Here is a 72089-nt window from a genome sequence, read left to right as displayed (position 1 = left end):
GAAAAAAAATAACTAACCAGAAGCCACTCTCCGACCATAACTTCGACCAGCTTGTGCGGCACTACCACGTTCATCGTGCTGTTATAAGACATATGCACAGGCAAGCCTAAGATTGTTATATACATGGACCATACAAAGTGGGGTTGAACAAGAATTCGGCTACATTAGCCCAGAAAAAAAAAAAAAAAAGATTTATGCACTCTGAATAATAACCAAACTATTGAACTCAAGAGAACCAGGTTGTTTGGTTCCAAGTCAGATTCATGCTCCATACAAGCAAATTTCCATAAGCTCACAATCCTATGAAATTCAAATCCCCATTGGTTTTCCGTAGGAGGTTATGCAAGAATATCATTCCTACTTAAACCATTTCTTGACCTCAATAAATCATGCAAGGATAGCACTTCATGAGACCCTAAATATGTATGATTCCAATCCACATACAATGACAGAGTAATTTTCTTTTATAATGCTCCATTAACATTTTATTAGGAGAAGTAAACCCAAAACAACAAAAGTGACCAATACCATTCAACACGTACACTACAAGAGCATGGGACTGAAAGTTATACTCCTGGTTTCTTGGAAAGCAGACGATGACAAATCATCATCATTGTTCACACTCTTCCTACACAAAACAATTGTTATTCAGATGGTTGCCACACAGCAGGCAATCAACCGGGGAATTTAGACTCAACTCGATAATCATATTAAAAACATACACCAAACAATAAAACGAATCCATGAAGATGAAATGATATCATAATGATAAAAACAAAAAAACCTGAAAATAGGATCGGGAGCGGGGCACTTCAGTTGGATCAGAAGAATGCTTGGCTCCTTCATGTTGTCCATTGTTTTTCCTATCAGAATCCTTACCAACAATCACAGTTTCAATCTTAGAAGAATCAGGAGGTGTCGGGGCCGCCTCAAGGGGTACAGCATCTTGCAACCGACGGCGCTGTTTCTCCTCCTGGTCGGGCCTGTCTCCGACGTCAGCGCTGGAGACCTGTCTTTCAGTCTGAGGTTTCCCATCTCTCCTAGACCTCTTAGGGCTAAACAACATAAACAAAATTAAATCTTTAGACAAAATTAAACAAGATTGAAAACCCATTTGAAATACATGGGGGTAATGTTAGAATTGAAGGCATCATTTGGGTTTGAAATCAAGGATTGGGAAACGAAAGAGAGTACCTGGGTTCACGGTCAAACCCAGAACGGTGTCGTCTAGAGTCGGAATCACGACCCTCTCGACGAGACATTGCAATGTTTTGGAATAGTGTAATTTTCTAGGGCTGCTTTGCTTTGCCTTGTTTCGCTTCCAGTAGAAGAGGATGGATAGGGTTATATTCCCGTGGAAACCTGCCTTCTTTTTAATCCTACAACTTCAATTTCATCATTTCATCATCACCGTTCGATTACTCTTTCTAGACATGAATGAATCATGGGCTTATTTTATTTAGTCGAAACAAAATTTTTGTGGGCTTCTTCATTTATCCAATAAAAAGAATCATGCATCTTTTCGCATTTAATTTGGTTCAAATGTATTCCGAGTCCCTATACTCTTTATATATTTAAAATTTAGTCTCTTTACTTTTATTTTAAAAATTTATTTCTTCTCCTTTTAAATTTTAAAATTTAAGTTAAATTGTTATCATAGTTAAAACTTTTTATTAAATTCGTTGGTGTTAAATTTTGAAAAAAAAAAAACTCACTTAGTAGTAGCTAGAGCTATCCATGGCTGGGTTGGGCCAAATTGAACTTATGCCTATGCCCGTTTTTGGGCTGAGTCAACTCCCCAAAAAGCTCATGTTATTGTCAAAAATTTAATAAAATATTCAAAAAAAAACATTTTCAATTGATATTTTATATACTTTACAATTAAATTTAAATTTAAATTTAAAAAATAATTTTTATCATTTAAATTAAATCTGAGTCGAATCGGGTCGGTCTGAGAAAAAAATTTATTGTCCAAGCTGATCCAAATCGGGTCGGGCCTACCGAGTTGAGCGAGCTACGATCCTTGGACAAATTTAGTAGTGGTCTTATAACAAAAAATGATATTATAATAAACTTAAATTTAACAAAAAAACAAATTAATGATGTTAGAAAAATAGACTTGCATTTTAAAATCTAAAAAGTAAAGGGTTATAGAGCACAATTTAACCAATTAATTTAAGGAAAGGGTATTCAAACTCTTTAATTTTAAGAAAAATCCGACTTATCCTCTTGAAGATTAAAAAATATATATACTAACTTATTTATTAAATTAATTTTAACTTAAATTAATATTTTTATTAATTAATTTTAAATTTATTTATAATTTTAATTTATAATTATTTGAATGTATTCTTTATAATTATAATTGTGATTATAGTTGTAAGTTTAAAAATATATACATTTATTAGTTGAAAAATGTATTAATTTAATTTTATAATGATTAACATATTTTTAATTGTGTTTGTACTATTTTAAATTTTAAAAATTGTTAAATATAAATTTCTAAAATAACGTTGGACTAATAACATAATATATACTAGATCAGAATAAATTTATTCGGAGTGTGGGACAAACTATAATAAATATGAATTAAAATCCACATATGATTTATACAGAGTGATATCTTAAAATTTCTAGAGCTTTAAATTTATAATTAAGTTTATTTAAAAAAGGGTTATTACTGATAATTATAATTTTTATTATCTTCACTTTTGCTTTTATCTTTTTAACAATCCTTTAAGTAAATACATGTTAAATATTTAAAACATAAATTTAATTTAATTTGATATACATTAATTTCAAAATGAATTTATTTTTCTTTATTTATTTTTATATTTTAAATTTTTTGGTTTAAATATTCTAATGGTAACTAACTAATTTTTCATAAAAATAATTTAGTGAATTCATTTCAATATTAATATATAAAACTGAATTAAATATGAATTTAAAATATTCAAATATATTTTTATGAGTTAAGACAAATATATTATGTAACTAAATTTCCATTAATTTGAAATTAAAACAAATAAATAGAAAATGCATAAATAAATAATAATGTTATCAACTTTTTTTTTGAATTTGTTTAGTAAATAAATCTAAAGAGATTTATGATATTTTCTTGAAACTTGAGGGTAATAGATATTCTTCAAACTTAAGGGTAAGCGCATTTTATCCTTTAATTTATATAAAAAAATATCAAAATTATATATGAACTTTAATTTAATGTATAATTATGTACTTGAATTTTAATTTGGTGTAATTATACACGTGAAACTCTAATCGTGCTTCACATGTATACTTAAAACTTTAATTTTGATTTAATTATACACATTTAAAGAAATAAATACATCAATGTATTTTAAATTGGATAAATATAATTATTTATGTATGTAATATATAAATATAAAATGATGTTTTTCAATAATTATGTTAATAATTTACAAAATCAGATCAAACCAAAATTTTATGTACAAAATTACACAAAATCAAAGTTCATGTATACAATTGCACATTAAACTATAGTTTATGTATAATTTTAAGATTTTATCCCAAAGAAATTTTCTAAGGTAAATAGAGTATATTTTAAGATCAATTAATATATTAGTTATAGGAATATTTTATTAAGTATAAAAATATTAATTTTATTTATGATTTATAAAATTTTGACGAAAATATATCATCATGTTAAAAATACTTTGAGCCATTATTAAAATTTTCATTTAAAATTATTTTGGATTTTAATAAAAGGAAAACAAATAAAATTAATTGGGAAGTTGATATCACAAGTCAACTAAACACTAACTCGGTTAGAAAAATTGTGAAAATATTTTTTGTATTTAAGATAAATTATATTATTTGAAACTATTTTAGTTTTTAAAAAAAATCAACAACTTTAGTCTTTTTAGTTTTTTTAAATTTGATCCCATACCATTCACATTAATAAATGTTCAATTTTACTCCTCAATCAAAACTTTATTCAATATTTTTATATATTTTAAATTTTAAGGTAAACTACGTTAGTAGTTACCTAACTATGTTTTTTTTTTTCTTTTTGGTTCACCCAACTGTGAAGAGTTACAAAATGACCACCAAAGACGATTCCATGGGGGGTTGGCAGAGCCCCGACCATCCTAAAATAAAAAATTGTTGTTTTGGCCCTTTAAAAAAATTAAAATTTTAATTTAATAAAGGTAAAATTAGACTTTAGCCCCCCTAAAATTATGAAAATTTAATTTAATCATTTAAAAATTATAAAGACAGACTATTAAAATTAAAATTTCATTTCGGTCCTCTAAAAAATTTTCGACTTCACCCCTAATGGCTACCCAATTATTATAAAAATATAAAAATATATTAGAAAATATAAAAATATAGAAAAAATATAGAAAAATATTTAAATTTATTAAAAAGTATAGAATTTTTCTTAAAAATATTATAAAAATCATAAAAAATTATTATAAAATATAAAAATAGGAAATTATTAAAATGTATAGAAAATTATTGTAAAATATAAAAATATAAGACATAAAATTTATAATATAATAATCTCAAACATAAAATAATGTGACTTAAACTAAATGGTCTGTGATTACTCCCCCACCACCGTCACCATTTTTTAAGGCATTATTCATCGAGACAAGTTTGATAGGCTTCAATCTAGGTCTCATGATGCTTGTTTCCAACTTCTCTGACACCGACAATTTCATGTCCTTTGTTCGGCTGCTTGTCAGGGCAATGGCCTCATAGGAAGCTATAACAATAACATCTGCCCAAAACTTGAACTTCCCTCTTCCTACAACGACAGAAGAGTAAGCTGAAGGTGGAGCTAAAACGCAATTGCAGTTTAGGCAGAATAAACAGACCAGTTTGGCGTTTTCCATCTCGGCTGGCCTAAACCAATACCTCTGACATAATGTTTTGAGCAACTGTTAGTGCTTCAAGCATTGCATTTGATGTTTTGACTGCTACTTATTTCAGTTTCTAAACCCATGTTGCAATGCTTCAATAATTCTATATGTTGCTACACTTTCTGCAAGGGTTAGGAATACATTTCTGTAACTACACCATTGCCCCTGTTTCAAATATAAGAATCCATGCTCCCATTCTGATGCTTATAATGTAAGTGCCTTTTGCTGGCACAACATTGATGGAAAGTTCCATGTTTGATTCTTGATATGTAAAGTTCAGGCCTCAAATGGGTGACTTAAGACTAGGTCACTAAGAGGTTCTCAGAAACTAAGAAGTTCCCATGCAGCTGGAGTTCATGCATTCTAAATGATCTAGTAACATTAAAGGTGACACTAAACTCTTACTTAAACATTGCTGGTGAACTCGACATGAAAGCTCTAGACAAGATCCCCAGAACTGGATTGGCTCTTGCTCTCATCTCATGCTATGATAGCTCTCTCAACAGCGGCAAAGATTCTAATATATGGTTCCTTCTAATTCGCAACAAAAAGATGCATGGCTATCCTTCCGTGAAATGGATACAGCTTCATGAAAATCCGATTTCATATATCAATTAATTGATATCTTATTCAAGTGAGCTGTATCAATTCGTGTAAACAATGGTCAAAGTAATGGACATAATACAGTCCATTCATGAAACTACTTCAATCAAAATTCACTGAAGTTGAGAACAATTCTCCATTATTCTCCATTATCACAATAATGGACAGTAGTTGGGGTATTTCCAAGAAGAATGTATAGAATAATTTCAAAGCATTATTGTAATCAGCTTGAGCATTCTAACTTCTGATATGAACTCTTTAAGACACTTTCTAACTCTTCCTTAATTGCCTAGTCCCATCCGATCTGCTAACTAGAACTCCCCTTAGTTCCTTGATCAAGGCCTGAGCTGAACAAAAGAAGACCCTAGCTTGGCAGTAAAACTTCTTCTTCAGAGGGGAAGAGTAACATACCAAACTGCAAACCAAAATTTCATAGCAGGGCTGGATAAAAGCATGGAAGTATCAACTAATTCCGACATAATGAGTCCTGGGACTTGAACCTGCTGCACCATTTTACAAGAAGCTCAGCTATACTGGCATCCATTCGAGTTCCAACTCCTCCCCACATTAGCATATGGGGCATATCCCCAATTGTTGAACCAGTCACTTCATGCACAACCTTGAACCCAATCCTTTTGTAGAACCTAACAAGCTGAAAGTTCAAAAGATCATCAAAATACATAAATTATCCACATTTCAAACACAAAGAAAAAGAATAATTTCTTGTAAGAAACCTTATCCAATAACATAAACCAGAGGAATTGGGTAAGTTAATAACCTTGGAATGGTAAAGATCGGAGTCGTTGATGGCAAGCAACTCGGCAGTCTTGCAACCGCAGTCATATCCATATCGAATAGCTACAGCTCCAATAAACAAACCAATACCAAAAATGGATCTTTCCATGCCTAGGGTCTCTCTGTTGAGTCTAATGGAATCCAGGTGCAGAATTTTACCTCCAAACCAGACCCTAACGAGCCCCTCAGCTCTTCCAAGTTCCCTGTTGGTCTCCAGGCTCTTAGCAGTAATCCTAAACAATGGTCCTAAAGTTCGGAGCTGAACGTCAAGGTTCTGGGCTCTAGAGGAGGCCAATATATCAGACATGGATGGCATATTAACAGTGGCTTCCTTGATGCCATTGCTTGTTGTTCTAACATATGGTTTGGCAGCTTCTTGGAGAGTATTCAAATGGGTTTTGGGGGCAATTCGGTTAGAGGATAATGGAAGTGGTGAAACTGAATGCTGAGATGATGAAAGAGCTTGGGTTCTACTCCAAATTCTGGGATTTTGATAGCAGAATCTGGAAACTGCAACCATGTGAGTTAATTCCATGTGTGCAGCCGCCTCGTGGTAGAGAACTATCAATAGAGATTTTAGCTGGTTTTGGATGAAACAAAGTGAGCGCTTGCTTTGAATTACTATCTCGGGTTCGCACTTTGTTTGGATGGCTACTCGTTGTGAAACGTGGATTCCTATCTCATCAATTCCTTTTTCCTTCTCAAGAAAAGAGAAGTGGGACGAAATTTGGGTGAATTATTTACTCTCTCTTATTATATAGAACTCACACACACACACTTTCTTTTGAAAAGAAAATAGTTAATAAGTAGCTTCTTTTTCTATTTCTTTTAAAATAAAAATTAAAAAGCATAAATATCCTTCATTTGTTATTTATTATAATATTTTAATTTTCAATTTAATTCTTATTACTTAACTTGTTACTCTAAGCTTAATAAAGAATTTTAATATTACATATTAGAGAAAATATTTAAATTAGATTTTTCCCCAAACTAAACTTAAGAACAAATATTATATCGAAGTTAAAGCAAATTATCAGCCCTGAACGCATTTTGCTTATATTATACACATCAACTTGTAGTATCTTTTCCTTGGCATCAATGGGCTCGAATCTGTGCCAGATTCCTCCGACTGAAGAGTGCTTTTGGTTTTCTTCAACAAAACTTGTGATTTGATGAAAAAGATTCCTCATTCCCTGAGATAGTGAGGTGCTAAGTTCTTTATTTGTTCCATCAGGATTGCAGTCTCCAGGCTCCCACTCGGCAGAAGAATCTTCTTCGTAATGCTTGTTTTGGGGGAGATTGAGTACACGCTATACAATCAGCAGTCTTGTTTTTTTGGCCATCAATCAGGAATCTTCCACCTAGGGAAAATATATAAATATGTTATGATAGTGGAGAACCGAAGTGACATGATAAACCAAAAAAGAACAAGGAAGGTCGAACAAAACTAACACTAGAAGAAGTATTGAGGATGAACACGTGAAGATCTAGCGACTAGTCTAGTTAAATAATTGGTAATAAACTTTAATGATTATCATAGTCACAGTTTTGTAGCTTGAAAGTTCATGAATTTTATCCATTTCCTCAAGCTCTTTTTACCAGAATGTAATTGTTTTCACCTGTATCTGATAAATAACCACATAACAAATAATAATTCAGCACTCAACAACAATGTACTGCTAATCAACAAAAGATTGCCCTATTCTCATCCAACATCAATATGGACCTCAACAATCTGGAGCAATGACTTCCCATTGGAAATTATAGACATATGCCAATGCAATAATGGGTTTTGCAGATGCAACTTGCCAAGAGCAATTATGTGCTAAAAACAGAACATAGTAAGCAATTTGGAGGCACTGCTATTCTACATGTCAAACCAGTCTCTTCGTGTACTCAGAGATCTGAATTCTTAAGCAATCTGAATAGGAAGATAAAAGAAAGGCATCAGCTTAAACGCCTATCACAGAAGCAGTCAGAATGCCAAAATGATGGTACAAATTTACTCCACCAGTAAAGCTTCTTTCTTTGCAGATCTCGGAAATATCAAGGTAAGCTTCATCATATAACCTGGCAGCCATGAAATTATGATCATAATTCTGGAAACTAACATAGCTGAACATATGCTATTTAACAAATCAGCAGACAACAACCCCAAATTAGCATCAAGAACTTCGGAGTTTAGAAGCAAAGAATCTAACTTTTCTGTTAAATCATATAGCAATTATACTGTTTGAAACCTGTAGAAATAACATCAACTCGAGACATAGTTTACAAACCTATAGAATTAATAGAATTTACTAAGAGTAAATTTCCAGAAATCAAATGTAAGTCCATGAAACTTCATAATTAGTGGTGGAAATAATAGACATGCTGCCAACAGTTACCTTAAATGAAGGATTTACTCAAAAGTTTCATCAGCCGCCTAAAACGCATCCATATCTACATGTACCAAATCATGGAAAGCTCAAGCGTAGTTTCAAGCTCTAAAATCCTTTAATCCACAACATGAAGAAGGAGCAAATTATGTAATTAGTTCTTCGCATACGTTCAATTTTTTGTCGAATAAGGATCTCTTTTCACTCTGCCTTTCAGAGAAGTTTTGATCCTTTGCTCATTTCGTACACTAGTCTTTGGATCTTCTCTTTATTTATTCAACCAACACTTAATCAATTGAAATATATAAAATTCATGAAAGAAAATTCGAAGAAAATTGGAAAAAAGAAGAAGAAGAAGAGAGATTACGAAGAAAATTTCGAAGTGAGTTAACAAATTGAAAGGCAGATTGGCGGAGAAAAACCAAGAAATCGAACAAGCGGGAAGAGATTCGAGGACAATCAAAAGTCGGGAAAGAAACATTTTTGTCTTACCTGTTTTGACATTGGTGTAAATAGTGTGATAATATTGCCATTGCCGTTGATTATTGCCCTCCGTGCTGGACAAGGGGAGAAGGTGAGCGTTAGGAGAAACAGAGCGCCCAATGGTGTTAACCTGAAAATCACAAGGTTTCAGAAAAAGGGAGGTATTTTGGAATACCTCATTTGGTTTTTCTTTGTTTGCTTCATTCTCTCTCTGCTCTCTCTCACGGCCCTCGAACCTGAGACCTGTGGCATTTGGTTACTCTGAACCAAGTAAACCAAACCATCAAGCTAGATCGAGAGCCACTAAAGATTCTAATTTCTTTTACTAAAATAGAAAGGCAGAGGTCTGAGACAAACCCAATAAGTCCGTGGCCTAAGCCAGCACCAAGGATGATGGGAGGAGCACCTCCCAACTTGTTGAGGTAACATCGGCACTTGAAAGATCACCTTAGAGTCTATTTGTCTTGCTGAGTTTATCCATACTTTTAATCACCCGAATCTAATAAAGTAATAAATGACTTTTTCTGTCAATATGCTTGGATTAAATCTTTTCAATACTATATAAATTTGTGTTCATTTATATTTGGGGTAAACTTCAAAAATAATCACTTTTATTTGTCTTAAATTACATTTTAGTCACTTATATTATCGTTTTGTTATGAAGTAGTCACTCTATCGTTAAACTCCATTACCTCCCTAACGACAGTCCTATGTGGTAGCTCAAATGGGTTTTAAATGCCAACTTGGATGTCCGGTTGTTGAAATGTAAATAGGTTTTTAATTAAATAAATTTAATTTGGATTGCTACATAGGACATCCAAGTTGGCATTTAAAATCCTTTTGAACTGCCATGTAGGATCACCGTTAGGGAGATAACGGGACTTAACGATAGAGTGACTACTTCGTAACAAAACGATAACGTAAGTGACAAAAACGTAACATTTCAAGCATAAGTGACTAAAATATAATTTGAGTCAACAAAATTGACTATTTTTATAGTTTACCCTTATAGTTATAAATAATTAACCCTAACCTATTTAAACCCATCCCATATTATTTTATTTTTAAAATATAGTCTTTAGTAATTATATGTATAACTTTTACAACTATTATATATATTATATATTATTAAATTTCTAAAAATAATCATTTTTTCAGATTCAGTATTAGGGTCATTATTTAATAAACAAGTAAAATTGTTCAAGTTAAATTAAAAATTAAAAATTAAACATGTCATATTAAAATCTTATTGCAATATAATTAATTTCATTTTAGAGCACATCAATTTAAAACCATATATATTTGAAAACTTTTTCAAAGAAAAATAAGAAAAAATACTTTAACATAATAAACTTGAATATTTAATTAACTTATTTAGGTCCCTAAATTATTATTTAAAAAAATTATATATATTTTATAAATTTTAAAATTTTTAAAAATATAAATTTTGGAATTTTATAAATTTTAAAATTTTAAAATTATTTCAAATTTATTTTATAAATTTTGATGAGAGAAACCAATTTGCTCATTTTCAATATTGTTAGGGACCAAATGGGTATTTACACCAATATGTTTTTTGGGTTATTAAAATTGTAAAGTTCAACTCGATTCGAACTTGAAATTCAAATTACTTATTCAAGTTGACTAAAAAAATCGAATAGCTCGATATTCAAATTTTTTATAATATTTTTAAATCGATTTGAGTTTTGCTCACCCATAATAATAAACTAGAATGCCATGGTGATGATGAGATAACAGAAAATGTGTCAAACTAATGAAAAATTGATGCAGTGCCCTGCCAAGACAATAAGCAAATCAAATTTCCTCAACTAACACTCCAGCCCTTACCCTTTTGCTAGAGTTTTTGTAAAGCTGAACTTGAGTTTTGAGTCCATTTCATATAGCAATTGATAGAAGCATTTCCAGATAGTTGTTTGCAAATATTACGAAATTTAAAATATGGAGTCGAAAAAGAAAAGAAAATTTAAAATTCAATAAAAGGTAATGGGAAATTAAGCATATTTATTTATTTATTTGAAAATTTATGAGATTTAAATTAAAAACATTATCAAATTTAAAATAACGAAATACAATTTCTATAAAAAAATCAAATTTAATTTTTTTCTTGAGGGACCAGGTATAATTTTACCTTATTTTTAAGTGATGATATATATTGTAACGAGCCCTAAAGGAATTATTTAGGACATGAGCCCTTTAAGGCTTCAACAACAGGTCACCCAAATGAATATAAATTGCCTCCATCGAGGTTCATCAAACATTAAACCCTTTCCTTCTATCTTCTTCCAATATCATACTCCACCGCCCCTTAACCTTTTCCTTTTTTTATATAGCCCGGTGATTGCTCAGAATGACATACAAACACGTTTCTTACCTAAATTAAGGGAAATGCAGGTCATTTTCTATTTGGCTAATGTATATATGTTTTTCAAAATAGCCTTTGGCTAAATTGAGTGCTGTTGGTTAAGGTAGATTCCTATTTTCCTAGACCAGATTTAGGTATAAAGTAGGCTTGCCCCAATGCAAACATAGTACACATACAGGCTAATATATTTGTTTATTTTTCCATTTATTTCTAAGGACTTTGGAAACCATATCATCAAAGTAGAAAAAAGAAAGTCCAGTACTGAGTTCTATAATGGGCAAATCATTTCCCATATAACTTCCTATATAATAACAAGATATGTTGGAACTACCGTAGGCAGATAATTAACAAAGAAGAAAAGAACAAACAATTTCAAGTAATCAACGCTCTTTATTAGGTACTCTTTTGTTGATATCAAAGAGATGAGTTTTGGGTGTTTTACCTGAAACAGTACTCAAAACCAACTACAAGACTCTAGCACTTTGCCGGCACGCCCTCCAGCATTGTATTGTTTATGTACGCTGTTGTTTAAGTGGTGGCTCTTGGTGTTTGTGCCAGTATGCAGTTATTCATGTGCCTGGTACAGTCATTTCTTGGTGTTTGGATTCATGCTTACTGGGAAAATGGATAGAGAGATTAGGAGGCTTGGATTGTGACCCATCTTTCAGGGAGTGAATTACATAAAAATCTGTTTCTTTAAAATAATTATTGAATTAGGTTAACTTTTTTGAAAATTTACGGGATTTGGTTGGGAAACCTGAAACGGCTATTTTTTTTTCTATATAAACTTCTTTTTTTTTTCAATTCAATCTCAACTATCTCTCTCACATTTTTCAAATCTTTTTGAATTTCTTTTAATTTCCCACTCAAATTTTATTTCTCTCTCAACTTTCTTTTTATTAAAATTGTATTAAGATTTTCGTAAATTATTTTTCTATTACAATTTATTTTGTGTTTTCTAAAATTAGTAATAGCAAAATCTCTAATCCGTTTAGATGACAAACATATTTTGGTTGATCAATTGCAAATGGTGAGAAGTAATTTTATTATATTTAATCTAATTTAATTTAAATATTTTCTTATTATATTGAAATTTAATATTTTGTATTTTTTATATATAGCCAGAAAATTGAATTTTGGAGACATATATTCATAATCAATCCACTCCTCCATCACTCTTAATTGAACCCTATTTGAGAGATACAAGATTTTTACACGTGACCGTTATGGGTAGGAGGTGTAAATTGGACTCCACACTTGTAAGCGTGTTGGTGGAAAGGTGAAGACTCGAGACGCACACGTTTCATTTTCATGCAACTAGTGTACTATCACTTTTGAGGACGTGCAGTTACAGCTCGGGTTATTGGTGCCATGGTGATGATAGGAGAACAGAAAATGTGTCAAAGTAATGAAAAATTGACACACTGCCCTGCCAAGACAATAAGCAAACCAAACCTCCTCAACTAACACTCCAGCCTTTACCCTTTTGCTAGAGTTTTCGTAAAGTTGAACTCGAGTTTTGAGTCCATTTCATATAGCAATTGATAGAAGCATTTCCAGATAGTTGTTTGCAAATATTACGAAATTTAAAATATGGAGTCGAAAAAGAAAAGAAAATTTAAAATTCAATAAAAGGTAATGGGAAATTAAGCATATTTATTTATTTATTTGAAAATTTATGAGATTTAAATTAAAAAACATTATCAAATTTAAAATAATGAAATACAATTTCTATAAAAAAAATCAAATTTAATTTTTTTCTTAAGGGACCATGTATAATTTTACCTTATTTTTAAGTGATGATATATATTCTAAAGAGCCCTGAAAGAATTATTTAGGACAGGTGCCCTTCAAGGCTTCAACAACAGGTAACCCAAACGAATATAAATTGCCTCCATCGAGGTTCATCAAACATTAAACCCTTTCCTTCTATCTTCTTCCAATATCATACTCCACCGCCCTCTAACCTTTTCTTTTTTTTATATAGCCCGGTGATTGCTTAGAATGACACATAAACACATTTCTTACCTAAATTAATGGAAATGCAGGCCCTTTTCTCTTTGGCTAATGTATATATGTTTTTCAAAATAGCCTTTGGCTAAATTGAGTGCTATTGGTTACAGTAGATTCCTATTTTCCTAGATTAGTTTCAGGTATAAAGTTGGCTTGCCCCTATGCAAACATAGTACACATACAGGTTAATATATTTGTTTATTTTTCCATTTATTTTTAAGGACTTTAAAAATTGGCTATTTTACTAAATTGACCCAAAAAAGTTTAATATATACAAAAATGACCCGGGTTAAAAAACAATCACCAAAATGACCTGAAATGAACAGTAAAATGGGGTTCACCAACTCGTATTTTGGACCCATGATTGCCTGATAATTGTGTTAGGATTTAAAAAATTATTTTTTTTGGTTTTGGCCTGTTAATGGCCATCACCAGGGAATTTTTTTTTAAAATTGTATCATACTGGTATACAAAAATACCAATATTTTTAAAAAAAAATTTTGGTGCTGGCCTGTCAATGGTTGGCATTAGAGTACGAGTTTTTAATTTTTTTTTCTTTAGTGCCAGCTTGTCAATGGCCAGCACCATAGTACGAGTTTCAAAAAAAAAAAAATTTTGGTGCTGGCTTGTCAATGGCCGGCACCAAGTACGAGTTTCAAAAAAATCTAACTTTCTATGGTCTTGCGACATACGAGCAGACGTGCATGTGTGTGGACATTCTAGTTTCCTTATCATCCACATCTGCGTCCGCTGCATTAAATTTTTTGAAATTGGTAGTCTGGTGCCGGCCATTCACAAGCCAGCACCAAATTTTATTTTTGAAACTCGTACTCTGGTGCTAGCTATTGACAAATTCAAAGACCAAATTTTTTAAACTTGTGCTCGTGCCAGCTTAACGACAGGCAACATTAAAAAATTTGATTTTTTTTTTATACTTGGTGTCGGCCATTGACAGGCTAGTACCAAATTTTTTTTTAAATATTAGTATTTTTTTTATACTAATATGATACGAATTTTAAAAAAAAAATACCTTGGTGATGGCCATTGACAGGCCAAAAAAAAAAAAAAAATTTTTAAAGCCTGACATAATTATCAGGCAATCATAGGTCCAAAATACGAGTTGGTGGTGGCCATTGATAGGCCAAACCCCTCATTCTACTGTTCATTTCAGGTTATTTTGGTGATTATTTTTTAACCTGAGTTATTTTTGTATGTATTAAAATTTTTTGGGTCAATTTAGTAAAATAGCCTCGGAAACTATATCATCAAAGTGGAAAAAAGAAAGTCCAATACTGAGTTCTATAATGGGCAAATCATTTCCCATATAACTTCCTATATAATAACAAGATATGTTGGAACTCTGTGGGCAAATAATTAACAAAGAAGAAAAGAACAAACAATTTCAAGTAATCAACGCTCTTTATTAGATACTCTTTTGTTGATATCAAAGAGATGAGTTTTGGGTGTTTTACCTGAAACAATACTCAAAACCAGCTATAAGACTGTGGCACTTTGCCGGCAAGCTTTCCAGCATTGTATTGTTTATGTACGCTGTTGTTTAAGTGGTGGCTCTTGGTGTTTGTACCAGTATGCGATTATTCATGTGCCTGGTATAGTCATTTCTTTGTGGAAGGGAACGCTCCCGTCACTTTTGGGCATCCATTTTGGTCCTTTTTATGCTATTTTAAGATGTTTGGATTCATGCTTACCGGGAAAATGGATAGAGAGATCAAGAGGCTTGGATTGTGACCCATCTTTCAGGGAGTGAATTACATAAAAATCTGTTTCTTTAAAACAATTATTGAATTAGGTTAATTTTTTTGAAAATTTACGAGATTTGGTTGGGAAACCTCAAATGACTATTTTTTTCTATATAAACTCCTTTTTTTTTTCAATTCAATCTCAACTATCTCTCTTACATTTCCAAATCTTTTTGAATTTCCTTTTAATTTCCCACTCAAATTTTATTTCTCTCTCAACTCTCTTTTTATTAAAATTGTATTAAGATTTTCGTAAATTATATTTTCTATTACAATTTATTTCGTGTTTTCTAAAATTAGTAATAGCGAAATCTCTAATCCATTTGGATGACAAACATATTTTGGTTGATCAATTGCAAATGGTGAGAAGTCTTTTTTATTATATTTAATCTAATTTAATTTAAATATTTTCTTATTATATTGAAATTTAATATTTTGTATTTTTTTATATATAGCCAGAAAATTGAATTTTGGAGATGTATATTCATAATCAATCCACTCCCCATCATCCTTAATCGAACCCTACTTGAGAGATACAAGATTTTTACACGTGACCGTTATGGGTAGGGGGTGTAAATTGGACTCCATACTTGTAAGCGTGTTGATGGAAAGGTGAAGACTCAAGACACACACGTTCCATCTTCATGCAACGAGTGTACTATCACTTTTGAAGACGTGCAGTTACAGCTCGAGTTATCGGTGGATGGCCCAGTAGTGACTAGGTCAATTGTCACAGCCGATTGGAGAGACGTATGCAAGCAACTTTTGGGGAGGGTCCCGAAAACAATTTATAGATCCCGGATAGATATGAATTGGTTTAAAAGAAATTTTGGTGGGCTTAATGCAGATTCGAGTGAAGTCCAAAGGGAACAACATGCTCGAGCGTACATTCTTATGATCATCGAGGGTCTCCTAATGCTCAATAAGTCACGAAATCTTATCCATTTAAGGAGGCTGTTAAAACTCGTCGACTTTATAGAAGCAGACGAACTTAGTTGGGGGTCAGTCGTATTGGTGACGTTGTACCAGGAGATGTGACTGGTGATAAAACCATAAAAAATTAAAATCGGTGGTTGCATACTATTACTACAATCATGGGTGTGGTATTGGTGGTTGCATGCTATTACTGCTGTCATGGGTGTGGTACCAACTGTCATTTTATGTCTTCAAACTGATTACCCTTATACATTCCCACTTGTAAAATGTAAAATTCATTAGATAAAATATTTATCATAATAAAATTATTTTGTTAACTTATTATTTCAATAGGTGGAACCATGGGCTGAGTTACGTGAGACTACCGGATGAGCTTTGAGATATACGACTTCTATTAGACCAATAATTGAAAGCGAACTATATAATATTAATGTAGTTGATTTAAAATTAATAGTATATATACAACTAATTATTATTATTATTATTTTAGTATAGTTTGAATGGGCGCCATACTCTAATCTGACAATTCAAGAATGCATTTTGCTCGAATTCTTGGTCAATCTCAACATCTGGCATGTGAATGTGTCATTGGTAATGTATGCTATAGTAGAGATGCACGGGTCAGATAGAGTGTTGCGGCAGTTTGGGTTTAGGTAATTGATTCCGTCAGCACCCCAAGAAATCAAAGATCTACATCAAATCGACTTGCGGGGAGAACAAATGAGTATTAGCCTACATTCCACATGCAATATATCAACATTTGGAACAATAAATACGAGTTTTTACTTACTCGCGAGGCCACATGCCATGGTTTAGGGTCCATTGCAAGCCATATCTACTAACGGAAGAGGGGAGGGGTAAACAACTGCATACGAGGCCACGACAAGCGCCTAGGCATCCAAGGTCTGGAGTAGCTGCCATGTCGGGCCCATATCGATGAGCGCACCACCCCTTAGTCAGTATGGCTCGACTTATTCTAGTGTTTATACTAACCATGTCATTTTTACACAAGCACCACATGTGGCACTACATTTTTCTATTTCTACATCGATGCTCAATTTTATTTTTGGACCCCGACATATTACACTCATATGCCATCAATGTTTCAGACGACGATGGATCTAACAACAATGTATAGGCTGCCTATGTTTGGAGCATCGACCGAAAGTTCGATCGTTTTTCCATCGATGTATGAGACACAATATAGTTATACCTTTACGCCGATGGTGTTGCAAACACCTCCGGGATCATTGTTCTACCAATGTGGAACATCTTCGCAACCACATGTTCTTAGAACGGAGGATACATAATGAAAACCGAGGAGCAATCGATTGCAATCAACTACGGATGAAGGCAAAGAATATGAGAAGCCGAGACCATAACCTGTACCCGAACAAAGACATAACGATCAAGGCAAGGAGGCTGGTATACAGCTTGATCCAAGAAGAAATCCAGCTCGCAACTGTTGACCACCCCGATGTGGCACACATTCTCACCAAGGATATGAATAATTTTTTTTTTTGTACTTCTCATATAAATTTTAATTGTTTAGCTAAGTTATAGTCGATAAAATTGTATCGATATTGGATATGAAATGTTTTTAAATTAAGTTAATTTGAATAAGAATGATAAACTAAGATTTTAGTATTTTAGTAATCTCATGAAAACTTGATTTATTTTAAAAATGCATTATATGAGAAGGAAAATAAATAAAAATAATGTGATAGAGAAAAATGAGGAAGGTATTAATAAATTTCCTCAATCAATAAATTTCCTTTCAATAACGACACGTTTTTCCTTTTCTTTTTTTAATTTTTTCTTGCAATCTGTCATAATCTATTTTTGGACGTATTAATTATTATTGATTTAATTTTCATTAAAATACCTTAATATTTTACACAAATCCTATATTTTTTCGACATAAAAATAAAACATCTCTATATTAAAAATATTTTTTAAATTTATAATTTGTTTTAAACTAATAACATAAAATTTATTACCTGTTTTAATAGTATTGATTTTTTTTCAATTCTCAATATTTATTTTTATCCATTCTAATATTTTTTCTCTCTCAAATTCTACTGCACTTATTTTGATTTGCAAAGTTTACTCATTTTTATTATCTATTCTATTTCTCTCTCTCTCTCAAATTTTAAATAATGTTATCTTTTTATTTCATTTAAAGAAAATCAAAATTGAAATTTATTTTGTAAAAGTATATATAAAATGTTTAAAAATCAAATAAATTGATTAAAAATAAATCTAATTAAAATAATAAATCAATCTATTATAAAAAAAAGTCAAACCAAGTGATGAATGCTCAATATTTAGCACTAATTACCTAGAGTACTTTGACAATATTGATTTATTAAATTATGCACTAAACAATGTAAGTAAGTTAGCAAGATCTCAGCAAATTATACTAGCAATCTTTATGTATAATTATGTTATTAGTTATTACAATTTATAAATTATGCTATTAGTTATTACATTTAACATAATATTATGATGATATATAACATTAAAGGATGTATGTTTAAAAAGTAAATTTAATGAAGACATGGTAAAATATTATCACGTCAGGCCGAATTGGGTTTTATATAGGGTTAAATTTAAGTAAAAAGTGAAATCATATTTCAAGTCGAATTAGATTTAAATAAAAAATAAATATAAATTCTTTGTATAAATTCAATCCGATATAATTTACAAATAGATCTAGTTATGACATTAATGGATTAATTAATCAATTAGTAAATTGTTGGATGTAATTTCAAATTAAAATTTAAAATTGTCGTTGTCTGTTTTTTCACTATTGAAAAATGTGTTTAAAAGTGTGTTGAGAAAGTCAAAATTGTTTGTGCTATCAAAGTATTGACCTAGCTAAACTTGTTAATTTTGATCTAAATCGTAAAAAATTGACTTAATCAATCTAAATTTGTACTTGATCTCATCTAGTTTAATCATGAAAACTCAACAACCTAAACACATCCAACGAAATTGACCTAAATGTAAAATGATTCAAACACGATTTGACCCGAACAAGTAACCCGAACTTAAATTAAGCATAGTTTTTTAGAAAAATAATAAAAACGGTAATTATAACTTAAATTACTAATTCGTTTTAATTTATAACTTATAAATTTTAATACTCATAGTTCATTTTCATGCAAGGTGGATAATCTTTTTGGCAACCCGTTTATTAAGTCATATTTATGTAGATGATTTATTCTTGCTATAAAGGCTTGGATTGTCCATTTATCAATTGTGCCTTTAGTTATCATACTTGTTGCATTGAATTTACAAACAAACTTTCTTAAAGGTTTGTCATTTTGGTGTTTGATAGACATAAGATAAGGTGGTGATTGTTGTAATTTTTTATTAACCAAAAATTGGTCATAGACAAATTGATTAACTCGTTGAAGGTGCGGATAGAAACTATTAGCAATGAAAAGTACCATACCCCAACATTATCTCTCAGGATCATTGAAAAGGCTAGGATTCTCTTTGAGCATTGTAATCCTCCTTAGACAACTTAAATGTTGGAGACATGTATTGTGCAACTATTTCTGGTGCCCTAATCCAAGGAAACTCAACAAGCTTTGTATTATGAATTCTTGCATTTCCTTCCACAGTGCTTGTACATGTTTTTCAAAAAAATTATCCCCATCTTTACAGATTATGTTCTTGTGGTTGGTATAGAGGGTCCATTGGATTCACTCCATGTTGTTGATTGTGTTGCCGATTGGGAAAAAAATAAGTTGTCTCTTCTTGTTGCACCTTGGGTGGAGGGTTTTGTTGCTGAGGTTCTCTTCCTGATTTTGGTTTTGTTGCTGAGGTTCTCTTCCTGATTTTAACTCTTTAATTTTTTGTTTCTCTGATTAATTTCTTATTGTTGCTCTTGTTGCTTCTAATAGAGTTTTATGTATGTTGATACTAAGCGTAATATTTGAGTGGGAGAATTAGTGGTACTAAGAATAACCGTCATAAGCATGATGCGGATCTTGAAGGCTACTTGGTTGAGATTATTGCTCAGTATGTTGCTATTTGGTACTAGTTTAGGGTTGGTTTTAATTTGTTTGTAGCTAGGTTTGAGTTTGTTGTTGATCCCAGTCTCTTTCTTCTGGGTTTGTGGGAATATTAGTGGTGGAATGAGTCATGTCTATCCATACTCACTACACCAATTGTTGATACAATGATGTGGCGTAGAGTAGAAAATGGTGTATGTAACACCCCACACCTGGCCTAGACGTTATAGTCGAATCTGGAGTAATTACATCAACTCGTTTGAAAAACTAAAATCTAGCTTAGGAATTTTATGATCTGAAATCTTAATTTAGCTAAGCTCATAAGATTTAAAAAAAAAAAATTCTCAAGTTTGAAAACACCTATTTCACATCATGATCTCTTAAACATTTACTTATAAAAACAACGGAAACTTTCAAAAAATTTCACTCTAACTTTAGTAATCACGTGATTTGGAAATATTATTTTTTTTCAAAACTCTTACATTATTATTTAGAAAAACTCATGCGTAGAACTTAATCATTTTATAGAAAAGCATTTAGTTTGATACTTAATTTTGCAGCAGATATTTTTAGAGTTTTTAAGTTTTGAAAACTGAATTCCAATTTGTCAAATTTATATGATTTTGCAGTTTTTCGTTTAAGAACACCCAAAAATCAACGAACAGATTAAAACCCAAAAACAAAATCAGATCCAAAAACTTAGTCCAAAAGTCAAAAGTCCAGAAATCTTAATTAAAATAATTCGAACCATCTTATGTGGAAAACCAATCCGAGCTCCCGCATGCTATCTAATCCTAAACATGCTGATTACCTGGGAGAATAACAAACAAAGAGTGAGCTTTATGAGCTCAGTGTGTAACACATCCTAAGCAGCAAATCATATATACATAAATAAACATATATGTTTTCATATACAAATTCAAACATATTCTCATATACAAGTTCAGATTTTTGTCATAATCAGATACAGATGCGTATTCAGATTTAGATACAAATGCAGACACAAATCCTACCCCTATCTGCTACACACCAACTCCGTCTAACCAATTACACCAGTTAAGACTACAAGAGTCTATCCATCCAATCACATCGGGTCGTGGTGGTATGCCACTCATAAAGGTGTAGCTGAGCTGCCAGACAGATATTACGATTTAACCGTCGAAATTGCAGAATACACTTCTTCCATCACATATCAAAGCCATCCTGGTGCACATGCAAAAATAAACTAACACATACATTCCACAAACAGATGTCATGCATACTTTTCATTCGTAATCATGCTTTTAGAGTTATCAGAACACAAATCATACATATATTTTTCACATACCTTACTTGTATCACATACAAACACATATTAATAGATGTCACAATTAAAGTCTTATATAAGCCAGACAGACTTACGGAAGGTCTAATTATGAATTTCAAAGTCAAATGGACCTAGGTAAAAATTTCCAAAAAATAGGCCCATACGACCCAACTGGCCTAGCATGTGTGGGCCACACAACCTGACACATGCCTATGTGACCCACACAGTCATGTGACCCACAAGACCTTGTGACCCACACGATCTACCATACGGCCTATCACACGGCCATGTGACGTCGACAAAATGCTTTTCAGCTTTACGTCATTCGTTGTTTTCATAGAATCGAGTCACACACCTAGTCAATTTTTTATGCGAACACCACAACGAAGATTCCAATACCTAAAACATTATTTAAAACCAACCATTTATCAACGAATTACCAAACCCGATTCATTAAATCAACAAAATCGTCAACAATCAAACTCAATTACAAAAAATTAGCCCTTACAACGGCAAATAACACTTACTTTTGCAAAAACAACAACTAACGTAACAACTAAATTACTAGAAGGTTGAATGTCTCGAGATCTTCACCTAGAACAAACCAACGTAATTTAAACAAGGAACAAAATACCACAACCTTCAATTTATCAACAAGATAACGAAAAAAAAAACCTCGATAGAGGAAGAAGGATATATGCTACTTACACGAAAATTGAAGTGCAATGAACCCCCAATCAAAACACCAACCAATAGGTGGGTGGCACAATGCAAAGGAATAAAAATATTTCCATTTGCACATGTAAGGATTTGAACACAAAACAAAAGGGCAAGTTAACATCTTACGATTGAACTAATAGGCTCATTCTTACTAGTAATGGAGCGAAATAAATTTTTAAACCAGAAATTCAAAGATAGGGGTTTAGGCAAAAATAGCAAAAATACAAGGCAAATTATTCAAACTCATGACTTGTCTCACACAAGCACAACACTTAACCACTGCACCAAATCATTCACTTGTCATATTTCCTACAACCTAGACTCAAAAACATGATATGACCACTCTTGGTTTCACTAATCCAATTTCTTCTAACCCGATCTTTGAGTGACAGTGTAGATCAAGATGGTTCACCTTATTTGGGCAAAGAGTTGTACAATGTTGGTGGTAAAGATGGTAAAAGTATGAGAGAGAGACAAAGAGGGGGGGAGAGGAGGAAAAAGATGGGTAAAATGAGAAAGTCGATTTTATTTTAATTGATTTTGGAGGTTAAATTGATTGTAGGGTTGGTTTATTTGGTTATAATGATCAGTTACCAATTATTGAATTTCATAATCAAACTGACTGACTTAACCGACTCAATATTTGATATTTTTAATTATTTTAAATATATTTATATTTTATAACATATATAAGACAGTTAAGTCAATTAAATTGCAAAAGCTAATTGAACCGGCCTTATTAACCGTTTGCACATCCCTATTCACCTAGGGTGTGGGGTATGTAGGTGATATGTAATGGTTGTTTTGTTGAAGTGGTCTAATTGTTAGAAGTGATTGCCTCACGTGTCTACGATAGAGCTAGATGAGAGGTGAAGCTAAGAAGTTAGTGAAGGTAGAATTATGGTGGCGAAGGTCGCTATATATAATACCTATATAAAAAACCGATGTTATTTACCATTTTCCCTTTATAACTTAATTATATCCCATAAGCATAATAAAGAGTGGTTCACACCTCCAAATTTCTTATTCTACTTTATTTACCACATATTTTGAATAGATTATTGATGAGCTAAATTTAGTAGTAGCGTAAACTGAGAAGCACCCAGATTTTATCCATTCAATATTAACTGATTTATTCCTTTATTGCACATTGAAAATGAGGCTAATACTGATTCTAGGTATGAGGCTACAACGTGTGGGAGATACTGAAAATGGAACTCAATTTCTTTGTAATAAAAAAGATGAGGAAAATTGTCCAACTGCAAAAAAATAAAAAGAAACAATAACTTTCGGTCGTCGAAGAACAGTTGGATTTATTACCAAGGATATGAAAACAACAAATGTGAGAAAATATGCTTCATTTGGTTTTAGTAAATACATGTGATTTTATATTTTTCTAAGTGTATTCCCAAATTTCTAAAAAAATAGAAAATATAAAGAGAAACAAAAAAAAATCAATAATCAAGAAACAATAAGACTACATCTTAATTCACAAGTTTTCTATAATTAAAAAAAAAATTGTACTTACCAACAAATGTTGGGTGCAATGATAAGGCTCATTGTATTCTTAAAGAGATTCATAAGTTTAAACTTTGAATACGACATTATTAAAAGGGGTAATCACTAATTCCGAATATATATCGTAAAACAGAAATAAAATTGTAATCCTTGCTCAACATCTCGAAGCTAGTGGTCAACACTTTCAGGTGCCACATCAAACTGTTTGAGTGATAGTTTCCTCAACCAAACATGTCTTTATAAGGTAATCTGCTACAAAGTTCGTTTCTTGGAAGACATGATCCACTTGTGCTTGCTATTCTCGCCGGCACAACTCCTCTAAACACATTAAGTTAATCATTATATTAAATTCTATTATTATTTATTAGCTTAAATTTTTAATTGCACTAAACATCTCAAAATATAATTTTTATTTTAAATTGGTCACCAAATTTTAAAATATTCTAATTATATCTCAAAACTATCAATATTAAATCAATTAGACCCTTCCGTTATTGAAATTATTAATTTAACCATTAAAAACATATAAAATCTTATGTGAAGTGATTTAAAATGAAAATTTTAAAGAAAATTAAAATGTTGTTGCATAATTTTAAAATTAAAACTAAAACTAAAGAAAAAAGAGAGAGAGAGAGAGAGAGAGAATGATAGTTTTTGTAAAAGTTTTAAAACCTCAAAATCAAGATTTTTACAACATCTATTTTTATAGTTTTCATTTTAAATTTTGTCACCATAGATCTAACGTTTCATTTAACGGTTAAATTAACAATTTGAGTAATGGATAGATCTTATTGATATAACATCAATAATTTGAGGATGTAATTATAATGTGTTAAAGTTTGAGACTAATTTAAAATGAAAGTTATAGTTTAAGAATATTTGGTACGATTAACTCTTTTCATAAAATCTTTAATTTTAATGTTAATTGACCTGTTGAATATTTGTACTTATATTTAAAAATATATAAATATTACATTTTACCTTTTATATTAAGAGAGCGTTAGATAGACAATTATCACTTTTCATGAAATTTAATTGGTTAGAATGTGATTTTAATATTTAGTATTCCCATGTGATCCCTTAATAATTAGTAGGAAAGTTATTTTCCCATATCGATGGAAAGTAAAAAGAATTTGCTAAGACAAAAGTAACTTTTTTTTTAATTGGGTTTAGGATTAAGATTCAAAATTAATGCATTTCTTTTGTTATCAATATTTTTAAAATATATTTTTCATCGATATCAAATTTTAGTATCAAGATAATTTCAAGTTATATATATGCAATATAGGAATATACTTGAATTTATGCCTACAAAATAGCGAAGAAAATTTTGCATCTTCACAATCTTGAGTTAATATATAAGTTATTTTCATATGTATTCATGTAATAAATTCAATCAAAACGTCATCAAATCATACATTTTTATTAATTTAAATATTTGTTAAAATAAAAATTATAATTAAATATTTAATTATAATATTAAATATTTGTTAATGATAAAAAATATTGAAAATATTAAAATGCATGGCTATTATCTTTTATTTATTAAGGATAATTTTGTAGGGTGTAATACATTTCCAAGAAAGTATTGAGTGTACCAAATATGTTAATGTAAGTTTTTTGGAATTTTAATAAATACTTTGATCAATGTATAAGGAACTTTCCAATCAATCACATTTTTAAGAATCATATCTCATTGCCAATTGAGTCTTAGCTCGACTGGCATTAGCATTATTGTCAATATAGGAGGATGTGAGTTTGAGTGCGCTAAAATGCATTATCCTCCTATTTATGGGTTGGGGAAGGCCTATGGTTAGTTCTAGACATTGTATCAAAAAGACCAGATATGTCGTCATAAATCACTTAACTTTTAACTCAATAATCAGAACTTAAATACTGACAATCTCAAATAATTCAGAATAATATATATTTTGAGGAAAAAAAAAATTCCAATATTGGGTTGAAATTTTAGGATTTCAAATTTTTTTTTTTGATTTACTTCCTTTTATATTAGTGTAATATCATGATTCCTAGTATTGATTTTTTAATACAATGCGTAGAATTACTTATAGTCTCTACCAAACCCTTAAATAAAAGGATAATTCAGGTTCTCTTACATTGACAACAAAGTTGATATCAACTGAATTAAAATTGAATCGGCTAATATTTCAAATTATGAATTAAACGAGATAAATCGTGATGACATAATTACAGAAAAACAGTAAAAGCAAATTTTCATTTTAAGAAATAAGGAAAAAAAAAACCATTATCTCCTCTAAATATGTAGTATGTTATAAATGCCTCCGCTGATTAAGTTATAAAATCTTGCAAAGCTGAAAACTAGCAAAATATTTTTTAGTACTTTATAGTATATTTTACAATTTTAAGTATATAAATTAGTTATTTCCTAAAATATATCACACTAAAAAAAAAAAGCACAGGTGTGTTTCCAAAACTGTATGTATATGTGTGTGTATATACACAGTGTGTGTGTATAGCCCTTCAGTCTTGATTTTCTCACCCAATCCTAATCCAAGCTTACATTGAGTCTCAGGTATCGAGTATCGACTATTAGTTTTCAAGGGTTTTTAATATTATGATCAAGTTTTATTTGATATTTTTAATAATTATTTCTTTAGTTATGCGATTGATTTTATTTCATTTCAGGGTAAAATAAGACACAGCAATGGAGGTTTGGAAGAAAGAGAGTGTGCTTCTGTTCTTACCATTATCGATCCTTTTGTCAGGTTTAGTTATTAGAGCCAATGATATATTATTCGCCCAAATTAGTTTATTTAATACAATAAGGAAATTACTAAAAAGGGTACGACTAAGTTTGGAGCCCGGTGTTTTCAGGACTCGTCAAAGTGAATGCATTGTCCTATGATTATACAGCCAGCATTGAAGTAATTTAAGTTTTCCCTTTTGATATTTATTTACTTATACGTTTCATGATAATAACACTAATAGTTTTTTTCTTTGGGAAAAACTCTAGTGTTTGGCACAACCTCATAAAGCTCAGTATGGCGGAGGCATGATTAAGAACCCAGAGTTAAATGAGGGTTTGATAGGATGGTCTACATTTGGGAATGCCGTAATTGAACATCGAAATGAATCAGATGGCAACAAATTCGTTGTGGCTGGTAAACGAAACCATTTCCAGGACAGTGTCTCTCAGAAGGTTTACTTGGAGAACGACAAGCTCTATACCTTCTCTGGTATTATCTATGTTATCCAAAATTCTTTATTCAATATTTATATTTGACGTATACCTATGTCCAACGTGTATGTATTGGACACTTATATATTTTTGATTCTGTGGGTGGGTAAATGAAGCTTGGGTTCAAGTGAGCGAAGAGAAAGCTCTGGTGAGGGCAGTCTTTAGAACAGTTACCGGGTTGAAGCGCGCTGCTGAAACAGTTGCCGAGTCCAAGTGTTGGTCTATGCTCAAAGGTGGCCTCACTGTGGATGCTTCAGGCCCTGCTGAGCTTTTTTTTGAGGTAACTATTTTATCGGGATTTCCTTTCTAGAGTTATATATTTCCAAATTAACTCACTGATTTCTTCAGACCGATAACACCTCGGTTGAAGTCTGGGTGGATAGCGTCTCCTTGCAACCATTCACTCAAGAAGAGTGGATGTCTCATCATGTTGAAAGCATTGAGAAGGTCAGTCACTCTACTAGGACTGGTAATATATATAATATAGAGAGATCAGAGAAGTAATAAGTCATAATGGATGGAGGGTCTAATTTTGCAGACAAAGAGAAGGGTAAGAATCCGTGTGGAAGCAAAAGGGAATCCAGTAGTGAACTCCAAGATTTCCATCCACCAAAAGGTTTCAGGGAAACCTATCGGTTGTGCTGTAAACAAGGGCATCCTCAACAACGTTGGCTACCAAAACTGGTTCACTTCCAGGTTTGCCCATACAACCTTCGAGGACGAAATGAAATGGTACACCACCGAACCAGTCCAAGGAAAGGAAGATTATTCACTCCCAGATTCCATAATGACATTAATGAAACAACACAATATTGCGGTACGAGGACACAACATTTTCTGGGATGATCCTCATTACCAACCAAATTGGGTGCCCTCTCTCCAACCCAACGACCTTTCGGCAGCAGCTAACAAAAGGATTAACTCAATCATGACTAAATATAAGGGTCAAGTAATCGGGTGGGACGTTGTTAATGAGAATTTGCACTTCAATTTCTTCGAAAGTAAGCTCGGCCCAGATGCTGCCGCCACCTTCTACAAAATGGCTGCCGGTATTGATCACTCCATACCTTTGTTTATGAATGAATTCAATACCCTAGAGCAGAAGGGAGATGCTGCATCAACCCCGGCTAAATATCTTGAAAAACTGAAAAATATTCAAACTTTCATGGGTGCCGAAGCTAAGCGAATGGCTATTGGCCTAGAGTGCCATTTTGACGTTCCAAGCCTCCCTTACATAAGATCTTCTCTTGACACTCTCGCTGCCACCAATTTGCCCATTTGGCTAACGGAAATAGATGTGAAGAGCGGCCCCAGTCAGGTAATTTTCGAGTTCAACAATATTAACATACCATGAGCATTCAAATATAAGCAATTTTGTGGGGCTTTTTTTATTTTTTTATTTTTATCATATATAAGCAGGCAATGTATTTGGAACAAGTTTTGAGAGAAGGACATAGCCACCCTGGTGTTAGCGGCATGATAATATGGTCTGCCTGGAAACCAAACGGATGTTACCGTATGTGCTTAACTGATAATAATTTCAAGAACTTGGCAACTGGGGATGTTGTGGACAAGCTGTTGAAAGAATGGGGAATCAAGGCCACGGTAGAAGCCAAAACGGATGCTGCTGGTTTCTTTGAGGCCTCCCTTTTTCATGGAGAATATGAGGTGAAAATCAGTGACCCAGTTGAAGCAGCCAATTCTTCAGTGTCTCAGAGATTCAAGGTGGAACCTAGACATGATTCCCAGGACCAGATTATGCTTCTCCAAGTTTCTACGTAATATATTCTGCTATTTTCCCTGTTCAGTCAGTATTAAACTGTACTGTAGTTTTTGTCATGCAGAATGATGATAATAGTTTATTACAGGTTCTTTGAGTTTTACTTTCATCATCGTTATTTTCAAACTTTTAATTGACTTTGATGTTTCAGTGACATTTGTCAAAGAAATTAGAAAATGAAAAAAAATAAAAACTAAAATAAATGTGTCTATTTTTAAAAAATTATAAAAAATTTTCTAACAAACATTTTTGGATTTTGTTCTTTATGTTATGGTTCCTTTTTATATTATTATTTTAAATATAATATTTAAATATTCTTGAACCGAAAATAAAAATGTAAAATTGATTCAACCTTGTTTTATCTTACCGAAAATAAAAATGTAAAATAGATAAGACATCTGCTATTTTTAAGTTACACATTCAATCTCTATATATGACAATTCATACCTACATCATTAATAGGTCAGTTAAACTCTAAAGAGTCCGAAACAAATATATGAACTATTAAAAACAACCCCTTAAAAGTTAACTAGCACAACAAATAGGACTAGGACACTCTTTCTTTATGACTGAATTATCTTTCATATCCTGTCTTTTCCAACCTTCCCCTAATGTCATGGGTTGTGCATGGGAGCCCGCAACCATGACACGTCTGTGCGATCCATCAAGAAGGAAGGAGGTCATTTGGCCCAATCAGACTGGCCCGTTGCTTGAAGAGATTGAAGGCCCATCTACAAGTTAGACAAATATGGAAACATGATCTTAAAAGATATAATTTTATAATCTTAGAGATCTTAGATATGATATGTAATCTTATAAGATATTATTTTATAAGATTACATATCTTAGATAAGATAGGTAATCTTAGAAGATATGATTTTATATTCTTAGAGATTTGATTATAGATACCCTTTAATCATAGCTGTTGATGTACTTGATTTTGTACCGTTGGATTTGGAGAGGCTCAACTATAAATAGAGGCCTCTTCCCTCATTGTAAAGCACTTGAGTTTTGAGTAATAAGAATTCTTGAGAGCATTCACTCAAATTTTTCTCTCTCTTATGTTCTTATTTTCCCTGGCTTGTTCTTGTCTCATTCTTCTTTCATCTTGTTGGCTTTGAGTTGCTTTCGCTTGAGTTGTGTTTTGGGAAAAATTCTGTTGAATCCTTCTTTTGTGGAAGTTAGGCTGACTTAGGCGTTTTTGGAGTAAGAAACTGCCTAAGGCCGCACGGATTGTGAGGCAAGAATCCTAAGTTCGTGACAGTTGGTACCAGAGCCAGTTTGAAAGCACTTTTGAGATATGTCGAAAGAAATTGTTAATCAGAATGAGCCAATGGAGACCCGTGGGAGGGCTAGAAAGGCTAGTCGATCGATGGATATGCTGTCGAGCTTGGAAATTTGAGTGGTTAATCTCGAGGAGTCCGTTGGTGACATGAAGGAGACACTCGAAGTGGTCCTGACCCGTATGGAGGAACTGAGGGAAGATAGCAAGGAGTTTGTGTTGGACTCCCTCAGATCCACTTCGGACAAACTGACAGGGAGGGACAAAGCTCTTGAGGCCCTGCTGACTTCCATGAAGGAAGAGATTGTTGAGCTTAAGAGGGAGCTCAGAATTTGTAAGGCTGCCCTGGGAAGTGGGATGTTGGCTTCGAGACCGAAGCAACGTCATGTGGATGTTCCAAAACCCGAGAAGTTTAAGGGGATTAGGTCCACAAGAGAAGTGGACAACTTCTTGTGGGAATTGGAGTAATATTTTCGAGCAATTGGCATTGAGGATGATGCCACCAAGGTAAACACCGCTTCAATTTACTTTTCTGATGTTGCTCTCTTGTGGTGGAGACGTAGGTCCACGGATGAGAAATGTGGAGGAACGACCATTGGAACTTGGGAGGAGTTCCAAAGAGAGTTGAAAAAGTAGTTTTATCCGCAACATGCTGAAAAGGAGGCTCGTGCTAAGTTGCATCGGCTTACGCAATAAGACACTGTTCGAGATTATGTTCGAGAATTCAGCGAGTTGATGCTTCAGATCTCAAACTTGAACGAGAAAGAAGCATTCTATTGGTTCGAGGATGGTTTAAAAATGTGGGCCAAGCAAGAGTTGCGTCGCCTAGATATCACCAAATTGACCGAAGCTATGGCCAAGGTAGAAAATTTCTATGATGTTGGGGGAAGAAAGTTTGATAATAATGATTCTTCCAAACCCAAGTCGAGACCCAAAGATAATGGTGGGGGAAACAAGGATCAAAGGGAAAAGAATGACGAAAGCCCAAAATCTAGTCAAGTTAAGCCTTGGGATAGAAAAGGACCAATGAAGTGCTTTCTTTGCCAAGGCCCACATAGAATGAGTGTCTGTCCAAAGAAAGCCACTTTTCATGCCATGGAGGTACGCGAGGAAGCCGAAGATGACACCAAAAGCCTCATTTCGATATTAGGAGGTGTCGAAGAGAAGTCAAGCAATGGGTTGATGTTTGTGGACATCATCGTAGCTGGCAGAAGATTGAATGCACTTGTTGATACTGGTGCGTCTGATTTATTCATGTCTAAAGAAATGGAAAAGGAACTTGGCCTTAGAATTGAGGAAGATTCGGAACGAATCAAAACAGTGAATTCAGAAAGCATTCCCATAACGGGTGTGGCAAAAGGGGTGGAACTCAAACTTGGCGAGTGGACGGGCAAAGCGACCATTACGGTAATCCCACTTGATGATTATGATTTTGTAGTTGGATTAAGTTTACTTGACAGGCTTAATGCGGATATTCACCCTTCCGAGAATTACATGACAATCTCCGATGCAAATCAACGATATATGGTGAGAATGAAAAGGAAGGGAAGCATGGAGGGAAAAACCTTGTCTGCAATTCAATTTGCCAAAGGAGTCCGTCGAAATGAAGTCTCCTACCTAGCTACCTTGAGAGACAATATGGATGATAAATTCGAGGTGAAAATTCCAAAGGAAGTGGAACGGTTGCTAAAGTCATTTCAAGATGTAATGCCCATGGAGTTGCCCAAAAGATTGCCACCTAAGAGGGAGGTAGACCACAAGATTAAGCTGTTGCCCAATGCTGAACCACCAGCACGGGCACCATATCGGATGGCTCCACCGGAACTAGAGGAATTGCGGAAGCAGTTGATAGAGCTTTTAGATGTCGTGTGACAACCCGAATTAGGGCCTAATCGGAATACTGGTTTCGTGACCACAAATCCGAGATAGAAATAATTGTTTTATAATTATTTTGGGGTTTATGATATGATTGCATGATTGTGTGAAAATTTCGTGATGAAATTCTATGCCTAAAGTGCTTAAATTGAAAGTAGGGATTAAATCGAATAAGTTGCAAAATTTGCATCCCAGAAGTTTTTAGTATGAAATTGTTTTGGAATATTAATTAGGAGGTCTTAAATAGCAATTTGACCAATTTTAAGTTCATGGACAAAATTAGGACATGGAAGGAATTTTTGAAAGTTTAGTAAGGAGGGCATTTTGGTCATTTGGATATTAAATGAAATAAAATGGGAAAAATAACACAAAATTGATCATCATCCTCCTTAGTTGCTGCGAATTCTCCCTCTCTCCATAGCTAGGGTTTCTTCAATTTTCAAGCTCCATAGTAAGTGATTCCAAGCCCGCTTTTAATGTTCTTTACGTTTTGGAATCCGGAAGCTCGATTAAGCTTATGCTAGTAATAATTTAACCTAGGGTTCACATTTGGAAAAATACCCATAGGTGAAATTTGTGTATTTTGATGTTTTATGATAGAATATGAGGTTTTAAATTATGTTAAATAACTTGTGCTACTCGGTTTTAAGTGAAAATGAGTAAAAGCAGCATAATCGGTAAAAATACCTATTGTTCATAACTATATGATAGAGTGAGAATTTGATGTTGTTGTAGAAGAGAAAATGTTCAGCATATCATAAAATATAAGAATAAGGGCTGAAATTAAATTCCGAGCCTAGGGGCAAAATTGTAATTTTGAAAAGTTAGGGGCAAAATGTAATTTTTCCATGATGTGATTTTTGGATTGAAATAAATAGTATGAGTATTAAATGAGCTAAATGTGTTATTATAGATCAAGAAAGACGCGGAATTGATCTCGAGCAGGGAAGGAAAAAGTTTTGGACTAAATTGCAAAATTTCCACATTTTGCACCAAGGTAAGTTTGTATGTAAATATTACAATAATTTCATGTACATTCTTATATTTCAGCCTATTATATAAATATACTAGCTGATGTTAAAATATAAATCGACTATTGGAAGAATGGAAATAAATATAGAGAGAGATCCGGTTAAACATTCGGAGAGATCGAATGAAATAGAGGGAGCGTAGCTAGGTCACATGTATGATGCTGAGTGCACATCATGTGTACAAGAAAGCTACGAGACACCAGTAGTAGCTAGGTCACATGTGTGATGCGAGATGTATCCCATGTAGACAAGAGAGCTACGTGAAAGATAAATGTAGCTAGGTCGCATGCGTGATTCCAAGTGAAGGACACCATGTAGACAAGAGAGCTACGTGAAAGATAAATGTAGCTAGGTCGCATGCGTGATTCCAAGTGAAGGACACCATGTAGACAAGAGAGCTACGAGACAAATCGGTTGGGTCGCATGAGTGGTACTAAGTGTTCACCATGTGTACAAGAGAGCCGAACTAAACGAAGTATGATGGTGGGGTGTGTCTTTGAAACCATTAAATATCGAGGATTGATCCGAATTGTTCAACGGGATGGTTTTGTGGTGATATTGTGGTTTGGACCTACACTTATGGTGAATGAAATGTGGTGAAAATGATTTGTGGTATATACATATATAAGATAAAATGAGGTTAGCATAAAGAATGTGTGAAAGAGTGAAATTAGCATTAAAACTGTTTTTATATGGTAGCAGTGACGTGATTTTGAAAAATCACCAAAAATAGGAGGAATATAATTAGAGGTTGAATGAGATGTAAAATTAAATTTTAATGAGTCTACTTTCATATAAAAGAAACAGAGCAAGCAAAGGAATTCTATATTTTGAGATATTTACAATTGTATGTGACTTGCTCAGGATGAATACGTGATCCCCTATTCCAACTTTGAAAAATCATTAAAAATTGTACAAAGAAAATTAAGAAATATAGTTTACATGCCTAAATTCCTTATTGAGACTAGTTTTAAATGAAACAGACTTCAGGGTTGTTTGAATTGTGTACTGAGAGAAATTCAATTTGTAGTGAACAGAGGTCAGATCAGTTGAGCTGTGTAACAGGGAAACTTTAACTAATAAACTGTACTAATCGGCTGAACCAAAAATTATAGAAAAAATTAGCAAAAAGCTTTATGAGTCTAGATTCAGGAAATTTTACGGATTTGAATTTCGAGTTTTGTAACTCGAGTTATGATTTATTTAGTGAATATGACGCAGCAGAGACAGCTTAAACAAAGTGGAATGAATAGTGAAGTTAAAGTAGATATACTTGAATTGTTGTGTAAACATGTTAGATTTTTTTAATTAGTATTTACATACTTACTTACTAAGCTATAAGCTTACTTTGTTTCTCTCTTTTGTCTTATAGTGTTCTTCGCTTGCTCGGGAGTTAAGGATCGTGAAGATCTACCCGCACTATCATACTTTAGGGTATTTGAACTAAACGTTTTGAATTATGGCATGTATAGTAGGCTTAATTATTTTGTTACGTGTCATATTTGTCTAGGTTTAAAATATTAGTTACTGATACTCGACCAGCTAATTTGTACAAGCCATTAAAGTTGGCTAATATTGTTCAAGACATATATTATACGATGCACTATCAAATTGGATGACATATTTATATTTCGGTTATGTTTAATGGTATGTGTTATGTTCGGTAAAACCTTGTATCTGTTAAATGACGAGTAGCGGTAAGGGTGTTACATTTAGTGGTATCGAGCTATGGTTTAGTCGGTTCTCGGACTAATAAAGTGTGTGTAAAAGTCTAGCTATACATGCCATAAAAATATTGTGATAGTGTGGTGACTCTGATTATTCTAAAGCGTGTTTTGTTTTAATATAGTAATGGATCCTGAAGGAACTGCGGTGATGATCTTGCTAGTAATGTGCCGGCTCCCGCACAAGGGACGCGCCTGTGGAAAGTAGAGACTGAGACATTGAGACAAGGAGATGAGGCTCGGGATGCCTTTCTCCAAATGATGAACAATTGGTATCTTGAATTTATTCGAGCAAATCCAAATGCTCAACCTCCTCCACCCCTCCTATACCTCGGGACGATTCTGTAGCTGCTCAAGGTATAGATTTGGTAAGAATGAACAAGCCTCCGGTTGACAAGATTCGAAAACAAGGGGTCAAGAGTTTAGAGCAAAGGTCGATGATGATCCCGAGAAAGCGGAATTACGGCTTGAAAATTCTACCCGTGTATTTGATGAGCTCTCATGTACACCCGAGGAATGCTTAAAGTGTCTTGTATCACTTTTGAGAGATTGACTTACCACGGTGGAAGACTTTGGTTGCAGTGGTGCCAAAAGAAAAAGTTACTTGGGATTTCTTCCAGGAAGAATTTAGAAAAAATACATAAGTCGCGATTTATTGATCAAAAACGGAAGGAGTTCTTTGAATTGAAGCAGGGAAAATGTCGTAGCAGAGTATGAACGCGAATTTGTAAGACTCAGCAAGTATGCCTGAGAATGTGTGTCCACCGAGGCCATTATGTGTAGAAGATTTGAAGATGGGCTGAATGAGGACATTAAAGTGCTTGTAGGAATTTTGGAGTTGAAAGAATTTGTAGTATTGGTTGATCGAGCTCTTAAAGTCAAGAATTGAACAAAGAAAGAAGAAAAAGCGCTATTGAGGCCGAGATGTTAGAAAAAGACAGATAAGCAAGCCATTTCAATCTCAACCTAAGAGGTCCAAAGAGATAAACCCTCGAATGACGGTTTCAATTGGGGATTCACACAGAGATCGTGGTAGAGCATATTCGGGTCTAAAGCTCAAGCTACTTGGTGGCAAGTGTGGGTAATGTGCGACCTAGAAAGCCCGAGTGTCGACAATGTGGCGAGCAACATTATGGTGAGTGTTGGGGGACCGAAGCGAGCTTGTTTCAGTCTTGTTCTCATGAGCATTTTATTAGAGATTGTCCGGAGAAAGTTAAAGAAGAAAGATTTGAGTGCTAGATGAATACCACCGCTAGTAGAGGTAGACCACCGAGAAATCTGGAGGTGGGACTAGTAGTAAAAGCGTGATGAAAGATTTAACGGCAAGATCAAAAGCTAGAGCACTGCTAGAGCTTATGCTATACGTGCGAGAAGATGCATCATCTCCGATGTTATTCTTGGTACATTTCTCTCTATGATACTATTGTTATTGCATTGATTGATCCGGTCCACTCATTCCTATATTTGCATGAATTTAGTATCCAATAAAAAGTTGCTGTTGAATTTCTTGAGTTTACGATTAAAGTGTCGAACCCTTAGGCTAATATGTGCTAGTTGACAAGGTTTACAAGAATTGCCCATTAATGATTCAAGGTCACTTTTTCGACCAACTTGATTTGTTACCATTTGGTGAGTTTGACGTTATCTTGGGAATGGTGGTTAACATTGTATGATGCTAAGGTAGATTGTAAACAAAAGACACTAGAGTTGAAATGTGAAAATGGAGAAATTCGTGGGTTGAAACAGATGAATCAAATAAATTGCCTATGGTGATTTCGCACATGTCTGCACAGAAATACATGAGAAAAGGGTGTGAAGCTTATCTCGCTTATGTAATGAATATTGAGTTGCCTCAACTGAAATTTGAATCAGTACCGATAGTCTGTGAGTTTCAGATGTATTTCCTCGAGAATTGCACAGGTTGCCTCCGAACGAGAGATAGATTTTGCCATTGATTTGTTGCCGGCATTGCACCGATCTCGATTGCTCCATATAGAATGGCTCATGAATTAAAAGAATTGAAGGCTCAGTTGCAGGAGTTAACAGACAAGGGATTTGTGAGACCGAGTTTCTCTCCCTGGGGTGCTCCTGTATTATTCGTAAAGAAGAAGGATGGTTCAATGAGACTTTGCATTGATTACCGTCAGCTTAATAAGGTGACTATAAAGAACAAGTACCCTGTTCGAGGATTGATGATTTATTCGATCGTTAAAGGGGTCCACAGTGTTTTCAAAGATTGATTTGAGGTCCGGTTACTACAAATTGAGAGTTAAGGAGTCGGATGTGCGAAAACCGCCTTTAGGACAAGGTATGGACATTATGAGTTTCTTGTGATGCCTTTCGCTTAACAAATGCTCCACTATATTTATGGACTTAATGAATCGGATCTTCCGACCATATTTGGATAAGTTTGTAGTAGTGTTTATAGATGACATTTTAATTTATTCTCGAGATGAGTCCGAACATGCGAACACTTGAGAACTATATTGCAGATCTTGAGAGAAAAGAAACTGTTTGCCAAGTTTAGTAAAAGTGAGTTCGCTTCGTGAAGTCGGATTTTTGGGGCATATAGTCTCGGTGATGGTATTCGGTGGATCCAAGCAAGATTTCTGCGATCGTTGATTGGAAACCGCCAAGAATGTATCCGAGGTTAGAAGCTTTTAGGCTTAGCCGGGTATTATAGACGTTTTGTTGAAGGATTTTCGATGATTGCCTCTCCTATGACTAAGTTGCTTGCAAAAGAATGTTAAGTTTGAATGGATGATAAATGTCAACAAAGTTTTGAAAAATTGAAAGCACGATTGATGAAGCACCAATTTTAGTACTGACCGAGTCGGGAAAGGAGTTCGTAATTTATAGTGATGCATCATTGATGGGCCTTGGATGTGTGTTGATGCAAGAGGGTAAAGTGGTAGCTTATGCTTGAGACAGTTAAAACCGCATGAGAAGAACTATCCTACACATGATTTGGAACCGCCGCTATTGTTTTTGCCTTGAAGATTTGGCGACATTATTTGTACGGTGAAAAATGCCGAATTTTACCGATCACAAAAGTTTGAAGTACTTGATGAATCAAAAGGATCTGAATCTGCTGACGGCGAAGATGGCTTGAATTATTAAAGGATTATGATTTAGTGATTGATTATCATCCGGAAAAGCAAATGTAATTCTTGACGCCTTGAGCGAAAAATTTCTTTTACTTTGAGAGCCATGAACACGGGTTAGCATTGTCGATGATGGGTCAATCTTAGCGAGAGATGAGAGCTAAACCGTTATTTCTCCGATTGATTTGTGATGCTCAAAGAATGATAGTGAGTTGCGGATCAAGAGAACTCAATGCGAATCGAGTTACGACTCAGATTTTCGAGTTGGACCGGATGTATTTGATGTTTCGAGACAGGATATGTGTCGAAAAGCGATAAATTGATTCGAAAATATTACATGAGGCGCACAATGGCTGTTTATCGTTCATCCTGGTAGCACAAAATGTATAATGATTTAAAGAAGTCAGTATTGGTGGCGGTATGAAAAGGGACATTTCGAATTTGTAACCAAGTGTTTGATCTGTCAACAAGTAAAAGTGAACATCAAGTGTCTTCGGATTACTTCAACCGGTAATGGTGCACGAGTGGAAATGGGACAAGATTACCATGGATTTTGTAACCGGTTTGCCTTTAACTCCTAAAAGAAGGATCTTTGTTTGGGTAGTGGTTGATAGATTAACAAAGTCACCCACTTTATACCAAGACGCGTCCGATTACTCACTTGATAAATTAGCCGAATTATATATTGCTGAAATTGTGAAGTGCACGAGTACCTATGTCTATAATATCGATAGAGATCCAAGATTTACCTCGAGATTTTGGAAAAAGTTACAAGAAGCTTTGGGTACAAAATTGAACTTTAGTACCGCATTTCATCCACAAACAGATGGTCAAACGGAAAGAGTAATCCGGTACTCGAAGATATGCTTAGATCTTGTGTTTTAGAATTTGGAGGTAGTTGGGAGAAATATCTATCTTTGATTGAGTTTGCCTACAATAACAGTTATCAATCAAGTATACAAATGGCACCGTCTGAAGCCTTGTATGGTCGTAAGTGTCGAACTCCTTTATATTGGACCGAGCTTAGTGAGAAGCAGATTCATGGAGTTGATCTAGTTAAAGAAACCGAAGAGAAAATAAAAGTAATTCGGGATTGCTTGACAATTGCTTCAGATCGACAAAAGTCATATGCAGATTTAAAAGAAAAGAGATTGAATTTCGGTGGGTGATAAAGTGTTCTTGAAGGTGTCACCATGGAAAAAGATTCGAGATTTAGTCGAAAAGGCAAGTTGAGTCCGCGTTTTATTGGGCGTCGAGATTCTTGAGAGAATTGGACCGATGGCATATCGGTTGGCCTTACCGGCAGAGTTAGAAAGAATTCATAACGTGTTTCATGTATCAATGTTGCGACGTTATCGTTCGATCCTTCACATGTGATTTCCCAATGAAATTGAGATTCGATCGGATATGACCTATGAGGAGAAACCAATAAAGATTTTGGCTCGAGAGGTTAAGCAGTTAAGAAATAAAAGTATAGCTTTAGTGAAAGTATTGTGGCACGGACATGGGATAGAAGAGGCTACGTGGGAACTGAGGAAGCTATGAGGAAACAGTACCCAAACCTCTTTCTCGGTAAGATTTTCGGGACGAAAATCTCAAAAGGGGGAGAATTGTGACAACCCGAATTAGGGCCTAATCGGAATAGTGGTTTCGTGACCACAAATCCGAGATAGAAATAATTGTTTTATAATTATTTTGGGGTTTATGATATGATTGCATGATTGTGTGAAAATTTCGTGATGAAATTCTATGCCTAAAGTGCTTAAATTGAAAGTAGGGATTAAATCGAATAAGTTGCAAAATTTGCATCCCGAAGTTTTAGTATGAAATTGTTTTGGAATATTAATTAGGAGGTCTTAAATAGCAATTTGACCAATTTTAAGTTCATGGACAAAATTAGGACATGGAAGGAATTTTTGAAAGTTTAGTAAGGAGGGCATTTTGGTCATTTGGATATTAAATGAAATAAAATGGGAAAAATAACACAAAATTGATCATCATCCTCCTTAGTTGCTGCGAATTCTCCCTCTCTCCATAGCTAGGGTTTCTTCAATTTTCAAGCTCCATAGTAAGTGATTCCAAGCCCGCTTTTAATGTTCTTTACGTTTTGGAATCCGGAAGCTCGATTAAGCTTATGCTAGTAATAATTTAACCTAGGGTTCACATTTGGAAAAATACCCATAGGTGAAATTTGTGTATTTTGATGTTTTATGATAGAATATGAGGTTTTAAATTATGTTAAATAACTTGTGCTACTCGGTTTTAAGTGAAAACGAGTAAAAGCAGCATAATCGGTAAAAATACCTATTGTTCATAACTATATGATAGAGTGAGAATTTGATGTTGTTGTAGAAGAGAAAAATGTTCAGCATATCATAAAATATAAGAATAAGGGCTGAAATTAAATTCCGAGCCTAGGGGCAAAATTGTAATTTTGAAAAGTTAGGGGCAAAATGTAATTTTTCCATGATGTGATTTTTGGATTGAAATAAATAGTATGAGTATTAAATGAGCTAAATGTGTTATTATAGATCAAGAAAGACGCGAATTGATCTCGAGCGGGGAAGGAAAAAGTTTTGGACTAAATTGCAAAATTTCCACATTTTGCACCAAGGTAAGTTTGTATGTAAATATTACAATAATTTCATGTACATTCTTATATTTCAGCCTATTATATAAATATACTAGCTGATGTTAAAATATAAATCGACTATTGGAAGAATGGAAATAAATATAGAGAGAGATCCGGTTGAACATGAGAGATCGAATGAAATAGAGGAGCGTAGCTAGGTCACATGTATGATGCTGAGTGCACATCATGTGTACAAGAAAGCTACGAGACACCCTGTAGTAGCTAGGTCACATGTGTGATGCGAGATGTATCCCATGTAGACAAGAGAGCTACGTGAAAGATAAATGTAGCTAGGTCGCATGCGTGATTCCAAGTGAAGGACACCATGTAGACAAGAGAGCTACGTGAAAGATAAATGTAGCTAGGTCGCATGCGTGATTCCAAGTGAAGGACACCATGTAGACAAGAGAGCTACGAGACAAATCGGTTGGGTCGCATGAGTGGTACTAAGTGTTCACCATGTGTACAAGAGAGCCGAACTAAACGAAGTATGATGGTGGGGTGTGTCTTTGAAACCATTAAATATCGAGGATTGATCCGAATTGTTCAACGGGATGGTTTTGTGGTGATATTGTGGTTTGGACCTACACTTATGGTGAATGAAATGTGGTGAAAATGATTTGTGGTATATACATATATAAGATAAAATGAGGTTAGCATAAAGAATGTGTGAAAGAGTGAAATTAGCATTAAAACTGTTTTTAGATGGTAGCGGTGACGTGATTTTGAAAAATCACCAAAAATAGGAGGAATATAATTAGAGGTTGAATGAGATGTAAAATTAAATTTTAATGAGTCTACTTTCATATAAAAGAAACAGAGCAAGCAAAGGAATTCTATATTTTGAGATATTTACAATTGTATGTGACTTGCTCAGGATGAATACGTGATCCCCTGTTCCAACTTTGAAAAATCATTAAAAATTGTACAAAGCAAATTAAGAAATATAGTTTACATGCCTAAATTCCTTATTGAGACTAGTTTTAAATGAAACAGACTTCAGGGTTGTTTGAATTGTGTACTGAGAGAAATTCAATTTGTAGTGAACAGAGGTCAGATCAGTCGAGCTGTGTAACAAGGGAAACTTTAACTAATAAACTGTACTAATCGGCTGAACCAAAAATTATAGAAAAAAATTAGCAAAAAGCTTTATGAGTCTAGATTCAGGTAAATTTTACGGATTTGAATTTCGAGTTTTGTAACTCGAGTTATGATTTATTTAGTGAATATGACGCAGCAGAGACAGCTTAAACAAAGTGGAATGAATAGTGAAGTTAAAGTAGATATACTTGAATTGTTGTGTAAACATGTTAGATTTTTTTAATTAGTATTTACATACTTACTTACTAAGCTATAAGCTTACTTTGTTTCTCTCTTTTGTCTTATAGTGTTCTTCGGCTTGCTCAGGAGTTAAGGATCGTGAAGATCTACCCGCACTATCATACTTTAGGGTATTTGAACTAAACGTTTTGAATTATGGCATGTATAGTAGGCTTAATTATTTTGTTACGTGTCATATTTGTCTAGGTTTAAAATATTAGTTACAGTACTCGACCAGCTAATTTGTACAAGCCATTAAAGTTGGCTAATATTGTTCAAGACATATATTATACGATGCACTATCAAATTGGATGACATATTTATATTTCGGTTATGTTTAATGGTATGTGTTATGTTCTGGTAAAACCTTGTATCCTGTTCCGGCGACGGTAACGGGTAAGGGGTGTTACATGTCGGGTTCATTAGACCATCTAAAGCCCCGTTCGGTGCACCTGTGTTATTTCAAAAGAAGCATGATGGATCTTTGAGAATGTGCATCGACTACAAGGCCTTAAACAAAATCACTATAAAAAACAGGTATCCCATTCCTCTTATTGTAGAGTTGTTCGATCAACTTGGTAGCGCGAGATGGTTTACTAAGTTGGATTTGTGATCGGGGTACCACCAAGTGAGAATAGCCAAAGGGGATAAGCCCAAGACAGCCTGTGTAACTAGGTATGGGTCCTTTGAGTTCTTGGTGATGCCATTCGGGTTGACAAATGCTCCGGCCACATTTTTTACCCTAATGAATAAGGTATTACAACCTTTCTTGGATCGTTTTGTGGTTGTTTATCTTGACGATATTGTGGTGTATAATAAGACGCTCGAAGAGCATGTGGGACACTTGGGGGAGGTGTTCCAAACTCTACGAGAAAATGAACTATATGTCAAAAAGGAGAAATGCTCATTTGCCCAACGAGAAGTGTCATTTCTAGGCCATATTGTGGGACGTGGCACGATTCGAATGGATGAAAGTAAAGTTCGAACAATTTCCGATTGGGAATCACCAACCAAGGTGACGAAGTTGCGGTCTTTCCTTGGATTAGAAAATTACTACCGTCGCTTCATTGAAGGCTATTCCAAGATCACTGCACCCTTGACGGACCTGTTGAGAAAGGGTAAAGTGTGGGATTGGGACCTTCAGTGTGAGTAAGCCTTCAACCAAGTGAAGCAAGCGATGACGAGCGAGCCTGTACTCGCATTGCCAAATTTTTCAAAGGCGTATGAGGTACGCACAGATGCTTCAGAGTATGCGATTGGAGGGGTGTTGATGTAAGATGGACATCCGATTGCTTTGGAGAGTCGAAAGCTTAATGAGACGGAACGGAGATACACGGTCCAAGAAAAAGAGATGACGGCAGTGGTGCATTGTTTGCGCACATGGAGACACTATTTGCTGGGTTCCAGGTTTGTGGTATTCACTGATAATGTTGCAAATAGCTATTTCTTAACCCAGAAAAAGTTGTCCCCCAAGTAGGCTCATTGGCAGGTTTTCCTAGCAGAGTTTGATTTTAGCATGGAATACAAGCCGGGGAGTGCCAACATTATGGCCGATGTACTTAGCTGAAAAATGGAATTTGCAACGATAAGCCAACTTAAGAGTCTCTTATTAGAGCGCATTTAAGAAGGACTGTCCCATGAACCCACGGCCAAAAATCTAATGGAGCTTGCTAGAGATGGAAAGATGAGGCGATTTTGGCTCGAGGAAGAATTGCTATACATTCATGGGCAACGTCTATATGTGCCTCAACATGGGAATTTACGAAGGGAAATCATGAAGGAATGTTATGATTCAAAATGGGCTGGCCATCCAGGAATACACCATACCTTGGCTCTATTGGAGAATCGATTTTATTGGCCTCACATGGGTGATGATGTGGAGACCTATGTGAAAACTTGTTTAATATGCCAACAAGATAAGGTTGAGTTGAAAGCCCCTGCTGGTTTGTTACAACCGTTGCCTATTCCGGAGCGCCTATGGGAGAGCTTGTCCATGGACTTTATCACAGGCTTGCCTAAATCTGATGGATTTGCAAGTATTTTTGTTGTAGTGGACAGGTTTTCGAAGTATGCAACTTTCATCCCCGCAACCAAGGAGTGTCCCGCTGAGGAGGCAGCTCGCTTATTCCTTAAGCATGTGGTGAAGTATTGGGGAGTACCACAGTCTATCATCAGTGATCGAGATGGGCGATTTACGGGTCGGTTTTGGACAGAGTTGTTCAAGTTAATGGGCTCAGACTTAAACTTTTCCACTAGAATGCATCCCCAAACTGATGGGCAAACCGAACGAGTGAATGCATTATTGGAGACGTATCTTTGGCACTATGTAAGTGCGACACAAAAGGATTGGCCAAAGTTGTTGGACGTTGCCCAGTTTTCGTACAACTTACAACGAAGTGGGCCAACGAACCAGAATCCGTTTGAGATAGTGACGGGGCAACAGCCACTTACACCCAATGTGGTTGCAACTCGTTATGCGGGATCGAATCCAGCGGTTTATCGATTTGCGAGGGATTGGCAAGAGCAAAACGATCTAGCTATAGCTTGTCTACATAAGGCAAGTAAGTGCAACAAGAAGTGGGCGGATCGAAATCGAAGGGACGTGCAATTTCAGGTTGGTAACCCAGTTCTTGCCAAACTACACCTGATTTTGTGACATGATGGGTTACACAAAGGACTCGTTCGGTGGTATGAGGGGCCATTTCGAATTGTGAAGAAGGTAGGCAAGGTGGCCTACAAGCTTGAGTTGCTTGAGAAGTTCAAAGTTCATCCAGTATTCCATATGAGTATGCTTAAGCCATTCCATGAAGATAGAGGAGACCCAAATCGGAGCAAGTCTGTACGAGCACCAATAGGGGTAAAAGTCGCTTATGATTGAGAGGTCGAGAACATTGAAGTGGATCGTGTGGTCAGACGTAAATATTATCGACCGCGGCGTGAATACTTGGTCCGATGGAAGGGATTTCCGGATAGTGAGATGAGTTGGGAAGACAAGATAGATCGATACCATGCGGAGGACGCGACGAGGGCGTCGCTAGATTTGGTGGGGGGGAATGTCATGGGTTGCGCATGGGAGCCCGCAACCATGACACATCTGTACGATCCATCAAGAAGAAGGAGGTCATTTGGCCTAATCAGACTGGCCCGTTGCTTGAAGAGATTGAAGGCCCATCTACAAGTTAGATAAATATGGAAACATGATCTTAAAAGATATAATTTTATAATCTTAGAGATCTTAGATATGATATGTAATCTTATAAGATATTATTTTATAAGATTATATATCTTAGATAAGATAGGTCATCTTAGAAGATATGATTTTATATTCTTAGAGATTTGATTGTAGATACCCTTTAATCATAGCCGTTGATGTACTTGATTTTGTACCGTTGGATTTGGAGAGGCTCAACTATAAATAGAGGCCTCTTCCCTCATTGTAAAGCACTTGAGTTCTGAGCAATAAGAATTCTTGAGAGCATTCACTCAAACTTTTCTCTCTCTTGTGTTCTTATTTTCCTTGGCTTGTTTTTGTCTCATTCTTCTTTCATCTTGTTGGCTTTGAGTTGCTTTCGCTTGAGTTGTGTTTTGGGAAGAATTCTGTTGAATCCTTCTTTTGTGGAAGTTAGGCTGACTTAGGCGCTTTTGGAGTAAGAAACTGCCTAAGGCCGCACGGATTGTGAGGCAAGAATCCTAAGTTCGTGAAACTAACACCCACATTTCAATCATCCTATTCTCGAAACGATTTTCCGCCCATTATCGTTATAACCTACCACCATATCTTCTTCCTTATAGAACGAACTCCCAACATCAACTTCCATAACAACCAAAACTTCCCAAACTACCCCAATAATTATAACTTCTCAAACTTACCCATCAACCAAGAGTTTCCCAACCATCAAAACCAAGCAGCGATTTGAGAAAATAACCTTTAACTTCTCCTCCTCTTTTAGTTGGGGAAAAAACTTGTAAATTATATTAATAGTAAAAATTATTAAAAATATAAAAGAACTTGTAAGAATTTTAAAATTAGTAAAAATTATTAAAAAGTATAAATATATTAAATATATTAAAATGTAAAAAAATTGAAAACAAATCACTAAAAAATAAAAATCTGTAAAAGAATTATAGAAATTAATAAAAATTGTGAAAATTATAGGATTTTTAAAATTTTGTAATTTTTTTCTCTTAAAACTATATTCTAATATTCAAACAATGTTTGTTGTCTAATTAAAAGTTTATTCTTTTTTTTTCAAAATTTTCCGAGCATCTTATTGAAAAATTTCAATTAGACAGTGGAATCTAATTAATCAAATAATGTATGAAATCGGTGTTCGCCAATCCATCATCCATGGGCATAAGGTAAATCTTCAATCTCTTTGTTATAATAATTTCTTTTATAAAATTTTAATTATTTTCACACTTTTTAAAGTTTCAATATTTGCTACATTTTAAAAAAAAATTACAATTTTTTTTATGTATATATTTTAATTTTTAATATTTTTTACAATTTATTTATATTTTAATAAATTATAAAAACTTTTTAGGGATTAATGACTTCTGACGGATGAAGCCCAGTCAGTCAACATGCAAAGAAAAACGATTGGGGCATTCCGAGAATCGAACTCGGGACCTCTCGCACCCAAAGCGAGAATCATACCACTAGACCAAACGCCTAATGATTTTTGGTTCTCATATTTATTAAATATTTCCAAAGGGCTTTGGTTAATTTTCCCTGAACTTATTCCTGGAAGACCAACGTGTCCTAGTCTCTTACTTTTGATGTGGTTCAATGTACCATTTTACTGCTACAATTAGATGCTAAAAGCTTTTGAAATTGCATCCTGAAATAAATCCACCTTGGCCACTCTTTTTAGTAATTAGTTGATAAAGAATTTCTCATAGCTATAAGCATTTTTTGTTACAAGTATTCAAGCCTGCTTGGCTCATGTGTATTGCCATTTCATACATGATGGCCTTTTCAGCAGATTGTTAGTGAGCTTTGGGCTAATTGAATAAATAGTGCATTCCTTATCCAGATGTGTTCCATGGATAACCATACTAGATGGTTATCAGTTTTGCAGGAGTTCTTCACATAAAGGCTAAAGCAATGTCCTAATGACCTTTTCTCTGTCAGGCCTTGAAGGATGAAGACTGAAGTCTTGTATTTGTGCAACAACTTTAGATGTAAAGTCATACTGTAATCCCAATGAGTGAGGTTTAAATTCCATTTTGAGCTTTGGTTGAAGGCATACTGGTATGAAAGGAGAGGCAAACTGTAGAATATGAAGTCAATACCGAGGAGTATAGGTTGGTGATTGGTCAGCATGACCCATAGGCACGCTTCTTAAATCAAACCCAGATTAAGAAAAAGGCACATCCCTGTTATTGTCTTTTTTGGTTGCTAAACTGGTTGTTTATTAACTGTTTCATTTCTTTATTTTCAGAGTGTGAGGCAGATTGGGAACAAAAACGAAAATGGGGGCATTCCGAGAATCGAACTCGGGACCTCTCGCACCCAAAGCGAGAATCATACCACTAGACCAAATGCCCAATTGTGGTTCTCTAACCTTTTTGATTTATAACTATTAGATCTTCTCCCAAGTCATGTTGATTTTCATTAGACTAAACATTCTAGCCTTGACCTGGTTCAATATATAGTGCTCTTTTAAAATTTCATCTATATTTTGATGTCATTTTATGTTTTTTTAGTTGCAACTAGAATCCAAAACATATGCAGAACATGGGTTTCCCAACTTCTATAATTTCTTTTAACCAATGACTGGTAGTTTGCAAGGTTTTTGTGCTCTTAGAAATGACAACCTTGTTTTGTTTCTACCTCAAATTGGTTTTAAAACGAAACTGAGAACAGTTAGGCAGGTATTCAGAAAGCCAATTACAATGTCATCCTAAGTATAAAGCTTTTCAAGCTGAATTTCAGTCTGTACATGTTAGATTTTATGATAACTGTAGGACTTGCAGGACCTAATTAGGATGGTTAAAATACTCAGAATCCAACTCGATAAGGTCAGATTTTTCTTCTTCTTGAAATCGGGTTTTGGGGCGGGTCGGGTTAGCTTTAGAGAATGGTTAAGTCAGACTAAGTGTGAAATTACCCATCCCGAGATATTTATGAAATTACCTTTATATATATTTAATATTAATTAGGTTAAAAAATCCTTAAAATTTATCACTACCAACATCATTTTACCATATTTACTCTCGTTTCATACTAGTTTCTTTCCCTCTCTCATTTTATTCTATTTTTCCAAGTCTTCCTTATTTTTTTTTGCAAGCATGGTCTTTTCTATTTAAAAATATTTTGAATTAACTTAGGTCGAATCAAATCAAGGTCGGATGTATAATTAATTTTCGTGTTCAAGTTTAAGATGAGTGAAAAGTTTTTAAGCTCGAGATCAAGTTGAAATCAAAGCATGGTGATAGAGTATCGGGTTGGGACGGGCATAAATCTGATATAATCTTTCAAGTTTCAAAGATCTCCTAACTACATAAAAAAAAATTTAACATACAAGAGTTGGACACAATCATAAATGACATTTACACCTGAATCTAAATCACACTATTTAATTGGATCAAGGATAAATTAAAAAAAAAAGAAGAAGATAAAAAATTAAATAAAAGTGATTCTCATGGCGAAACAAAAACTCAAGGGGCATTCCGAGAATTGAACTCGGGACCTCTCGCACCCTAAGCGAGAATCATACCACTAGACCAAATGCCCATTTCTGTTAATTCTCTTTTTTTATTTTATATAATCTAGCAATGTTCCAACGGGCTAAATTCCTGATCTTCCGAGCTCCAAGAGCTGCCATATTTTCTTGGGTAAATTGCACTCATAGTCACCCGACTATTGGTGAGTTTCTTTTTTAGTCACCAAATTATGAATAGTCACAAACCATTTGATTGTCCTTTTTGGTCATCAAAGTTAAATGTCTGTCAAAAGTATGATGTGGTAGCTTTTAAATTTAGCATAATAGTAACTTTAACCCTTAATATTTATACATTGTGTTAATTTAGTCTTGATTTTAAAAATTAACTCTCAACATTTTCACATTGTATAATTTGATATTTTTGTAGTTTTACTTTTCTTTGTAACTGTTCCACTTAAAAGTTAAAAAAAAGGATTATAAGCTAAATTTGATTGAGAATATACCAAAAATAGAAATATAAAAATCCAAGATAATACTATTTTTTTTATCTTTTCTCATTCTTTTAAAATTAATCTTTAATGATACAAAGAAAATTAAAACTGAAAAGAAAACACCAAATTATGTGATGTGTAAATGATGAGGGTTATATTTTTTAGTATAAGACTAAATTGATACAAATATAAATATTAAGAGTTGAAGTTGCTATTACGCAAAATTTAACAGCCAATTTTTTTTCTTTTGTAGCTGAGGTGACCAACTATTATAGTTTATCCGATTTTTCTTCTCTTGCTTCTGTGGTGCTTGTAATATAAATATAATTAATTACCTCGCTATATATATACAAATGCAGTCTCTTTCCATTATATATTTGTGTTGACAGACACCCTTTTCACAATATAAAAAAGAAAGATTAATGTTCACAATTCATGCAAAGTTGTCACAAATTGTTGACATGCCATGGCGTGGCATGATGAACAAAGTTTCACTCCTCTACTTGCAAATTGCAGTTCCGAGATTGATTTCCATCCTTTGGTTTTATAGAGTTGTTGTCTTTTGTTCTTCTACGCTGACAGAGCAGCTTGGCTCACAATCACAAATATGTATTACATCAGCTGAAATCAAGTCTTCCAGTTTCTTTCCTTTAACATGCGAACAAGTATCAGTAGATCCACCATTAGTGACCCTGCAACCGAGACTGAATCTATTTTCTCATTGCTGGAATCCTCGCCATTTCTCTAAGCTGACCGAATAACGGGCATGGTGCTGGTCAGGCCCAGGGCAGTCTTCACAAGTTTTGCTTCGTTAATGATCTCATCCAGAGCTTCTGACACACTAGGATCTGTAACTTCACAAGTAAACGACTCTCAGTCCATCACCTACAACACAAAATACATTTTCATCTTGGGCTTCACGTTGATTTAGTTTGAGTTGTTGCATATTTTGATTGTAAAAACTGACATATTTCTTGTCCAAAAAGATCAACATCAAACACCACATGCGCCTTGGTGATAATAATATGATGGAAGACAAGAAGAGTAGCTTAAGAAGCGAAAGATGCAGTCCACGAAGTTTACAAGTCAGGCGGTCCATACTTTCCATGCTCTCCTTCAGCCTAGCATAATTGTATACCCAATATAAATATTACAAAAAATACACTTTTTAACTTTTGTATTTGGGCCAAGTGGTTTAAAAACACTTTTGCTTGAAAAATTTATCATTTACTATTGTTTATGGTTCCAAAAATGTTTTTGGCTATAAAAAAAATACCTTTAGGTTTTGTTTAGCAATACTTTTCAAAAAGGATTCATGGAGAAAAGAGCAATACTGATGTACTCTAGCAGCTTACTTATCTCACCTCTAAGTTGGAAGCCATAGATGCCGCCCTGAAAGCTCAATCCATATGCAAGGGACCTGAGATTACCTGAGGTTCTTGTGAAGCTAGAAAATCCCCCATCAATAAAAGCAGGCGAGGAAGTTGGTGTACCTTGGTGGTTGAAGAACCCATTTCGTCTTTATGGCAGAAACCCTCTTGGTTGGATTCTGAAAGCCGAAATATCAAACTCCAGATGAGATTAAGGTTGTTATTGTAGCCATGTACCTTGCAGGTGACACTCTTGATCTCTTTGCTTGGATCAACAATGAGCGTACTTTATCATACTGGGGGGGAGCTGGTAAAAGTGTTGCAAGAAAGTTACGGACTAGCTAAGCTTCAGAACCCAGAGGAACATCTTTGCGGCATTAAGTAGACAAGCTCCGTTCATGAATACAAGGATGAGTGTGCAAAGGGTAAAAAACTAGCTACAAAATTGCCTTTTCGGCGTGTTCCTTAATGGACTTTATGAACATCTTCGTACAAATGTAGGAATACAAAAGCCCAGATCTGTATACAGAGCCATCAGCTCTTGCCCTTGATTTTCAAGAAAAGGCAAATTTTTAAATTTTTAAATTTTTATTAATTTTTATGTATATTTTTTAATTACGCGTGGACTATCATTTAGATTATCAAGTTGGCTATCGTCCGTCTTTTTCTCCCTCCCATCAACCATCTCTTTCTTTTTGCTTCTCATTTACTCTACATGTCTTCTTTTTTTATTTTTTTTTTCAATTTGCATATCTATTTTGTAGATATCTTTGTTGTTTTCACAAGTTGTAATAGAAATATGACAGCGCCTGTTGTTAGTTAAAATTCTACTGGCCACAAGTAATTTTTCTTGAAAAGTGGGTGGCTCTTTGTCAGCTTCTTTAACACGTTTCTATTTTGAGAGTATTTTAAAATAATAAATAATTTCATAAGTCGATTTGAATCTGTGTTATCTTAAGTTTAATATGTTTTTCTATTATTTAATAAGTATTCAATTTTAGAAGCTTCTGTCTGCTCTTGTAAAACGTTTTTTAGTCTTGCTTATGCATGTAACTTTAGTTTTACAAGTGATTTTAGGAATGATTTTGTTAGTCGTCCTCTCTAGTTTGATGAATACTTAATTCTTTTGTCGATTTTTGCTCGTTGCTTTGGACCATCTGGAGTTGATTTCCTTATCGTATTAAGTGCTTGCAATCACTCCAGATATATCGTGCTTAAGTTGTGACAAAGCTAATTGTCAATGTGTCATAATGTTCTATTGATGCTAAGGCTAAAACTTTTGTTATATTGATGGAGCTTGTCCTTCACCATCTATGACGGCGAGTATTTGTTATTTTTTCCACTGAATCGTATCGTTCCATACGTTGAATAAATTAATAAATTTACGTTTCAAAAAAGTAAATAAAAATAAATTGTAACAGTAGCATGTTTTAAAATAAATTATTTTTCAAAATTAATATATTAAATATAATAATTTTATATTTTTAAATTCTCAAATTATTTCTCATTTCACTAACATTTAAAAATTATTTACGTTAAATATTATATAATTATAAATCTAAACTCATTATAAATAAGTTATTTAAAAAAATAGAATTTAAATAGATGGTACGGATTAGTGCTTTGACAAGGACAAATTGAGAAGAGACTAAAATAGATTAAAGTAGAATTTTCGTGTATCTAATGTTTAGATTATGATCGGCTCTTGAATGCGAAGAATAGGGATGATGAGATTCCGAATTAAGAAGGCTTTATTTGACATGGCTATTATGAAAGCACTGTGGTGGGATGGTCTTAATGCACAGTTTTTCGAAGGCATTGGAACATCTACATGTTGAATGGTTAGAAGGTTCTTTGGAGAAGATATTTAGTCTTCTCTTAGACACTTGTTCGAATTAGCCTTTACTCCATTTTATATAAGAATTTGTACCATAGTTAATATACTAAAGCATGTCTTGTCATATCTGATTGAATTGAATCAAATTAATTTTATTACGGGTTGTAATATTATTAAAAATATTATTATATCATAGGAGATTATTCACACCATGCGAACAAAGAAAAGGAAAGACAAATGGATGACCATAAAAATTGATTTAGAAAAAACTTACAACCGGTTGAGATGGAAACTTATAAAGTACTCATTGCGAGATATTGGCTTGCCAACTAGACTTATCTCTATTATTGTGAAATGTATATCTTCCTCGTTGATGCAACTTTTTTGGAATGAAACTCTCACTGGAGAATTCATATGGTCTCATGTAATTCGCCAAGGAGATCCACTAATCTCCATATCCTTTTATCATTGTAATGAAAAGGTTAAATCATATGATTAATGAAGTTTTGGGTAGTGGATAGAAACCTATTAAACTTGGGAATTAAGGAAACAGCTTCGACTTCGTACTTATTCTTTGAGGATGACTTCATACTGTTTTGTCATAAAGGGAAGCAAGCTATGATGTTACACCAACTCCTACATTTTTACCGTAAATATTTAGGCCATAGGGTTAATTCACAAAAGACCCAAAGATTCTTCTCTCACAACACAAGGGTGGAGATCATGGATTCGAATAGTAATGTCATTGGGTTTAACAAGGTCGATGATTTGGGAATTTACTTTGAGATGTTATTTCATAAAAAGGGTTTCAGAAGCAAGCTCAGTGGATGGGATGCAAAAGGGCTCTCAACAGGGTGAAGTCGATAATTACTTTATGCTAAACGTCCTCATACCACAGGGTGTCTGCAATGAAATTGAGAGGATTGCTCGAAAGTTTATTTGGGGCTTGTGGAATGAGGAAGGAAAGGCCTCTCTAGTCAAATGGGAAACATGTTGTAAGCCTTGGAGAAATTGTGGTTTTGGTTTAAGGAGGCTTAAAGAGCATAATGAAAGCTTCTTGTTAAAACTTGCTTTTTAACTCAGTGACTAATAAAGGTCTTTGTGAAAGAATATTGGGAGGAAAATACAAGCTGAGAACAGATTGCCCGGAGAGTATCGATAGACTCTTCGTCGAATGTTCGGGGACTACTAAAAGAAAATATAGGTTGGAGTGTGGGCAATGGGAAGAAGATTCAATTCTGGTTGGATGAATGGCTGCCCTTAGGGACCATTGCGTGGATTATTTCAATGTCTACGTAAATGTTACAGTTTTACTGAACGAGGAGAATGGGATTGGTCTAAAGTTAGATTGCAGCAGTGACACCACCCAATGCCTATAAGTGGCTGTCCAGTTGTGCTTGGCCACCACGAGAAGGAAAATAGAAGATCATTTGCAGAAAAAGAATCCCAAAACCTTTCTTTGGTTAGCATTTCATAATAATCCTTTCATTTTTTCTTTTTTATATATGCTTCCAAGTATAAAACAGTAAAAATCAATCAGCCGGCCATGAAAAACAATAAAAATCCATAAATATATAGAACAAAGAAAAAAGATCCTAATATTACTGTGTATGTCAACAAGAGTTCAAATCCAATGAAGGGTTCAATTATTAAAAAGAAAAAAAGCGATGAAGAGAAAGAACATTTGAAATTGAAGTTTGAAAATGGTAATTGAATTCAACTCTCCTCCTATAAATTCAATATTTTTCTAAGCTGCCATTGGAGAAAAGGTCGTCAAAAACAAGCTTCCAGAAGACAGCAACAGCAAAGAGCAGCCAAACTGCAATGCCAACCAATATAACTTATTAAATCAAAAGAATGTCAAACATCACCAACATTTGACAAGGTAATCCTCGTTAGAGTTGACGATTATCTGATATAAAAACGACTACAATTTTAATATTTATGGAATACAAATTATGACAATTTTTTTTCATATTTATAAAATTTTTAATATAATTATTATGAATCAATTCGTGTTTTCCTTTTAAAATTATTTTTTTAATAATGAAATTACATCTATCGTTAACCTATCACAACCTTAAAACTTGTCGAAAGTTTTGTCTTGAATTGCCTCTTGAAATATTCAGGGAAAAGAAGTCATAAAATATTTTCAAGACGACAACAACCTTTTCTAGAACACGGAGGAAGTTGTTTGAAGAAAATCTGAAATAACAGAAATACCCCCTAACCGTCGAGAAAAGAAATAAAAGAACTATGCATGGGGGTGTTTTCGGGATGTTGACCACTTAACTGCCAGTCTTATCACGTTAAAAAACTCCTATTCCTTTTTATCGGTAATCGTGATGAGCTGTTGTGATTTTTTATTTTATCCCGAAAAGCACGCCCTCAGTTGAATTTTGCAGAAATCAGAATTATCCCTAGATGAGTAGATCTGACCATATACGGTAGATAAACTCGTACAACGATACTAAACCATCACTTTTAAAAACTATATCTTAAACAACTATACGTATATGGATAGAATGGAGAAAGAGTGCACTTACCAGCCTTCTATGATACCGGAACTCTGCTTTTGCTGAGGAGGAGGAGGTTGAGCATATTGAGGTGGATATCCCTGCGGAGGGTATCCCTGTTGAGGATAACCTTGAGGATATCCTTGTGGGGGATACCCCGGTGGTGGATAAGCATCCTTTGGAGGATAACCTTCCGGTGGATAACCTGTACAGTTCTCAATCACAAAAAAAAAAAGGTTCTCGATCAGATCCACCAGATAACCAGATCCAATCAATCAATCATAATGCAGCAAAACCATAAATATGTAAAAAAGAAAGTGAAAAATCAGAGCTAGACCTTGAGAAGGAGGAACGCCAACAGGAGGCTGTTGCTGATTGTAATAACTCATCGTTAGCTGATAGTTGTTGGTATTTTCTTCTTCTTTTCTTTGAAGGGAAATTTACAGAAGGGCGAAGAGTTGGTGCAGTGAAGGGATGGACATTGGCTATTGTTTTATATAGTGGATTCTGAAAAGGCTATATCTACTTTTTCATATTACTTTTTAAGATTTGTACGCGTGTCCTCTCGAGTGAAACTTAACGGCTAAGGTTGCATCTGTGCTCGAGCTGTCTTGCTTCCATGATCAATTTTGAATTCAAATTTAACTTAATTTAGGTCAATTTTAAAACTCGTTTTCATCTTTTAAAATTAAAGTTTTATCTTTTTTTTTCCTCAAAAAAGTCTATTATTATTTTATATATATAATATTTATATTTAATGTACTAACCTAATATAACTTCTTAATGAATTACGAGATGATATTCCATCTTTTAATTATTTAAAACTATATATTTAATAATTTATTGATGATAAATCTTAATATAATTGATGTATAATGTTACACATTGTCAATCTATCAAATATAAACTCATTTAAAAATATATTAAATTAAAATTTAGATAAAATATTTTAAATTAATATATAGATAAAATATTGAATTCTTTTTAAAAATAAAATTATAAGATTTTTTTAAAAAAAGAGAGTATTTTAACGTATCGATTGGTAGAACAATTAAAGTTGTGTTAGTGGGGATTAAGCAAAATAATGAATCATATAAAGAGAAAGGGGCAGATCACTAGACAGATTGGCCTGAAAAATAACAAAGGCAAGAATATAAAGCTGCAGAGACAGCAAATAGAAGAGAAGGAATCATTTGAAAATGCAAAGCTTTGCTAAAATTGAATTATAATATTAAAAAAATAAGCATATAATCACCAAATTGCAATAACCATACGACGTGAGAATAGAGAAAGGATAGTATGAAACTGTGATTCCACGTTATCTCTATCCCTTTTCAATAGTACAATGACAAATCAAATTTTTGCTCCTTATTTTTAGTATTTTGAGTTGAATTTAAATTTTTTCAAGAGAAAAAAAATTAAAAATTATAAGAAGAAATTTGATTTGTTATTCTCCTATTGAAAAGTAATAGAAATAACATAAAATCACAATTTTATACAATTTTTTTTTCGTGAGTGATATTTAAACAATTTTAGTAACAAATCATTTGGTTGGACAGTTGGATTGAGTAATCAAACATAGAATTTATTTGGGTTAATGATCAAATCCACTGCTAGTTAGTTGGTGAGTTACTTGCATGATAATTTATTTTTGTTGGAACTAGTGTTGCATGAATGCAGTTGGATGGTCCATGTCAAGGATAAGTTTTTGTGAAACAGGGATTTTTATATTTATTTTTATTGATACGAGGAGTTTTACATCAATTAGGTTAAAAATTTATTATTATAATAATATTTTAGTATTTTTATATGAAATATTTAAATAAAAATATTTAGGGATGAAACTTGAAAATGATAAGGATTTATATACAAAGTACTTTACCACTTCATTTATGACTCAATTGTTAAATAAGATTTATATATATATATATATATATATATTTAATATATATAACATTATTTCTTTCACTTTTTATTATAGGTGTGGCATAATTTAGTATTAATTGAGCTATAAATTCTGCTATTGTTAGTAAAGCTGTGTCAGATATAAGTCATGAACCCAACATGTTGATTATGGGCTCAATCATCTTTAGAGTATAAGCCTCCACTTATATCAAAACACATGAGTTGCATACACATGGTTGGTGACTAACTCAAGATTTAGGTAAATCACACTATAAACATCACAAGTGAATAAATTCACAAATTGATTCATGATTAATTCATCTTGAGTCCAGTCAAATGTATCATTCTACCAATGAATACATCTATGTCTCTACCCGTGGAGTCAATAGTTCTGATAGCCAAGACGAGTCATCTCCCCAATTGGAATTGTAGACGACATAATAATCTTTCTTAGTATTTGAATCAAATGGTCACTTCGATTCTTTTACGGGATTACAAACTTATTTAGATTATTTACTGAAATAAGTTGTCTTTCTTACAATGTAAACATTCTTACAATGTAAACATTCTTACAATGTCACTTATCTTTAGTTTATATTTGCTTGTCACAATTTCGCTATGCATGCAAAATAGAAAAGATAGAAATACAAAAAGGACATAATAGTGAAATATGAAATTAATTTTATTTATTTATTTATTTATTTATTTACCGTTCAAATAAATAAAAATAGTTATATATTTACTACAATATTAGTACATTTCCCAACAAGAATTCCTTTAGGTGCTTATACGGATCCTCATTATCTAAACCACAAAAAATAAGCAATAAATTTATCTGTATTTTTAATTAAAAAGATACCTTATTTTGGGTGCTAGATGCAAAGTGAGTATTGATTCAAATATGACATGACTAAATATCTGAGAGTCCTTCCTTGGATGGTCATTACTACTCTCATAGAAGAAATAAAAATTAATACACTAATTCTCGACAACGATATCAAAATTTGATAGATGTACAAAATTTGAGAAAAAAAGTGCCTAGCAATTAATCTCTCTTTACTTTTTCGATAATCAAAAGGAAGCTCGTTAAACTTATGTCTCTTATTAACAAACAACCCTAAAACAAATCTCCTAAAACTTAATTTATTAAGAATTCTAATGAAATAAATACATAACCTCTGTTTCCTAATTAATCCAAAAAGTTCTGCAATTAGGCATGACCACATCTTACAGAAAAAGCTTTGTTGCCTTAGAATTTACACAACAATTAAGGGCCTTAAGTAAAGAGTAAATCTGATTTGAGCTTCACTCTTCTTAACTTGCAAAAATTATGCTTCAACCTCATTTTTCTTCAATCTTTCCATCTATAAGATAAAAGCTCAAACATCAGTTGAATCCAACAATTTAAGGATCTATCAATGCTTAAGGGTTCATTTAGATAAATGGTTCAATTAAAAAAAAGTGCTTATGGGTTAGATTAGATCATGTATACTAATGGTATTAGTATATTTTACATTTGCCCAAATACGATTTAGTTCAAAATATAAACCTTAAATTTTAACAGAATTTACTCGTATTTATAAATTATTAACTTAAACTCATTTTTATACAAAAAGTTGTACGATTTTTAATTCAATATTTAATAAATTAATATGTATGTTCTTTTATTAAAAATTTAAACATATACAGTTCACTTTTTTTTATTGTTTATGTTATCGTATTATCTATTATTATATATATTTCTTTTTATGTGATATATATTACATAATATACATAAAATAAAATAATCCATTGCATAATTAAAAAGCAATCAAGCTAACTAGGTTCAAGTCATGAATGTTTGAGCGCAAGTCCAGCTCGTATTTTACACGAGACTAATTCTTTTGTCTAAATTTATTTTTCGAATTTAATATTTTATCTAATCCCTCTCAAAATTTAGGTGGGATTTCGAGCTTAAGAAAGTAATCATGCTCTTAGACAAGTCTAGATTGAAAACAACAATATCATTGAGATTAATTATTGTAACGGTGATCAGGTTAGATACTTTGCGATAAGATTAATGAAAATAATGTTAAAAACATGAGAGCAAAAATTAAATATTATGAAAATTATGCATTGATATAATCTTTAATGAATTAGTTTTTATAATAATTTTAAATTGCTTGTTGTGATACAAGTATTTTATAAACAAGGTAATCAACTAAGGATAAAATTGAATTTTTTTAAGAAAAAGACAATTAAAGGTTAAAATAATTATTAAATAATTAATTTATTAAAACTATATTAACATCAAATAATAATTTTATTAAAATAATAAAAATATATGAGATAACGTTTTTTATTTTTAGATTAATTTCTTAATAATAAATTTTATATATTTATTTTTAAAGGAAAAATTATATACTTATTAAATTATTATATAAAATACATTTATATATTAATTATATAATTAACTTGATTATCTAATTCGACAAAAAAAAACCCAAAAGGTTAGAACATACTCCCACTGGGATGACTTTGTGATTGTGCCTAGTGGAGCTTAAAGGGCTAGTGGGAATTTTGAGCTGTAGTTATTCACTAATTCATCGCACTAACCTTATGTTTTTAAGCAACATTCTTACGCGAATGAATAAATAAAGACATAATTAGTTTTTGATGTTTCAATTTTTAAAAAAAATCAAATTAGTCATTTATTTAATTTTCTTCTTCTTTTAGTCTTTAAATTTGTATTTTTATTAAATCATCCCAAAATTATGAAAAAATTAACATTTGTTAACTTTGCTGATGTAATATATACATAGATTGTCACGTGAATAACACATTAGCATTTAATTAATTTTTAAAATTTAAAATATTAAAAATATACTTTTTATATAATTTTAAAATAATTTTAAAAATTTAAAACTATTTTTAATTTTTTGAATTTTTAAAATTTAAAATTTAATTAAATGTTTACATGTTATCCATGTCGCAATTACATGTATTTCAGCGTCAATAAAGTTAAAAAACTTTTTTTGTTAAATCACCCCAAAATAGATGAAAAAATTAAGTTTAAGAGCTAAAACAGCAAAAAATTAAATGGAGAGATAAAATGATTTTTTCTTATAAAGTTAGAAGGCTAAATAAGTCATTATGCTATAAATAAATAAGGAAGTATATATCAAGGTAATATACACCGTATTGGAAGATATATTGCTTTTATTTTTATATCGATATGTATCAAGATCGATGTATCATTTTCAATTTATCTATATTTTAAATATTTTTCATATATATTTGCAATAAAATCTTTAATTTCCTATAAAATATATATCAATACACATGCAAATATACTTCAATTATATATATACAAAATATGTTTATACACAAATAAAACTATTAAATTATTAATTAAGTTAAAAATTAAAGTTATATTAGTTTTCAATGTAATTATGAGAAATATGATTAAGATAAAATATATATATTAAAGTATTTATCATGATAATTAATACTTTATTTCTTTAAAGAAATAATAATCAGTAATGTAATTTTTTGAAGAGAATAATCAGTACCATATTGGTATTGACTATTGAGAATACAAGTTAATACATACTATTTTGGACTTATTGTTAATGTAATTACGTACTGAGTATCAATTTAAAAGTTCACAGCCTAGGCTGATTGAGTATTAGGTCGGTTGGTATTGGTATTGTTGTCAGTGCAAGAGGATATGGGTTGCTAAAGCACATTTATTCTCCTATTTAAGGATTGGGATAAGTTATAAATAGTTCTAAACATTATATTAATTTAGAAACTTTCAGTTTTTGAATAATGATAGAAAAATGTCGAATAATAAATTTAAAATATTTTAATAAATCAAAGTCGAGTCCATCTATATACCGTGTCTGTGTCCTAACCTGGTGAGTTATCTAAAAAGATAGAAGATAAAAGGGGGTGAGCTATGAAACTCAGTGAGTTCCATCATAAGATAATCAGTGCAACCGATTAACATATAAAACCACATCACATATAGTAATTTGCAATGACAGATTCGGAATAACGGATTAATAGATCAGCATCATATACATATACATATATACGTACATATATATATCATCTCAAATATCTCAGATTTGTTTGCACATGCTTTATGGATGCAACACAATTACAAATTTAATAGAAAAGATCCTACCCCACTACTACACACCATAAGAGTTCCCTAGAACTCATCTATCCCTACACATCAGGTTGTGAATAAATCGTAAATTTGCAGGTTAATACGCTGTCAAATGGTTGTGAATACACAACATAAATGCAAATAAAAGTTGCCAGATAATTGGTGGACGAACCACCGGTGTTGCAGGTTAATACACTGCTAGATGGTTATGAATACACAACTTAATTGCGGATAAAAGCTACTAGATAATATGTGGATGAACCTCCAGAATTGCAGATTAATATTCTGCCAGAACTTCCTCCTTACAAAACATCCCATCCCATGCATTAAATTATCACATGCTTTATAACAAAACAAAACAGATACAGATATCATGCCTATAACAGAGTGAGAATGGCATTTATAAATATATTCTCAACTAATCAATACAGTAGCCAAAACAAGTACTTTTCAAGGATTCAATTTGATGATGGTGTCATACAACATGTTGTATAAACAATCCACAAATACAGATACAATAGACATGATTAATCACAATTCATGCAATCATGTAAACATAACATTAATTCATGGCTTTTTAGCATAATTCATATCCTCAAAGAGTCAATTGAATAAAATAAAACACCAAAAATAGTTTTGGAATCATTTAGGGACTAATTTGCACAAATCATAAAATTCTTGGCAAAACTGCAAAATTTGAGAAAGATGGGTCACATGGCCATGTGACTGGACCATGTGGAGAGCCCTGGATCGTGTGGAGGGGTTACACAATCGTGTGGCTAGGTCGTGTGGAAATTGAAAAATCAAGGTGCAAGGGAGACACGACCATGTGGCAAGCTGTGTGAGAAACGTATTCCTAGGGTTTCAGGGTAAACATGGCTGTGTGAAGGGGCCATGTGGTCCACATGGGTGACCCACATGTCCGTGTGGCTGGCCGTGTGACCTTATCTCGAGGCACGGTTTGCCCTGATTCATTTGTAAAGAAACACACACTTATTACCGGAAGACCAAGCGATGTCCCTCTCATTCAAATCTGGTTTGGGATACCTAAATCAGTTCCTTCAAATGTCATTTACACAAGAATTAGAGATTGTTTTCAATATTTATCAAGATTACTAGGAATGTCGACAAGATTTGTTAATTTAGATGAAAAATTAACATTGGATGTAATTACTATGAGAATTTGGGATTAACTATTTGAATTGAATTGAACTTACCGATTCTTGGTAAGATTAGGGATGTTGATGGCGTATACTAAACTGATATGGAGAACGGGTTGAACGAAGGTTGATTTCGAATTCGAGATGCAAAAATTAATTTCAGCAATGAAAAGAAAATATTTGCAAAAAAAGATTATAAGAAAGAAAAGAGAGAAGAAAGAGAGAGAGAGGAGAAAATTTTCAATTTAATTAGAAAAAGAAACTATAATTCAATTGTGTTTCAAAAAAAGAATTAAATAGCTAAGGTTTTCAAATTTAAAGGGACTAAATGGTAAATACCTCTTCAGCTGAAAAACGAATGGAAATGAGGTGAGGTTGACGTGACTTTGACCTTGGATTTCATTAGAGAAAAGGAAAATGCTCAACTAATTGGGCTACTGGCCACATTTAATATAACCTTAGATTTCTTTAAGGGAACACAAATTACTTAACCACCAACCTTAAGATATTACTTAATTATTTCATCCAACCCTATATATTTGGGGTGTTACATAATTTATTTTATGAATAATTTTATTAGGAAATATCTTATTTAAATATTATATAATATTTAAATTATTAATATTATATGCAGGAGCGAAGTCGGGGACTTGGCATAGGCTCGGCTCCTCCTAAAATTATAAAAATTTGATTTAATCCTTTACAAATTATAAAGATATGAACTATAAAAATTAAAATTTCATCCGGTCCCCTAAAAATTTTTCTGCTTACGCCCTAATTATATGAAATCTTATAATAATATTTCAATTTTGAATATTATAAATTATTTTTCTCATTACATATCTAATTTTTTATAACTATTAAAGTCTCAATTTTAAAAAATTATAATATAATTAAAATATGAATAAACTTATTTAATTATAAGATATTTGTCATAGTTTAAGTTTTTATTTTCCATTATTGGCATGAGATAAAAAAATATTTTTAACAAAATAACTAACCTTAATATATCCATTTGATTATTAAAATCTAAAAAGTGTTACCAAATTTATTGGATTAAATTGAAAAATTTTGGAAGGACCAAATGTAAATTATATTACTTTTAAATAGTGATAGAAGGATAGGTTTAAAATATTAAAAGATTTGAAGGGCCAAATCAAATTTTACATTATTTTTAAATAATGATACAAGGATAAATTAACAATATTAAAAACTTTGGGGACCAAAAATAATTTTACCATTATTTAACCCAAATGACCTAATGCTTAAAATAGTCTTAAATTTTTGAGGAGGCCAGGGCCCCTGTCCCTTAGCTACACCCGTGTTTGGCAAGTTTGGCTGGCTGGTAGCTGCATAGGTTAATACAACTTGCCTAACACAAAGTAGTTATGTGTCTTAGAGTTTTAATGTATTTATGATATATAATCTATATACCTATATATATATATATATATATATATATAAGTCCAAAAGGAACTTTTTTCTGCTGGCACGTGGCATACATTCTTTTTTTTTTTCATATTCTAAAAATAGCTAATTTTCTATTTTGATCCTTCTAATATGCTTAAATTTGATATCGATCCTTATATTTTAGTTTCTAACATAATTTACTCTCTATATTTTTATAAGTCATTAATTAGTTTAAATAATTAATATTGTTATCTTTTCAATTAAATGATACGTGATTATATATAATTTGAAAGCGGATTGGCATATTGTAATAACCCGACAATTAGTAGTGTTTAAAAAAATAATATGGTTTCGGGACTCTATTTTTCGAAAATCTAGTCCGTAAATATTGTTATTAAATATTTATGGAGTTATTTTATAAGTAAATTAAATTTCAGATTGATAATTCAGCCAAATTAATTTTAAGGTCCAAAGGCTAAATCGTAAAAAATTTAAATATTGTAGAATTCTAATTTATGAAAAGCTTGAGAACCTCAATGGTTATTTAACCATTTGTTCTTTGTTTAGTTGGTGGGTTTTAATTATGATGGACGGTTGGCAGGTGTAAATTTTTTTAATAAAATTAACGTGTATATATAAAAAAAGAAAAGGAAGATATTTATCATCTTACTTCCATTAGAGAATAAAGTGGTTCCAAACGCTTCAATTTTAACCCTTCCATTGGTAAGCTGTTTCAAGTTCCTTTTTTTTTAATTTATATTTTTAAGATCATGAAAGCTTAATTTAGTTAGCCTGTGTATTATTTATAAAATTGTTAAAATTTTTAAAAGTGATTTTTGAATTTTTTGTATTAAATTATTACATTTTGGACTAAGATATGAAAAATGACTAGTTATAAAATTTAAATGTTAGTTTTGTAACATAATAACTAAAATGAATTATTTGTAATGCTATTATGAGACTTTAATAAAAATAGATAGTAGAGAGTTTATAAAGGATGAGATTGAAATAAGATTAGAAAATGAAGCTCAAGTTTGATGAAATAGTTATTTCGGTTTTAGGGACTAAATTGAATAAAATACAAAAGTTTAAGGGACATTTGAAAAATAAAATTGAACTGATACATGCTTATTATAGGATGATATGACATGTTTGGAATTGATAACTTGAAATCAATTATTGTATAAATCGAGAATTGAATCAAATCGAGGCTAGTTGCAGAAAAGTAAAAATTGTCAAATAATCCTTAAAAGTTCGTTTGGTTACTGTTTCACCAAGTAACTTCATATGGAACTTACTAAGTTAATTAATGTTATGTTTTATTTCTATAAATTGAATAATTATATTTACTAAATATTTATTTTTTCATGCAAGGTATGATATCGAGGGAAATTGAAAATAATTATTTGAGTTTAAAATGTTATGTTTGAGAGTGATTATCGAACTAGAAGGCTAATTTGAACAACAATGAAATTTTTTGCAGCTTAGTGATTATATATATTTACATTGAATTTGGTTGGAACGTATTATGTTATATAATGAAATGAGAATAACTTACTCAAATCATGGAAGAGCAAATTGTTTAACTAAACACTTTATGGACAACAATGGTATTACAATTTTGAAAATTTACTAAAAATTGTAAGAATCGAGTTAGAGGTCAAATCTGACATTAAATTAAAGCTTATCGAGTCTAATGTTGCAGAAAAGTAGCGGTGAAAGCAATGGAATTGTAAAGTATGAGATATAATACTTTTTATGAGATAATATCAGAATGATTTCGAGTTTAGTTGTTCTAATTTAGAAAAATCATTATAAATTGTAAAAAAAAAATTAGGTGATGAAATTTATATGCCTAAAATATTAATGAGCCTATTTTCGAAGGAAACAAACGACAGCGTAATCTAAGACTTGTACTGAAAGATATTTAATTTTTAGTGAAGAATAGTTGTAGATGCTTAAAAGTTGAACAGGGGAGGTTTTAAAAAAAAATTGGCATTAATCTACCAAATAATAAATTTTGAAATTTTTATGGTAAAAATTTCATTGAGTCTAATTTCAAAAATAAAAAGTAGATCTTAATTTTGAATCCTGTAGGCGTGGATATAAATAATTTAGTGACTACTACTCAAAAAGACAATTTTGTTAAAAGTATATATATAAATAGTGAAAAGATAATTCATGTTACCTAAAAACATGTCATACTAAGGCTAAATATTCTTGTATAAATACTTGTAAATGAAGGAAGAGGAATGGAGAGGAGGATGAAAAAATAATAAAAGAGTTATAAAATGAATTAAAAGTTGATTATAACTAATCAAATCATATTGGTGTAAATTTAATTGATTGTTGAGATAGATGATTAATGGTGTGTTCTCCATTGCTTTTGGGATGAACTTTTTCTAAAAAAAGTGCTTTTCTCTTAAAAGTAATGAAGAACACATATCATTGGGGCAACTTTTTTAACTTTTGGGATGAGCTTTTATAGAGATGAAAAAGCAGTAAATTTTAGCTTTTTCACAAAAAAGCACTTTTGGTGTTATTTTACCTTTTAACCATACTTTTGACTTAAAATGTGTTTGATGCTATTATTTTGTGTTCTCTTTCTTGGTTATTTAATATGAGTTTTACAAATGTGTTAAAAGCATTAATTAAAATAAAAAATATTTTTAAAATAATACAATTGTGTCAATATCTAATTACAAATATTTAATTATTATATTTAAATATTTAAATATAGTTTATATATTCTAATTAAATTTAATAAATAATTAATATTAATTACTTAGAAATATTTAAAATTAATATTATATATTAAAATATTAACAATAAGTTATAATAAATTATTTTTTATATTTTTACTAAAATATCATAATATTAACTAATTTGAACATTATTTAAATACATATTTGTTACTTTATAATATCATGTCTAAAATGGACATTTTACTTTTCAAAAGTACTTTTTGACAGCAATATCAAAAACTTAAATTTTTTCAACGCACTTCTCAAAAGTACTTCTCAAAAGCACTTCTCCACAGTACTTTTCAAAAGCACTTTTCAAAAGCAATGAAGAACTGGCCCTAAATTGGATAAAAGTGAAAATCATAAAACTAAATTAAATGGTGAAATTGGTTTGGAATTCAAATGGTATGCTATGTTATGTATGAAATGATATCATGAGTGATAAATTGATGATATTGAGATCTATAGAATTAGAATTGAATTTATAAGGGAATTGGATAAATGATTACCTTATTAATTGCTCGGGTGGAGTTATTTCGACTATATGTCGATTAGCATTGGGTGCATTTTATTTCGGACATTCTGATGAGCGTTGAGTGCAAACTAATTACTTTAGACATTTCGATTCTGATGAGGCATTGGGTGCCAAATGGTTATTTCGACTACGTGTCGATGAGTGTTGGGCATGATATTTACTTTGGTCATACCGATGAGTACTGAGCGCAATCTATTTTATTTGGAAATTATTTGATGAGGCACTAGGCGCCAAATTGGGTTGTTGGTTGGATTTGTGTATCAGTTTGTGTCCAAGTCAAGTTAATAAGGATTTAATATGTAAACATTTATAATTATAATGAAAAGATAATGTGAAAGAGATTTGTAAATTGGATTAATAAGTCCGAAAGATTGGTATGAAACTGTGACGAATTCGACGATTCAATTTGGGAAATGACATATGAAATATTTCTAACTAGTTAGTTGTTCATATTTAAGATGGTCCATAAGTCACGTTTATAATGAGATATTGTGTGTTGATGATTAATAGAATTGTGATTTTGATATTGAATGTGAATATATATATTGGATTGAACTGTAATGAAATCATTATCATATGATAAGAACAGTGTATAAAGTACGAGTATGCAAATACGATTAAATTCAGGATATGATATGTAGAAATATGAATGGTGCTATTGGGGGTGATATTATAATTGGAATTAAAAACTTAAAAATGTAATGAAATAGATTGACAATAAATATGATAATGAAATGAGTTAGGTGAGATTGGTATGAGTTAGTGACTTGATAAAAGATATCGAAATGAAGTAGATAATGCTATTGAATCAATTCTGTATATATATATATATATATATATATATGTGAATCATGATAAAGGAAATATATGAACTTCTATGAGAATAAATTGGAAACGAGCTTTGGGGGAGGCTGAAATGAATACGAATGAGTCGAACGACTCTAGAAAGAGACTTAAATGGTTTATTGTTGTGGAGAGAACATGGAATTGATTGTTATAATGTTAATGATATAAATGTTTGATTCGTGATTGGTATTGAGTTTTAAAAAGGCTTTATAATAGGTGTTGCCATGTAAATGAAATTGATCACTTCTATTGCAATGCTAAATGAATTGGTTTGACACTTGATATGAATGACATACTAGTTGGATGTTACAAATTTCTTAAATTGTAACTTTGTTATTTGAACCATAAAAAGACTACCGAGTTCCATTACTCAACATATGGTTTGTTTTTTGTGCGCAGATTAGGTATAATTTAAGATATTTGAACTACGACTTCAACATCCAGTCAACAATCCCAAATTTGTCAATGTTTTGTATATTCTGTTTTTATTTTAAGCTGGCATGTATCTAGTTGAGTATAATTTTGTTTGTTCTTAAGTGAATGCTCCTGTTGAATTTAGTATCATATGATGGATGTTTGGTTTATGTTCAACCTCGGATTAATTCTTGGAGCTTTTGTGAATGCATATAAATCCCGTAAGTGGTTGATTATTGAGATTAATGTTTGTTTGATTGAATTAAAACTTACAATGGCTTAAAGTTGAAATAAGTTGATTGTAATCGCTACGGCGACGAATGTGACATCCTGTTGCTTGGACTCAACGATTGAGTCGGGTGTAGGGTGTTACACATATCAACAATTTTTCCTTTTTTTGTTTTTTGCATATTACAAAAAAATGTTAAATATTAATTTTGGCCCGTCTAATATCTTAAATTTGATATTTAATCTATACACTTTAATTTCTAACATAATTTAATCCGATATTTTTATAATGTTATTAATTAGTCCTATATACCTATATACAAAAGAAAGGTCAAAGGACCTTCCTTTAGTTAACACGTGGCATATCAACAATTTTTTCCTTCTTTTTGCATTTTACGAAAATGGTTAAATATCGTTTTGGTCCTTTAATATTTTAAATTTGATATTTAATCTATATACTTTAATTTCTAACATAATTTAACCCTATATTTTTATAATTTTATTAATCAGCCCAAATAATTAATAATGTTATCTTTTCGATTAAAACATTATATAATTATATATAATTTGAATACCTCAGGAGTCTTGGAGACTAGCAAGTAACTTCAAATTTCTTTTAGGTTAGCATTGATTTTCTTTGTCATTATAAGACAATGGTGAAAATTTAATTTTGGCCCCAAAAATGTTCAAGCTTGAGATTTAGTTTATATACTTTAATTTTCAACATAATTTGGTCCCTTTACTTTTATAGTGTGATTAATTAGTCTAAATAATTAATATTGTTAACTGTTTCAATCAAAATGATAATGTCAATTTTTCACAAGAAAACTATTCCAACAAAAAAAAATTATTTTATTATGACGGCTTTGAATGAGAGTTTTAGGAAAATTCCTAACCATTATTTTTAACCTTATTTTTATTATTATATGACTATCAAATAATTTTTAAATTTCAAAATGTCACACCGTAAAATTTAATAAAAGAAATTTAACGGTGGTAACAACTGGACCTGAATTTTTAAATCTCAAAGGTAGATGACTATATTCCTAAAAAATAAAAGTAAATTAAATTTTAAATGTACAAAGTGTATAGGGACTTAGAGTATAATTTAACATTCAAATTTTTTAATCAACCCAACTTAAAGGGTGGACCGGTAATCTTACTAATTTTATATAAAAAGTCAATTTCATAAGTTTGGTGGCGGAAGAAAAGGTTGCTTACGCTCATTTGGGCCTCAGAAAAGAGAATAGCAGAATCCTAGAGTTAGGAGTAGTCTTTACAGCCCGCCCATACATTACCAAACATGTTTTAGTTAAGTCTTTAACAGGGTTTAAGAGTCGGCAAACGGAGATAAGAAAAGATTTTGGTTAAAATATACTCTAAGCCCTTGTATTCTACTTACAATTGAAAATTAATCCCTTAACTTTTTATATTTCAAAATTCAAATCCGATTGTTAATACTATTAAAATTTTTATGTTAAATTCGCTGGTGTAACACTTTGAAATAAAAAAAAAAAGTCATTTAGTTGTCATGTAACAAAAGATTAACATTGTAATGAACTTCAATTTAACAAAAGAATTTTAACGATGCAAACAATTACACTTGCATTTTTTAAATGGGAAAAACTTTGATTTTGTACTCATTTGAATCGCAAATAAAATTTCATGTACATAATTGCACCAAATCAAAATTCATGTATGGAATTGTATATTGAAACAAAGTTCATATGCAATTATTATATTTATCCATTTTAAATCCTAAAATAAAAAGACTAAAGTTTTTGAAATAAAAATAAAATGACTTAATTTTAAATATATAAAAAGTATAGAGACTCAAAGCATATTTTAACCAAAACTTTTAATTCACATATAAATATGACAACTTAATTGACATTTTATTAATACTTAATAATCTTATTTTATGTTTTGATCATATTTGTTTAGAAGAGATAAATCTTAAAATTATACATGAACTTTGATGTAATGTGCAACTGTATACATGAACTTTAATTTAGTGTAATTATACACGTGAAACTCTAATTGCGGTTCAAATATATACTTGAAACTTTAATTTTGATTTAATCATACACATTTAAAGAAATAAATAAATAAATTTATTTTTATATTAAATAAATATAATTATTTATGTATGCAATATATAAACATAAAATGATCTTATATCAATAATTGTGTTAATAATTTACAAGAATTTCATGTATAGTTTTGAGATTTATGCCTGTTTAAAATTACCCATAGGCTCGCTATTTCTTCAACCCATAAATAGGAGGATAATGTATTTCAACGCAATTGAATCTATAACCTTCTATATTGACAATAAATCGAGCTAACACTCAATCGTATTACTCACAGATTTGTTAATTTGAAGGGAAAAGTAAAATGGGTTTAGTCAAGGGTAATACATTTGTTACAACAAACTAAAATTGGATGGATTAATCTCTTAATAAAATCACCCTTATGAAGATTGTCGTTTACCAATTACATTGTACAAAGCCAACCCAAGACAAGGTTGGGTCACCTTCCATAGACTACCTTTACCTAATAATGCAAATTTATATATTATTTATTATTATTTTTTGAATTTGGGTCAATGGGGCAAACGAAAAAAGTGGCATTAATTTTCCAATGTACTTTGATTTCACGACCAGGATTTATCCAATTTTTCCTTTTAATTGTTTCAATAGGTTAGTTTGTTTTGGTAAACCTAACCAATAAAAACAAAATAATAATATGTATTTTTAATATTATATGGGTTTATTCCAAAATTTGAAATAATTTTTACATTTTTTTTGGTTAAATTATACAATTGGTCCCTATATTTCTTTTCGTTTACGAGGAATTTTAAATTTTTTTATGTTCTTTTTAACTTTTGTTTTCATTTCCTTTATTTCCTATTCTCTTTGTTTTACTCCCTTCTTCATCTCTTCTAAGGTAATTTTTTTTTTTATGTTTTCTATTTGTTAAAACTAGTCCCTATACTTTAATTTTTTTGAACAATTTAATTTTTTTTCTTTTCTTCTTTCCATTTAGTTTTAACAAATAGAAAACATAGAAAAACTACATTAAAAGAGATAGAGAAAGGAGGAAAACAGAGGAAGAAATAGAAGAGAATGAAAAAAAAAAGTTAAAAGAACATAAAAGAAAAAAAAATTAAATTGCTCAAAACGAAAAAATATGGGGACCAATTGTATAACTTAACTTAATTTTTTTATTCGAAATAATGACTTAATGTACCACGTCAATTTACCATTACATTGTTAACAACAATTAACGGCTCAGTGACTAAAATGTTACAACATATTAATGTAAGTGACTAAAACGTAACCTAAAATAAATAAAATTGACTATTTTAATAGTTTTTCCAAATAATTAAACACATTTTAATAATTTTATTTAGTTTAATATTAAAAATTTGGCTTGAGGTTAATTGGCGAACAAAATTGGGTAGGAAGTCCTTACGAATAAACTATAAATTGGTGGATAGATTTGCTTAATGCTTACTCCTTTGCAATACAAAGAAACAGTCTTATTATTAGTAATAATTTCAGTTAATATTATACAATCAAATGGAAACTTCCTACTTCTTTTGTTGTAAGTTTTGCTGTATTATTGCTTTTAATTTTAATTAATATAATAACATGAATAAAAATATATAATTTAAAATAATTAGATACAAAATAAAAATTAAAAATATTTAATTAGAAACACGAGTAAAATTTCTTGTAAAAATCTTGAAAAAAAACTGAAATGCTTTCATTCTCTTCGTTATAAATAAGTCAGGTAAAATTTAAAATTATTATTTGGGATTAATTTATAACTAATTAATAATTAAAATACGTGAAAAAATATATATTTTTTAGTTGATTAAGATTTATTTATGTAATCCATGAAAGGATTTGGGTCATTGAAATATAAAATAATAAAATAAAAACAAAAGTCTATTCTGTTTTTTTTTAATTTAAAAATTATATTTAATTAGTTGAATATATATCAGTA

The 72089-nt window shown here is 32.1% G+C and overlaps 5 protein-coding genes, 1 long non-coding RNA gene and 3 other non-coding genes across 20 annotated transcripts in view; 2 read left to right on the top strand and 7 right to left on the bottom strand.

Annotated features, from left to right (window-relative positions):
* The window catches only part of LOC108476755 (uncharacterized), a 2401-nt gene extending 1037 nt beyond the window's left edge, over positions 1-1364 (bottom strand). Inside the window, exons 1-3 of the mRNA XM_017779061.2 lie at positions 1195-1364; positions 785-1055; positions 18-78 (exon numbers count right to left, since the gene is read on the bottom strand). Of these exons, the coding sequence (XP_017634550.1) occupies positions 18-78; positions 785-1055; positions 1195-1262 (400 nt within the window). The 5' untranslated portion in view covers positions 1263-1364. The remainder of the gene's footprint in view (positions 1-17; positions 79-784; positions 1056-1194) is intronic.
* A 3604-nt stretch (positions 1365-4968) lies between these two features.
* Positions 4969-7093, bottom strand: LOC108478163 (uncharacterized). Its single transcript, XM_017780585.2, has 2 exons — positions 6289-7093; positions 4969-6162 (listed from the first exon to the last, which is right to left on the bottom strand). The coding sequence occupies exons 1-2, from the start codon at positions 6838-6840 to the stop codon at positions 5977-5979; spliced, it is 738 nt and encodes a 245-aa protein (XP_017636074.1). The 5' UTR covers positions 6841-7093; the 3' UTR covers positions 4969-5976.
* A 190-nt stretch (positions 7094-7283) lies between these two features.
* On the bottom strand, positions 7284-9696 carry LOC108477259 (uncharacterized). Of its 12 annotated transcripts, none has more exons than XR_008275644.1 (7): positions 9524-9696; positions 9342-9427; positions 9176-9240; positions 8693-8799; positions 8317-8375; positions 7758-8226; positions 7284-7666 (listed from the first exon to the last, which is right to left on the bottom strand). XR_008275644.1 is itself a non-coding variant. In XM_053022587.1 (6 exons), the coding sequence occupies exons 1-5, from the start codon at positions 9593-9595 to the stop codon at positions 8218-8220; spliced, it is 291 nt and encodes a 96-aa protein (XP_052878547.1). In that variant the 5' UTR covers positions 9596-9696; the 3' UTR covers positions 7284-7666; positions 8177-8217. The 12 variants fall into 12 exon arrangements, 3 of the variants coding, with proteins under 3 accessions (XP_052878547.1, XP_052878546.1, XP_017635243.2); XR_008275643.1 differs by having other exon boundaries at positions 8177-8226; XR_008275642.1 differs by having other exon boundaries at positions 7758-8375.
* A 16619-nt stretch (positions 9697-26315) lies between these two features.
* On the top strand, positions 26316-29030 carry LOC108478828 (endo-1,4-beta-xylanase 5-like). Its single transcript, XM_017781285.2, has 8 exons — positions 26316-26381; positions 26495-26574; positions 26684-26733; positions 26823-27045; positions 27164-27327; positions 27396-27494; positions 27586-28365; positions 28467-29030. The coding sequence occupies exons 2-8, from the start codon at positions 26514-26516 to the stop codon at positions 28827-28829; spliced, it is 1740 nt and encodes a 579-aa protein (XP_017636774.1). The 5' UTR covers positions 26316-26381; positions 26495-26513; the 3' UTR covers positions 28830-29030.
* Positions 29031-40401: 11371 nt separating this feature from the next.
* Positions 40402-42161, top strand: LOC128285282 (uncharacterized). The gene is made up of 2 exons (XR_008275753.1): positions 40402-40457; positions 41864-42161. It is a non-coding gene; the product is annotated as an uncharacterized LOC128285282 (long non-coding RNA).
* A 4236-nt stretch (positions 42162-46397) lies between these two features.
* On the bottom strand, positions 46398-46469 carry TRNAP-UGG (transfer RNA proline (anticodon UGG)). The gene has a single exon. It is a non-coding gene; the product is annotated as a tRNA-Pro (tRNA).
* Positions 46470-47273: 804 nt separating this feature from the next.
* On the bottom strand, positions 47274-47345 carry TRNAP-UGG (transfer RNA proline (anticodon UGG)). The gene has a single exon. It is a non-coding gene; the product is annotated as a tRNA-Pro (tRNA).
* Positions 47346-48462: 1117 nt separating this feature from the next.
* On the bottom strand, positions 48463-48534 carry TRNAP-AGG (transfer RNA proline (anticodon AGG)). The gene has a single exon. It is a non-coding gene; the product is annotated as a tRNA-Pro (tRNA).
* Positions 48535-53708: 5174 nt separating this feature from the next.
* Positions 53709-55170, bottom strand: LOC108477265 (cysteine-rich and transmembrane domain-containing protein WIH2-like). Its single transcript, XM_017779763.2, has 3 exons — positions 55015-55170; positions 54708-54882; positions 53709-53980 (listed from the first exon to the last, which is right to left on the bottom strand). Exons 1-3 carry the CDS (start codon positions 55064-55066, stop codon positions 53935-53937), a joined length of 273 nt encoding a protein of 90 aa, XP_017635252.1. The 5' UTR covers positions 55067-55170; the 3' UTR covers positions 53709-53934.
* Between the last annotated feature and the right edge of the window lie 16919 nt (positions 55171-72089).

Source organism: Gossypium arboreum, chromosome 12, assembly GCF_025698485.1.
Source record: "Gossypium arboreum isolate Shixiya-1 chromosome 12, ASM2569848v2, whole genome shotgun sequence".
NCBI classification, from domain to species: domain Eukaryota; kingdom Viridiplantae; phylum Streptophyta; class Magnoliopsida; order Malvales; family Malvaceae; genus Gossypium; species Gossypium arboreum.
This window is presented reverse-complemented; position numbering and strand designations above follow the sequence as displayed.

Excerpts from the sequence above, each read along its gene's own strand:
- LOC108478163 (XM_017780585.2), bottom strand. The coding sequence starts at position 6,840 with ATGGAATTAACTCACATGGTTGCAGTTTCCAGATTCTGCTATCAAAAT. Across the intron at positions 6,163-6,288 it reads CCGATCTTTACCATTCCAAG|CTTGTTAGGTTCTACAAAAG; the intron begins GTTATTAACTTA and ends TTGAACTTTCAG.
- LOC108477259 (XM_017779754.2), bottom strand. The coding sequence starts at position 9,595 with ATGTTACCTCAACAAGTTGGGAGGTGCTCCTCCCATCATCCTTGGTGC. Across the intron at positions 9,428-9,523 it reads TTAGGCCACGGACTTATTGG|AGTAACCAAATGCCACAGGT; the intron begins GTTTGTCTCAGA and ends TACTTGGTTCAG. Across the intron at positions 7,667-9,175 it reads TTACACCAATGTCAAAACAG|GTGGAAGATTCCTGATTGAT; the intron begins GTAAGACAAAAA and ends TATTTTCCCTAG.
- LOC108478828 (XM_017781285.2), top strand. The coding sequence starts at position 26,514 with ATGGAGGTTTGGAAGAAAGAGAGTGTGCTTCTGTTCTTACCATTATCG. Across the intron at positions 26,575-26,683 it reads ATTATCGATCCTTTTGTCAG|GACTCGTCAAAGTGAATGCA; the intron begins GTTTAGTTATTA and ends CGGTGTTTTCAG. Across the intron at positions 28,366-28,466 it reads TGAAGAGCGGCCCCAGTCAG|GCAATGTATTTGGAACAAGT; the intron begins GTAATTTTCGAG and ends ATATATAAGCAG.
- LOC108477265 (XM_017779763.2), bottom strand. The coding sequence starts at position 55,066 with ATGAGTTATTACAATCAGCAACAGCCTCCTGTTGGCGTTCCTCCTTCT. Across the intron at positions 54,883-55,014 it reads TGGCGTTCCTCCTTCTCAAG|GTTATCCACCGGAAGGTTAT; the intron begins GTCTAGCTCTGA and ends AGAACTGTACAG. Across the intron at positions 53,981-54,707 it reads TCCGGTATCATAGAAGGCTG|TTTGGCTGCTCTTTGCTGTT; the intron begins GTAAGTGCACTC and ends TTGGCATTGCAG.